General features: G+C 46.3%; 1 protein-coding gene and 1 long non-coding RNA gene across 3 annotated transcripts; both read left to right on the top strand.

Annotated features, from left to right (window-relative positions):
• Positions 1–28,023: 28,023 nt before the first annotated feature.
• LOC118238778 lies at positions 28,024–29,249 on the top strand. Its single transcript, XR_004769870.1, has 2 exons — positions 28,024–28,161; positions 28,914–29,249. It is a non-coding gene; the product is annotated as an uncharacterized LOC118238778 (long non-coding RNA).
• A 14,034-nt stretch (positions 29,250–43,283) lies between these two features.
• Ifnar1 (interferon alpha and beta receptor subunit 1) lies at positions 43,284–65,390 on the top strand. Of its 2 annotated transcripts, none has more exons than XM_035444321.1 (11): positions 43,284–43,438; positions 49,727–49,850; positions 54,309–54,487; positions 56,083–56,237; positions 56,333–56,471; positions 57,056–57,170; positions 59,432–59,631; positions 59,890–60,032; positions 62,457–62,604; positions 63,189–63,334; positions 64,925–65,390. In XM_035444321.1, exons 1-11 carry the CDS (start codon positions 43,366–43,368, stop codon positions 65,153–65,155), a joined length of 1,653 nt encoding a protein of 550 aa, XP_035300212.1. In that variant the 5' UTR covers positions 43,284–43,365; the 3' UTR covers positions 65,156–65,390. The 2 variants fall into 2 exon arrangements, with proteins under 2 accessions (XP_035300212.1, XP_035300211.1); XM_035444320.1 differs by having other exon boundaries at positions 56,330–56,471.
• Positions 65,391–71,670: the final 6,280 nt, after the last annotated feature.

Raw genomic sequence — 71,670 nt, 5'->3', positions numbered from 1 at the left:
GAAATGACAATCTGAAAAATGAAGTTTGGAGAGTCAGAGGACTGGCTTTGTGACCCATCACCAGAGAGAATTGTGACCCAGCAGAAGGAGAAAGGCATTAGTCAAAGTTTTCCAAAGAAACACAGGCACTTGTTTTAGGGAATTGGAACTTGCACTTGTGGAAGTCAGCAAGACCCAAATCTACAGGACAGACCACCAGGGCGACAACTGAGGGAAGACCTTTGCAGTCCAAGCAGTCTGGGGGCAAGAGGACGTCATGTCTTTTCTCGTACGTATTAGGCTGGGGGTTCCCGGACAGAAAGATCCACGTGCCCCGCCCACTCAGTCACCACCTCAGAGGCTGGCGTTTGCAGAAGTCCGACAGAGTTTCCCCACCACAATCTCGCGCTTACAAAAGCCCGCAGTAAACCCTGGGCAAAGCGGACACTTAGTTCCGGATTCCAAAGTGACCGCTGGACCCAGGACACACCTACTGGGCCCCCAAACCCAGGCAATACTCCAACACCTTATCAAGTACATCACTGCCTCCCACCCCCTCCTACAAAAAGTCCCTCCTACTGTGGGACCCAGCACTCGCCTGGGAACAACTAATCCCTTACATAATTTAATTTGAATGAGGCCCATCACATTCTACAGGGTAAACTACTCTACCCAGATCTCCTGGTTTTAATCCCACTTTAAAAAAATAAATAAATAACAAAACAAAACAAAACAAAAAAAACCTTTCACAGTATCAGAAACTAGCATTCCTAAATTGAGTGTTTAGAGAAATACAGTTGACCTAAAATTGTACCTTAAGAATCTTGTTTAACCCGAGTCTGAGAGCTGGGAAACCAGCATGGGACTGATCCAGACCCCCTGAATGTGGGTATCAGTGAGGAGACCTTGAAAATCTATGGGGCCTCTTGTAGTGGATCAGTACTTATCCCTAGTATAGGAATGGACATTGGGAGCCCATTCCACATGGAGGGATACTCCCTGAGCCTAGACGGGGTGGGGGGGAGCCTAGGCCCCACCCCAAAGAATATGACAGACTTTGAAGACCCCTATGGAAGACCTCACCCTCCCTTGGGAGCAGAAAAGGGATGGGATAGGTAGGTCGTTAGTTGTGGGGGTGGGAGAGGGGAGGAGGAGCGGGACCTGGGATTGACATGTAAAATAATTTTCTTTCTAATAAAAAAAAGGAAAAAAAGAATCTTGTTTAAAGAGCTTAATTGTAGCATGTTAAAGGTGCTTTAGGCAAAAAGTACCTGGTCTGTAGAAACAGCGCATTTTACTTCTTCTAAGACAAATGGTTTTCCAGAGCACAGCAGAGAAAAACAAAAAGATGGAAAGTATGGGCAGTTCCCATACGAGGAACGGAGGAGACAGGGGCTCTGGCAAATGTGTAACCAGGGTCCAAGGAGAGGGGACAGAGAATCCTGCACGGGCCATGTCTGAGTGTCTAAAAAGAAAACGGCCGTAAAGATCCCCACAACCACAGGTTAGAAATCTCAAACCCCGATTTGTTCGATGACCCGTCCCACGGGTCCAGTCATTCAGGGTTCCGGAGGGCGGCTGCCTGAAAGAGTCATGGGCGAGAGAAAGAAAGGAGACCAAGCGGCACGAGAAAGGACAAGAGTCCGTCTGTGCAATGTCAAGGTCTCGATTTATAATAGCCCTGCAACAATAGAATTGGGGGGAATAATAGAAGGAACATCAGGTATTTGCTGGGACTGGAACATTCTTCTTGTCAGCCGGAACATCTAGTGGTCTTCCTTGGAACAGCGAACAGAAAAGCTCCAGACCCTTTCTCGGAACAGAAGCAGTTAGCAGTTCCACTTGGCCAAACCGTGTCTAATTACAGGTTACAGGAGGCTCACAGAGCTGGCTTTAAGCCGCAAACTTAAAGGTCATTAAAAGACTTACAAAGGTGGGCTTTAAGCCGCATAGTTTTGGGCCCATGGCCCCTTACATTTCGAGGTCCAAACATGGAGAAACCACAGGAGAGCGAAACTGCAGAACGCGGAGAGCAGAGGCGGAGGGTTTTCTGGGAAGGAAACAGAATCGTACTGGTGCCAGGAGGGGTCCCATGCCTTCAGTGCATCAAAGACCTGGACTACCTGGGCTTGTTACAATAATGTGTATTCACCTCGGGGGGTGGGGGAAATTACCGCACAAAGTATAAGGAAGAGAGCTACAATAAAGACTCGGGCAAACAGAAGTGAGAGACTTTGATACCTAAAGGCCTTTATTAAAGATCTTAGGGATTATTTTAGAAGAAGGAAACTGATCTCAGTTGGGAGTGGTGCTCGCTATTTTAATATGCAGGAAAAGCCAGGGAGGTTCACTGGTTAATCAAAACAAATACTGATTTATCATCTCCAACAGCAATAGCTCACACAAGCCCTCCACACTACATGGCAATGGAACGAGGACCTATTGGTGCCCTGAGCTAACCGAAAGTAAATTTTAACTTATCTCAACATTTAGAAAAATTACGTTAATTAGGTTAGTCATTTCACAATGCATACATATTTCAAAAGATCATGTCTTACACAATAGAGACAAGTTTTGCAACTAAATATAAATAAAAGCCAGGCATGGTGGCTCATACCAAATCCTAGCCAGGAGACGACCGGGAAGATGAGACAGACTACACAGTGAGCTTGAGGCTAGCTTGGGCTACATAATGACACACCTGTCTGAAAAAAAAATAGTTCATTTTTTAAAAGTTTAAATAACTATAGTTTTTTAAAGTTACTAAAACAGGAGAGGAAATTTTTTACATATTACATCACTTCTTTTCTTCTCTTATTTTTGGGATTATGATATAATTACATCATTTCTCCCTTTCCTTTCTTCTCTCTAAAACCTTCCTCACCATGCTCTCTTTAAAATTCATGATCTCTTTTTCTAAAAGAAAATGTTGTTACATTTATCTATGTATGTATGTATATATATATATATACATATATATGTATATGCACATGTACATGTATGTATATACACATGTTCCTATATATAAAACCTGCTCAGTCTGGATAGTGTTATTTGTATGTGTGTTTTCAGGGCTGACCATTTGGTGTTGGATAACAATTGGTGTGCTCTTCCTGAGGGAATGACCACTTCTCCCATTGTCATCAGGCCTTGGCGGCCTCTGGTTCTCTGTGTAGGGTGGAGGCCTCGTGGGCCATCAGGAGGGAAAATTTGAAATCCAAGTATCTCTTGTGTTCTTGATGATTGGGAGGGAAAGAGTAATTACAGTGATCCCTCTACAGTGAATGACACACGAGTTATGCGGCGTCCACCCTTGACCAGCAAGAAAGACGCCACACCGAGGAATCTTCTTCAAACACAGTTTAATCGGGAACCTCTTTGCTTTGTACAATGTATAATGGAGGCGGCGGCCCCAGGCCGAGGGAGACGGGGCCTGATATAGTCTACATCTACCAATCACCTAACCCTACGTGGCGCGCCAGGATAGGTTGTCTCCAAGCAGAATTAAGAGGATACATGACCTCTACCATATTTGGAGTTGTTTACCACAGAGAGCGCTCGCCGTCGGGCTGGCGGAAGGCGGAAACCAGCGCCATCTTTTGGGTGCGGTTTTCTGCAGCTCTCTACAGAGTTACATACCTTAAAATTTTTAGAAGAATCTCACTACCAGAGAAGTGCTTCTCAAAGAGAGGTGGCTTTGCCCCCTAGGGGACATCTGCAATGCCAGATATTTGAGTGTCTCAGCTGAATAGACTACTGGACTATTATTGGCATCTAGTGAATAGAGCTGGTGACTCTAAGTTCCCAAAATTATACAAGCAGTCCCCCACAAGTTACCAAATTATACAAGCACACACACACACACACACACACACACACACACACACACACACACACACATACACACACATACAGGACAGAGATGGCCTTAGTATAGAGGTTGAAACCCTGTTCTAAAGGGGAAAGTGGACTAAAAATTACTCAGTGAAGGGAAAAACAGAAAACCTTTTTCTTAAAAAGGCAGGACAAAGGAAAACAAGCACAATGTAAGTAAATCCAAAAAATAAAAGGACTATATGAGCTAACAAGAAACAAAAAAATTGTCAGAGGCTAGAGAGATGGCTCAGAGGTTAAGAGCAGTGACTGTTTTCCAGATATCCTGAGTTCAATTCTCAGCAACCACATGGTGACTCAAGAGACAAAATTATATGACCATGTTTGCTTATCTGTCTTAATGTGCTTGGGTGTTTGGCCCCCTGTATGTCTGCACACCAGTTTCATGCATGGCCCTTACAGATGCCTCCGAAGAGGGCATCCAATCCCCTGGAACTGGAGTCTTAGACAGTTGTGAGCCACCATGTGGGTGCTGGGAATTGAAGCTAGGTCTCTGGAGAGCAGGGCTCTTAACCACTGAGCCATCTCTCCATCCCAGAGAACATGGCTTTTATTTTTATTTTATTTATTCTTTTTTGGGGACAGGGTTTCTTCATGTAGCCCTGGCTGTCCTGAAACTAGATCTGTAGACCAGGCTGGCATTGACCTGCCTCTGCCTCCCAAGTGCTGGGATTAAAGATGTGTGCCACCAATGCCCAGCAAGACCATGGTTTTTTAATGTTTGTAAAGTCTTAACCACTCTCAAAAGACCCACACAATACAAAAAGACATAGAGAAAAATTGAAAGTAAAAAGGGGTAAAAGACCATAAGAAAAAATTAAATGACTGTGATAATAATAACCAAAATTTGTATGGTACTAACAATGAGCTTGCACATTAGCATTCTGTTGTCTATTAGTGTTTGAACCGATACATGAGAAGAAAATGCTGTCACTAAGATATTCCTCATCATCAACAGGGAAATACATGTAAACATCACAGACGTTTAAGTGGTGTGTGTGTGTGTGTGTGAGTGTGTGCGCGCGCGTGCGCGAGAACATGAGTGCATGCAACCTTCATGTGAGAACAGAGAGAAAGCAAATAGGTCAGGGTGCCAATGCTGATCTAGAGAGAGTCTCCTTTCAAAGATTTTTTTTTTTCAAAAATGGAAGTTGGGAGAAAAAATGTAATTAAAACACAAATGTTCACAGATAATCATTATCCAACATACATTTATTCCTATGTGGGTTCCAAGTGTGCAGTGGGTTTGTTTGGTTAGTTGATTTTGGAGTGTGTGTGTGAGTGTGTGTGTGTGTGTGAAGAGAGAGAGAGAGAGAGAGAGAGAGAGAGAGAGAGAGAGAGAGAGACCGAGAGAGACAGAGAGAAACAGAGAGAGAGAGAATCTGATAATGACTCTTTGTCTTACATAAAATTTTGTTCAATATTTTTTTAAAAAAATCAGATTGACTTTGGGGCTGGAAAGATGTCTCAGCAGTTAAGAGAGAATGCATTCAAACACTCATAAAATACAAAGAAATACTCAGGCTTTGCCAATTGATGCTGCTATTTGGTTTTAGCAATCTCTTTGTCTTAGTATTTTTCTGACAGGTAACATTTCCAGTCCAGATTGACAGGAAGGGTGCCATTAGGGGTCACACACTTGGGGACACTGCCTGTGCTGAGAGGTAGCTCCCAAACAACTGTGAAGTTGTTATCTGCCATAGCTGATGGGGAGACCCAGCCCACAAACGGTGATGAGCCTCCGAGGTGCTCCCAAGTGAGCTAGCTTGGGGAGGGGGCACACAGTGGGAGCTGACTCACTGGGAGCCGGAACTGGCTGTAAACTGCCTCCTTTGTTTGCATTTTGTTGACTCTGCTCAGACTTCTCTCAGGCCTTCTCTCCCCCAAGGAAGAGGCTCCCTAGAGTCTGGAGAATGAAGACAGTAGCTATCTTCCTCACAGATGTGTTTGGATTATTTTTTCTCCTTTCCTTTTAAGGCAGAGTCTCACCTTGTAGCACAGGTTGGCTTGAACTCATGGCTCCCTGCATCAGCCACCCAAGAGCTGGGATAAAAGACCTGCACCATCCCACCCTGACTGGATACTCTTTCAACGATATTGATAAAAGCACCAATACTAAATGTTTGCTACTTGCCAGGCCCTGAGGTAAATCCGCACCATATATTATCTCCTTTATCCTTCTACATGGATTCCCCACTTGTTACAGCCATCAGCCCAGGGGGCCCTTGGAGCCACACACAGAGTTTGTGATGGTGTATGGCACAGGCTGTGCTAACAGGATGTGGGCAACAGGTGTCAAAACTTGTAACTTCATAGCCAGGAAGTGAAGGAAGGAAGAACCCGGTCAGCAAAGCAACATCTGTGCATCCTAGGGCCTGAGGAGCTTCAGCAGATGTCTTCCAGGACACCAGTAAGACATGCGTCCTGTTCACAGAAGGCCCTCAAGATGCCCGTGAGGGCCAAACTGTGGCTCCTCTCCCACCTTCTTCGATGGCTCTTCTTGCCAGCCCAGGCTTGGCAGGCTCACACTATGCTTCCTCACGGGGCCCCTGCTCCTGTGGCTGGATTAACTTAAAAGCACCCTGTTCTGGGCAGTGGTGGTGCATGCCTTTAATTACAGCACTGGGGAGGCAGAGGCAGGCAAATCTCTGAGTTCAAAGCCAGCCTGGTCTGCAGAGTTCCAGGACAGCCAAAGCTACACAGAGAAACCCTGACTTCAAAAACCAAAACCAAAAAAAAAAAAAAAAAAAAAAAAAAAAGGCACCCTGTTCCTTTGCAACTCAGCCTTGCAGCCATGGGGTAGTAGAGGGAGTGGAAATGCCCTGCCTTACCATGACCGGTTCATTCTGGTGTCTGGGAGTCAGTATGACCTGTACTATATGGCCTTCAAGGGATCTATAAGTTCAGCTTGCTCTGGCCGCAGCCATCTTGCGTCAGTTCCAGCACGACTATATTAGAGTAACCCCAATAATTTTTCCTTGCATAGTTCCCCAGCAAGCCACAAATAAAACCATGGGAGCGCAGGCAGAGCTTTACAACCAACTGACCCTGGCACTGTCAATCCAGGAATGTACTGGTCATCTTTGATATTGGCTTAAGGTTGGTTTGGATGAAGCCAGGTTTGGCCAAAACCCCCAAATGCAAAACTGAGAATCCATCAGTCTTGCTGTCACCCAAGACCACACACTGGTCAGCAAATTCCCAACAAACTGTACTGGATGCAGCCCCTCCTTAGGCCGGTTCTAACACCCTTGGGCAGGTGTTTCCTGGGAAATGGTTACTTCTGCTTTTAATTCTCAACTAGCTGGATTCACTGGATACTGAGCACTTGGAAGTTAACTGTTTTATTGACGTGATTTATGCTCCCCTCTGAGCAATGTCTTTCCACCCCACCAGTTTTTCCTGCAAAGCAGTTCTCCATGTTGCAACCCCTCCCTGTGTGCTAGTCCCGGGCATGGCGCACTGGTTTAGCTTTTAGGCAGAATGATGACTGATTAGTGCTTTTTTTTTTTTTTTTTTTTTTTGTAGATGAAGCCTTCTTGTTAGAACAACCAAACATGCAGAGTCAAGTCACTGATGATTGCAGATTAAATAAAAAGTTGTAGCTAACAAAACACACATGCAAGAGAAAAACAAAACTAGTAAAATCTATTCCAGGTTAAAAAAAGAGCTGAGTCTGTGTTGCTGTATCTCTGAAGTGTGTATTGAATCCAGGTCCAGTGTGGTGAGAGTTGCTTCCCTGTGGGCTGGTACTAAGTCAACAGGATGGAGCTCTATGGCTGGGACCAGTCTCTCTAACACAGACACACTGGTCAGCAAATTCCCAACAAACTGTACTGGATGCAGCCCCTCCTTAGGCCGGTTCTAACACCCTTGGGCAGGTGTTTCCTGGGAAATGGTTACTTCTGCTTTTAATTCTCAACTAGCTGGATTCACTGGATACTGAGCACTTGGAAGTTAACTGTTTTATTGACGTGATTTATGCTCCCCTCTGAGCAATGTCTTTCCACCCCACCAGTTTTTCCTGCAAAGCAGTTCCAACCATCCAAAGACAAGCAGAAGCCACTATCTACGAAGACAGATCCTCATTGGGTACCCAGTTTGTTTGTACCTCCATCTCGGACAACCCCAGCCTGCAGAACTGAGATCAGAATTGTTCTGTTGTTTACAAATGACCCATTCTATGGCATTTTGTTATAATAGCCTGGGCATATGGACCCCCAACTTCTTAAAGCTGGTTTTCAGTTTCAATTGTGTGATCAAGTTACCCAGAATTTATAGCGCCTATGTGAAACATAGCATGTAAAAATATAAAAATATTTTGGTACTTTTTCATATTGCTAAAATATAGTCCTTGTTTTAGTTGGAGGAAGAATAGTTTAAAAGTTATACCCTTAGAGGCAAACTTTGTTTTATCCTTAAAGGTCACCTTGGAGGTTAACAACAAATAAACTTCAAAAACTTAGCACTTGGGCTCTTTAGACAACTCCAGATTCATTCCAGACTCAGTATTTGATAAGAAGCTAGCAGCGTCTGACCATCCTCAGAGAGATATGGGAACTAAGGGGATGTAGCTCAAGTGACAGAGTGCTCTCCTGTCATGTCTGAGGCCCTGGGTTTGATCCCTTGCAGCCCATACACTGGGCACGGTGGTGCATGCCCGTCACCCCACCACTTGAAGGTAGAGATAGGAGGATCAGAGGTTCAGGCCCATCCTCAACTATGTAGGCCTAAGCTTCGTGAGACCGTGTCTTCTAAAATTAAGGAGTTCCTGTGTACCCAAGTGTGGTTTTTGCTCAGAGATCAGTTCTCAGAGTTCTTGCAAAGATGGCAGGCTGAGGCTGAGTTATCTCCAGGAGCTGGTGTGTGACACTCAGAGGCCCTGGCAAAGCCATCAGGTGCCACTTCATCCCACCAAAGGTAAAGAAGGAAACAAGCCACAACAGGTAGATTAAATCCTAAAGAATATCAGGTGTTTTAAAAACTCGGTTCACTCCTTCTCTTCTTCCAGAGCCACAGAATCTTAGCTAGAAAACATCATTTAAAATAATAACAACAAATTGCTCTTGTTGAATCAATTGAGGGGGCCCTCAGCCTGGCTCCGGCCTCATACCAGACCCAGCCTCAAAACTGACCACAATGCCACAGCCTGCACAGCCTTGCACATGACAGATGTCACCACCTCCAGGAAGCTGTTCAAAGAATGGAGGTGACAATACCATGAACACAGGAAACTCACAGCAAACAAACCCTCAAGCTACATTAGTTACCATCCCCAGACCTGCCTGTGCATCCCATGACAGATACAGTTTCATTTCTTAAAAAAAAAAAACAACAACACTGTTTTACTGGGAAATCATTCAAAAGCCATTATGTGTCAGCTCACGCAAAGTTCTGAATCTAGTTGATAAGTTTTGACTGCACGGTTGCAATCCCACTGCTGAGCATCCCCACCCCCAGAAGAAGCGCCTAGCCCTTAACAACCAGCTCTACACACACCAGCCCTTCTGACTCCAGCAACCCCCAGCTGCTTTCTGCATCGATGATTTTGCTTCTTCTGCAAAGTTCATGCACGTAGAACAAAGGAGAACTTGCCCTTCATAGATGGCTCTTGTGGCTCTTCGCACTGTAGTGTGTCTCAAATGATTCGTTTGTCTTTTCCTGCAGAGTGTGAGAGTTCGCAGACATCCTTTGGTGGCTGACTAGGAGGTGGGTGTTGGTTAACATGATGAGCTGGGGAAGAACCCTGGGGGTCGGTTTCCATATTTGTTCCGCAAGTGATATACCACTGAGCTCCTCTCCCAGAGTGCCATGTGTAGATCCGTGTCCAGATACATGTATTCATTTCTCCTGAGTATATATCCAGGAGTCAAAGGTGTGATTCACGTGATTATTTTATACTTAGCCATTTAAGAAAATTTGACAGCAGCTGTGCCCTTGAAACACCATCTTTCCTAAGCACCTGACCCCAGGTTATTTCTTACAGCAGTGAGATAACACGGCAGTCTTGCCCAGGTCTCCTTGAACTTGAAACAACAAAGGCGCTAATGTTTGCTGAGACTGCTTCTGTCATCAAGTTCATCATTCATCCTTAGTCTACATGTGACCTGGACGTTCACTGGAAAGTAGAGGAACATTTCTTGTTAAGATTTGAGAAATAGCTGGGTGGTGGTGGCACACACCTTTAATCCCAGCACTTGGGAGGCAGAGGCAGGTGGATCTCTGAGTTTGAGCCCAGCCTGGTCTACAAAGCTACACAGAGAAACACTGCCTCGAAAAACAATACAAAAATAAAAATAAAAATAAAAAGATTTGAAAAATAATAATCCTGCCCAAACAAAGCCGTGTTACCATTTCTTAGGAAAGCCATCTCTGCTAACAGACCTTTGGCTGTCAAGAGTCCCCTGCCTGGGTAGGCATCTTCGCCCACCTGCTCTCCATCAGAAGAGTGGGAGACAAGGGCTAAAAATCAGTCAGTTTTCAGGGATCGTCACAAGTGCCTGGGTCAGTTAACATTGATGGGGGACGTCCTTCTGTACATACGTTTCTCTTATTGGTTGATGAATTGGTCAGTAGCCAGGCAGGAACTATTGATGGAGCTACCAGATGAGGACAATTCTGGGGAGAGGACGCAGAGAGAAGCCACCAGAGACACCAGGTAGTAGCCAAGAAGCAAGAGGTCTGGGCATCACTGGGTAAGCCAAGAGCTCATGGAGATACACAGATTAACAGAAATGAGTTAATAATTAAGAGAGAGCTAGCCAATAAGAAGCCTTAGCCATCGGCCAGTTTATAATTAATATAAGCATCCGTGTGTTTATTTGGGGCTGAAGGGCAGCAGGACCAGGTGGAACAGAAACTCCGTCACATAACATCAAAGAGAAAACTGGCTTATTCTGGCTCATAGTTCTGAAGACTTCAGTTCCTTCATCCCATGATCAATTGGTCACATTGATCCATTACAAGCACAGTGTCATGGTGGAAATGTACAGTGGACCGAGATGCTCACCTCATGTCTGGGGTGAGTGGGAGGTGAAAACGAAGATGCTCCATTCATTTTGAGAGCAATTCACTGTGACTCAAGCCTGTCACTAAGCCCCACCACTCCCAAAGGTACCACGCTAGAGCCAGGCCTCTGACATGGGGGTCTTTGAGAAACACACCAGATCCAAACGAAGTGTTTCTGTGTCCAGACTTCTGAGAAGGTGGGAGGGAACCGCCAAGGACTGAAAGGAGAAGATTCAAGAAGAGCTATATAGGTCTGTAGCTGAGTGAGGTAACTCATGTCTGTTACCCCAGCACTTGGGAGAGTATCTATGTGTCTAAGTGTGTGTGTGTGAGAGAGAGAGACAGAGAGAGAGAGAGAGAGAGAGAGAGAGAGAGAGAGAGAGAGAGAGAGAGAGACAGAGAGAGAGAGGAGAGGGAGGGAGGGAGAGACAGGAGACAGAGAGAGGGAGGGAGAGACAGAGAGAGAGAGGGAGGGAGAGAGAGGGAGGGAAGGATGTTAAATAAAAGTTCTCTGTAGCATTTTCAACCCAAATCTCCCTCTCTCACCAGTCTCTCTAATATAAAATTATTCTCCGGGTTGTGGTTAACCCAGTCTAAACATTAAGAGTCAAGCTGGGAGATGTGGTGATGAGGGGCCCCTCCCGCTTCTGGCCCTCCTGGTTCTTTAGTGGTCTTCACCACCACAGCCTTCGCTTCTAAGGTCTTACCAGGTCTTGTGACCCAGGCAGTGGTGGCGTTTTCCACCATCTGCCTTCTCTTATGCCTGGCTTTGAGTTCTCCATCAGCACGGTTCTTCTACCTCTCTGTTTCTATCTGAACTGTCTCTTTGAAGAGGAAGGCAGAAGCAAAACCAGCATCAGGTCAAGAGTTTCCTCTTGGCTCCCAGTTCTCAAAATACCTCCTCCTCAAAGTAAAAGACCTGTGCCCTTTGTTCTTTCGGCTGCAGCTTGGGCTTTACATCGCTTTAGCACGCTGTGCACACGGTCGGAGATATCAGACTGAACCCTGCTAATAGGTACAGCTAATAACCGAACAAATAACACAAATGTTGGTTCATTCTGGGCCACAGTTTTTATAGACCATTCTAGATGCTCTGCAACAACTGTTATGTGTTCACTTTCCATCTTCAGGATGGATCTGTTTTGAGTGGTGCTTACAAATATCGTTGAGAGAAATATCGTTACACTAGATGTGGTGGCGTGTGCCCGTAACCTGAGCACTGAGGAGGCTGAGTCAATGGGGTTTCTGGGGAGTTCAAGGCCAGCCTGGGCTATAGAGTGAGACTCCAAAGAAAAAAAGAAAAGAAAAGGAAAGAAAAGGACAAAGCAAGGAAGGGAGGAGGAAGATCAAGAATGAAACAAAGAAACATATTTACTCTAATTCATCACCCTCCTTGTTATATTTAGTTTGGGAGGCCATGGTAGCCTAAGCTAACAAGATATTTTTAGACATTCCTCACTGAACTGAGGTCACTTGAGACGAGGTTGACAATGAGACAGAGATCAGATGGTGTGATAGTTGGTGAGAGCCAGCCCCACCTATGGTGCTGGTGCTGACAGCATTTCCAGAGAGCTCTGCGACCCAAACCTGTGTTCTCTGCACCGGGGCTGCCTGCAGATGTGAGGACCATGTGCTGAGCACTCCCTTCTCCTCAGGCTCCTCAGGGCCCACATCCGGTTTCTCAGATACCAAGTGACCGTGGGCACATCCGGATGTGAAAGGCATCAAGGAGCTCTCTGCATCAGGCTGAAATCATCTCAAAATAGAAAAGTTGAAAATGAAAATGAGCAGCCAGGCAGTGGTGGCCCATGCCTTTAATGCCAGCACTCTGGAGGCAGAGGCAGGCAGATCTCTGTGAGTTCGAGACCAGCCTGGTCTACAAGAGCTAGTTCCAATACAGCCTCCAAAGCCACAGAGAAACCGCATCTTGAAAATCCAAAACCCAAAAAATAAAAAAAAAAAAAAACAACAAAAAGTCGGAGAGGAAAACAGGGCTGGAGAGATGGCTCAGAGGTTAAGAGCACTGGCTGCTCTTCCAGAAGTCCTGAGTTCAATTCCCAGCAACCACATGGTGGATCACAACCATCCATTATGAGATCTGGTGCCCTCTTCTGGTGTGCAGATATACATGGAAGCAGAATGTTGTATACATAATAAATAAATAAAAATCTTTAAAAAAGAAAAGAAAATGAAAATGAGCACGGGCACCGAAGCCCTTGCAGGGTCCTCGGGCCACCACGGAATGTGCTAGACTGGCTAGCACATTCCAGCCTTCTGCTAGTTCCAGAAGAAGGCTGGAACTCTCCTGGTGCTTCCAGCAGATCACTGGAGAAGAATCAAGATTCCGTTCTGGTCAAGAAGAAACCCTGTAGGGAGCCGTCCCTGCATTCTCCATTACAAGATGGCGCCTGCATCCGAATGTAAACAAGTTAATGCGCGCAGGCGCTGGGTAACTTTCCATTCCTTGATCTCTGCCTATTCCGTGGCGTCATATGGTCCGATGAGCTACAGCCAATCATGGGGTGACACGTCCCAGGCGGCGGTTGCCAGCCTTTATTAGGGGACGGGATTCTTGGCTCGGGGTCTCCGCTCTGGTAAGCTTATGCTCTCCTCTCAAGACGCATTAAAGCTTTACTGCAGAAGGATCTGAATGTCCTGTGTGGTTCTTGCCGGCAAGACTATCGCGAGGGACAAAACCCTTGGGCTGGAGAAGCTTGGCAGTTAAGAATGCTTCCTGCTCTTCTTGAGGGCCTGGGTTCAGTTCCCAGCACCCACAGCAGGGGTCCACAAGCAGGGAGGGTACGGATGAGGGGGTCAGAAGCCCTTTTCTGACCTCCGTGGACACTCACACACGTAACCCTCACATACACATAAGTAAAAGCAAATCTTAAAAAGTAATAACTTTAACAGAAAGAAGAAGCCCTTGAACTTGGACACAGTGGTCCACATCTCTGGATCTCTGGGGACCTTAACATCACACTAGGGGTGATATGAAACAGAGGTACACACCTAAAACCCTGCCTCAGCCGTGAGGTGGCACAAGGATCCTTTATTTCCCTTTCCTAGCTACCAGTTACAGCCTGTGCTTCAGATTTAAAATAAGAAAGAGCGAGTGGCAGGCGCACTCTTTGCTCCCTACACTGTTCTGAGGGAATTGACAAAACCAACTGTAGAGCTGACAGGCCTTTCAAGAATAAAGTACAAGCCACGTGGGGTGCTGCACTCACCAAACCCCAGTCTTCAGGAGGCCAAGGCGGCAGGATTTTGTATCGAGTTCATCCTGTGCTACGCAGTGAAACCTCATCTGAAAAAGTAAAATAAAAATACATACTAGAACTGCTGCAATGTCTTCCTTATTGCTGCGTTTTCCTGACGGCTTTCCATACATCATGATAACCGATTAAAAATAAAACAATAATAGTGAAATCTAGAAAATGTTCAGATTTGTACTGAGGTGGCTATTACCCTCCCCCCAAAAAATCAATTCCTAAAAATAGGATTTTAGGTGAAAATGGGCACAAGGGCACCTTGTGGTGGGAACAGGACATGACACTGTGGCCCTGCCTGGGACTTTGAATCTCAGAAGCTGATAAAATGAATTTTTGTTGCTCTAAACCAGCAATGAAAACATCGCTGTGCTCTAGCCTCTTCTGAGCGCCTGAAACAGGAGAGAGGGGCAGGGCATTGTTTCTGTTCCCTGGACAGGAACTGAAGCCATCCTGTCCTTGGCATGTGACTTGGTCTCTCTTCCTGAATACTGCTTCAGAGAACACACAAGTCCACCCAGGTTTTGAAACAATACAGGGTTTTCTGTTATCGTGAAACAGATCAATGAAGCTTCAGCCAAGCTCACAGGTCTGAACCCTGGCTGCCTTACCCTTTTGGCTGGGCCAAGCAGACATTACGCCATGTTTTTGTCTTCATGTTCCTCAGTCTTAAGAAGTCATCAACTAACGGGCTGGCATTTTACGAGGCCAGATTTACTGCTGTTGGTTTTAAATAAAAGCATTGCTAGATGGACCTATGGAGATACTATTTATAAGCCGGAGTGGGGGCATCATGGCAAAGACAGACTTTATTATTACTACTATTATTTTTTAAAGATTTATTTATTTTTGTGTTTTATATGTCTATGAGTATTCTATCTGCCTGCACTCCAGAAGAGAGAATCCGATCCCATTACACATGGTTGGGAGCCAACATGTGGTGCTAGGAATTGAACTCAGGACTTCTGTGAGAGCAGCCAGTGCTCTTACCTGCTGAGCCATCCAGCCTTTTACTACTATTATTTTTAAACTAATTTTGAGACTATAATATAATTATCCCCTGTTTATTTCCTCCAAACTGCCCATGTAACCCACGCCCTTGCTGTCTTTCAAATTCATAACTTCTTTTACTTTAATTGTTTGGTGGTGGTGGTGGTGGTGGTGGTGGTGTGTGTGTGTGTGTGTGTGTGTGTGTGTGTGTGTGTGTGTGCTTCATGGCAAAGAGACAACTGCTCCTGGCAACACCAATTACTTCAGAGAGGGAGATGGGCATCAAAGAAACTCGATATGGAGTTGCTTTTAATATGACAAGACTAGCCATCTGTGCAAGAAACTTCTCTTGCCTGGACTGTTTGACTGTATGCTGTATAAATAAACTGCACATGAAGGACCAACAGGAAAGTGACTGCTGAACTTGAAAAAAACAAGATGGGACAGTCCTTCAGAGTCCCTGCTTCATGGAAGAGTCTGCCAGACATTCTGCAGGACACAGAGAAAAATGACTGACAAACTGCTAATACAGGCAGACAGTTTAAAATTCTCTGCTTCAATGAGAAGTCTGTCTGACACACTATGGCCTATGGACTGAAGATAGATGCCCCAACATTACAGAGAAACTTTGTGTGACTGTCCAGGAAGCAAGATGTTTCTGTCAGTTCTAGAGTTTATATATTATTCCTCTGAGGTCTTTGATGGAGTTGAAGACAGACAGTTATGGTTTTCCTTAGTTATGATAAAAGATAAGTTACATATAATACTTTAGACTCACAAAGTAGGAAAAATGATATTCTCTTTAAATTTTACCAAATGTTAATGGACTAAATATCATTAACTATAGTTCTTACTTGATAATTGTTTTGTTATATATAATTTTACTACGTTAAAGTTAAAACCCTTCTTTTTATTTAGACAGAAAAGAGGAGATGATAGGAACGTCCTTCTGTATGTATGTTTCTCTTACTGGTTGATGAATAAAACACTGTTTGGCCAATAGAGGCAGGAAGATAGGCAGGACTAGGAGACTACGAGAATTCTGGGAAAGGTAGGCAGAGGGAGACCTCGAGGAGTTGCCATGTAGCTGCCAAAGGAGAAACAGGTCCAGAAATTCTCCAATAAGCCAAGACCATGTGGAAATACATAGATTATAGAAATGGGTTAATAATTAAAACAGAGCTAGCCAATAAGAAGCCCTAGCCATCAGCCAACAGTTTTATAATTAATACAGCATCTCTGTGTGTTTATTTGGGGCTGAAGCAGCTGTGGAACCTGGCAAGTAAAAAGTCCAGTTACAGGACTCAGCCTTGTACACACAGGCGGTTCTCCTCTCAAGCATCAGTGTAAACCTGGATTAACTGACTTGCCCTAGTCTACTGTAAGCCTGACTCCTACATGACACAAAGGCCACAGGCATACTTGTCTAGCTCCATGTCAGCAGCCATGTGTGGCCACAGGGACTTCATCTAGAGTGTGGCTATGATCTTAACTTTTGCCACAGAAAAGAATTCTAGGACATGTTGGTAGGGAGAAAAGCTGAGTCACTGAGAGATATAAAGGAAGTGTATGCCTGTAGATCTTTGTGAGGCTGGGGAGGGAGGGGGGAGGGAGGGGAGGAAGGAGGGGAGGAGGGAGGGGAGGAGGGAGGGGGAAGGGAGGACAGAGGGAGAAAGACCAGGGGAGAACCCCAAGCACCTCAACAGCAACATTGTTCAAAGGAATTTCCAAATGGGCTCGAAGAGGGGCTGAGGTAAGAGACACCGAGAGGCAAAACTGGGCTCGTGCATGTGACTTACCCAGCACATTGGTACAGCCTCGTCAGAAGTGACTATCTTTAAAGGAAACTGAGATGGCTGGTGCATGAGTGTTGCTCATTTTCAGGGACGAGAGAGAAATGCCCACAGATGAAACCGAGAGGTCATGGCTGTTGGTGCTGTGAGCGGCTTCTCGGCTGTCTAGCTCTGGTTTGAATCATGGCTCAGAAAGCCTATAGGCAGCAAGCCATCTTCACAATGGTTTTAATCTTGCCAGATGTGCCAGATGTGGTTCTTGACTCTGCTGGCACTCTGGGCTGAGTAGCTCCTTTTTCTGCCTATGTTCCCTTAATTTCCCCTTTTTATTTTTGGTTTTTTTCGCCCCCTCAAATCAAATTCAAGCTGATTCATCTCCCAGCTGGCTGTCTTGAGGAAATTCCTTAATGTATCAAGAGACTCCAGGTTCTTGAATCACAGTGGTGTCAAAAATGTAAGCTACACCTACGATGATCCTGGGAGAACAACGGACAAAAGATGTCAGCATGTATGAAGGTTCTAAAAAGTCAACTTAAAAAATCAGTCCTGGAGTAGCGAAGCCTGAGGACTGTCTAAAGGAGGGGCCAACTGTAAGAACTGGAACGGCTGAGAAAGGCTCCGGGTAGGGAATAAACCTCATCCCTCAGTCATTGGGTTCAAGGAGCGAAGTTGAGATAAAGCTTGCTCTTCATGACACAGTGGGCAAACTGAAGAGCATGAGGTTAGCAAGATATTTGAATAGAATCCCTCTTCTTTCCCAACAAAGAAGGGAGCATAATACTCCATAAACAGCTACATTCCACCTCCACCGCCAGGGGATCCCAGCTGGAGAGGGACAGGGAGGTGGCGGGATCCCCTGCAAGACACAGAAGCCCGAGGAGGCAGTACCACAAAGTGGGCAGGTCACACTGCCTCACCTACATGGTCTCCTGCCAGGATCACTCAGCTCCAAAACAGACTTCCTCCAAGAAAAAGGCAGGCTGAAGACATGACATCCCCAAATGGTCTCCCTACCACTTGAGACAATTACAAAGGAGTCCCTGAAGTCCCCACAGGCCTCACACTTGGGAGAGCTGCCCAGAGTTCACAGTTGAACTGCCTCAGAGTTGAAGCCCCATTTACCCATGGGATCTAACCCACTGTGGGTCGGTGCCATCTTGAAACCAGACCCATTGCTAGAATTTGTCCCGCCCTGGGGGCTGGTATCCCACAGTGGTTTTCTTTTCTGGGAAGCCCACAGTTATTCCACTGTGTTAAAATAGGCAACCGGAGGACTACAAGCCCAGCTGCTCGGAGCTCAAGTCCAGCAGGAAGAAGGCAACCTCAGACTCTGTGCCAGTATGGTCTCCTAACCTTCAGCAGATGTGCAGAGAGAGGAAGCAGACACACAGCCAGCAGCCTGACATGTCCATGTGTATCTGTGGCCAGCCCAACAGCTAGCCAGAAGTCACTGCCTCCTACTCAATGAAACCATCACACACCTGACCGGACCACAATGCCCACCACACCCAAAGGAGGCAGAACAGTCTGCAAAATGGGCAGCTTCCCCCCTCTTTGGAGGGCTTGTTGAATGGCCAACCATGCCACTCCTTTACCTAGTCCAGCCATCAGCCAGGTGCCAGCTCAGCCCTTACTTACTGAGTCTACTGCTCAGCCATTGCAGTCTACAGCACCCAGGCACACCCAAGCCCACTCAACAGTAAGTCAGATAATGGCCCCACCCATCATGGAGCCTGCTGTACAGCCAGTAGCTGATTGGACCCCACAGGCACCTGTGCAGCTCCAACTGCCAAACACAGTGGCCCAACCCCAGGAAAACCATGCCACACTACCACAGTGACAAATATAGCCAGTCCAGGCCACTGACACAGCTGAGTTCATTCAAAACACTGTGTTCTGTACAGTCCAGAGAATAATCTGATAACCGTACTTTCAGTTTAGCAGATAACAAGCCAAAGCAAAAGAATAAATAACAAGATCCAATTGTGCATGCCAGTAATCCCAGCACTCAGGAGGCAGAGGCAGGTGGTCTCTGAGTTCAAGGCCAGCCTGGTCTACACAGAGAGCTCCAGGCAAGCCAGGGCTACATAGTGAGACCCTGTTACAAGGGGGAAAATTAAAAATAAATGAGTAGATAACAAGAAAAAGCAAACTATCATCAAATCAGTGTTCAAAATACCGGGCAGGCCAGGTGGTGGTGGCACACGCCTTTAATTCCAGCACTCGGGAGGCAGAGGCAGGTGGATCTCTATGAATTCAAGGCCAGCCTGGTCTACAGAGCGAGTACCAGGACAGCCAGGGCTACGGGAGAAACCTCATCTCAAAAAAAATAAAACAAAAATCAGCAGGACGATAATGTCAACATACTGGGAGCTTATAAGACATCCAACCGAAACCACCCCCCCAAAAGAAAACATTAAAACAGCTAGCACCTCAGGCTGAACAGGTGTCTCTTCAGGTGAGGCTCCCAAGGAAACGAATAGCTAGCAACCAACAGCTACCAAATTGAGCATCCATAACATCCAGCAAAAACAGGCCGGGAAATGGAGGCAGCCAGCTGGTGTCCTCAGCTGAGCTTTCTCTCTGCAGCTGAACTTCTGGTCTTTCTCACGGTGGACATTTTGAGTTATAGGACAAACAATAGTAACCTCTATTGGAAATGATTTACCTTTCAGCTGTTCCCAGAGGCACATGGTTTTATTGGTTTTTGTTTTATCCATTTTCTTTGCTCACCGACAAGGAGGGGTGGGAGGGTTAGGCAGGCCCCCCTCCACACAAGGGGACTTGAAGGACACTTGGATACAAACATGCTTCAGCTCACAACCAAAGCCATCTCCCCAGTGAGCTCAAATAGCACCTGACAATTTACCAACATAACGTAAATTACACACTGCCAGTGGACCCTGCCCTGGGAACTGAAGGGACCTGCTCCCCTTTCGGCAGCCATAATAGTCAAACATGTGCTTGCCATAAACTTGCCTTGGTCACTTAGAGGTCAGATGCCTGTCTCGTGACAAGGAACCCATTAGAAGTTAGTCACTAGAAAGTCAGATGCCTGCCTCGTGACAAGGAACCAATCAGAAGTTAGCTGGTGGCACTATGCTTTATGACTCTGGGTGTACTTTACGGACAAGCGCACAGCAATGAGGTAGAGAGCATAGCAACCACCCTGGGCGGGCCTATGGGCCATAACAACCAGTTAACCAATCAACACAGGGCAAGCCCTCCAAGCCTGGAGGCACACCAATCGTGAGCCTGTGCATACCCCTAGACACTCCCCTTACGCTGTCCTATAAGATCTCTTGGGAGGCTCTAGGAGCTGTCTTTTGCTAGCCATCCGCCATAGCGGGTGGGCGAAAGACCTGAGCTAACATGGGGTTAGCTCATTAAATTACAATAAAGCTTCATGCAGTTTGCAGCAAGCTCTCGAATCCGCCTGGTGATTGGGGTGACCGAAGTCGTGGCCTGGGACCCCAGATACTTGAGTTTTCGAGGGTCTCACAGGAACCATATACTCTAATTTGGTGTGTGTGTGTGTGTGTGTTGCTTTCATGTGACTCCTTGGGGTATATGTGTGTTTTGCGAGTGTGCGTGTGCATATTACTTTTAGATGATCATGTGTGTGCGTGTGTGTGTGTGTGTGTGTGCATATTGCCTTTAGATGATCATGTGAGTGTGCGTGTGTGTGAGCATATTGCTTTTAGATGATTATGTGGGTGTGTGCACCAGGCACCTACTGGATGAGGCCAGAATAAGTGTCCTGATGTGGGAGGTTCTTCTGTCTGCTGTGAATATGTGTTGTTTTATTGGTTGATGAATGAAGCTGTTTTGACCAATGGCCATACAGAATAGAGCCAGATGGGAAATCCAAACAAAGAGACAGAGAGAAAGAAGACAGAGTCCGGGAAATACATGTAGTCACCAAAGGGGTAAGCCACGTGATGATACACAGATTGTTAAAAATGGGTTAATTTATAAGAGAGAGAAAGAGCCAGTAATAAGCCTGAGCCATTGGCCAAACAATTATATTTAACATTAGCCTCTGAGTGATTATTTTATAAGTGTCTGCAGGAACCTGTGAACAGGAGAGAACCCAGTTCAGGGAACCAACAGAACAAAAACATACAACTACAGTGTACTGGCTAGTTTTATGTAACAACAGGACACAAGCTAGAGTCATCAGAGAACAAGGAGCCTCAACTGAGAAAATACCTCCATAAATCCAGCTGCAAGGCATTTTCTTAATTAGTGATCAATGAGGGAGAACCCAGCCCATGGTGGGTGGGGCCCCTTTCCTTCCAGAAAGGTTCAGGCATTATGCTGACCTGGCGCTGTTACCTGACAGAATCCATTCAGGCAGTACCCTGGTCAGCCCAGGGCTCCATGGGAACTGAGTCTGCACGCAGGTGCAAAGGACCCTTTAAAAGACAGACTCCTGTCCACTTACGCTCTCTCTCTCCTCTTTCTTACTCTCTGCCTTCCTCTGTTCTTCCGTTTCTCTCCCTGTCACTTTCCTGCCCTATAATAAACTATGGTTAATGTATCTCTTGTTCTTATGTCTCATCTTGTGCCTTTTTCTAATTTAAGCAAAAGAATAACACTTCCTGTCTTCGTTAGGGTTTCTATTGTTGTGAAGAGACACCATGACCACAGCAGCTCTTCTAAAGGTTTAGTCCATTATCATGGCAGACATGGCGGCAGGCAGGCAGACATGATGCTGGAGAAGTAGCTGAGAGCTCTACATCTTTCGGGCAACTGGACGTGGTCTCCAACACTGCAGTTACACACTTCCTCCAGCAAGACCACGCCTACTCTATCAGGGCCACACCTCCTAATCACGCCACTCCCTTTGGGGGGCATTTTCTTTCAAACCACCATACTCCCCCAATTACTTTTGGTCTCCGAATTTCTTTGCAGCAATAGAAACCCTGACTAGGATACCAAGTGTCCTCCTCTTTCATCTTACTGTCTTGAGTCAAGCAAGGTCTTTTACTGACCAGGAAGCTAGCTGGGCCAGTGAGCTCTTGGGATCTGCCTATATCTGTAGGGAGACACGGTAACCACGCCTCCTAAGGACTGGCCACAGGTGTGCCGGACCACGCCTGTCAGGGTGTGGTCAAGGTGATGTCAGGGTGACGTGGGAAAGGTTTCTTAGGGACAGACAAGGCACATGGGAGCTCTCTCGCCTTGCTGCTTTGGCACACTCTGGCTTGCTGTTGGTTGGCATTTATCTAGTAAAAGTTATCCTAACCTTACGGATTTCATATCAGTTATTCACCACTTTATATATCTGCTCCCCAGTGCTAGGGTTACAGGCATACACGGCTATGCTTAGCTTTCTCTGTGGGTTCTGATTCAAACTCAGGTCCTCATGCCTGGGAGAGCCACTCAGAATTCCATGAGAACTATTGTAGGGGAACCTAGTACAGTCACTGTATCTAGGGTAAACATTAGAATGAAACAGTTATTCTTCACTGTATCTGGGGTAGCATTACAATGTTGCAATTGTTTTCTGGAGGTACTTATGAAAGGGAAAAATTAATAAAAGTCTAAAACTTAGACTCCAAAGCCTATATAGGAAAAAGAAAAATTTCTAAGTATCTCTGAGTCCCCAAAAACAAAGAACTGGGTACAGAAGCCTGGGAACAGATAACACCCCCCAACTGTGCCAACATTTCTATGTCCTAAAGATCAGACTTTTACAACTCATAAAAGTCCCTGCCTAGGGGATAATTAACAAACTTATTTCCTCTGCAGTTTCCTGTCTAATTGCATCCTGCCTAAACATATAGCTATTGTTTCATCCTATGTAACCATAAAAACTTTGTAATCTCAAGACATCCAGTCTTTTGAACTTTCCCCTTTAAAAAGTCCTTCAGCCAAAAAGCAACACTCTGCTTGTTCCCAATGGGCAGGGTCCAGGTTGTAACTCGTAACAAAGAAACCTTTGTTTTTGCGTTGGGCCAGTCATCTCCTTGGGGATTTTTGGGGTTCTGCGATCCTGGCATAACACAGACCTTGAAGAAATCATTTCAGAGAACAATGGTTGTTTTCTATGATGTGTAGGGTTATTTTTAAAAAGGAGTTTTACATACTTTACATAGCTTTGGTCACGAGCCTATCCTGACACACCTGGAGCATCTTGCATTATTGTGTACTGCAAACAGCACACAATAAGGACTGAAGTTGTAGGGGTGTGGTTTTTTTTTTCCTTCAAAGAACATACAGATCAAAGGCTTCGGCATGAGGGTCTCAGCTTAATCTCCAGAATACATGCAAAAATAAATAAATAAAAGGCTAAGTGAGGCAGCACTTGTTTGAAATCTCAATGGTAGGAAGTGGAGACAGGTTGAGTTCTCTGGCTTACTGATGGGCAGCGAAACCTACTTCAAAAGCCCTAGGCCAATGAGAGATCCTCTCTCAAAAATAAGGCAGACATCGCCTTCTGTGGAATGGCATTTGAGGTTGTCTTCTGGCCTACACACACACACACACACACACACACACACACTTACGTACCCATATGAATGCATACGCACTCCATGTACACATGCACAATTGCTTAAGCTAGGGATGAAAAGATCAAAATTCTTTAATGCTTCTCACAGTATGTTCCTTGGTCCTGGGAAATCAGCACCATCAGAAATGTGTAAGAAATGCTGTGTGACTCCATCTCAGACCAACTGGCTTAAAGACCCTGGGGCTGTGTTTTTCAACAGCTATAGGTGACTCTGGAGCACAATAATTTGGAGAAGCATTGCCTTGATGAATGCAGAAGTCACTGAGCACACACGTACACCCTGACTCTGTTGGAGCTGCTGTGGCTTCAGTTTGCAGTATTAAAAATGTCCTGTTGTGGTAGCAATAGCAGATGCGAAACCACTGGAAGAAGCAGTTACCTCAGCTGGAGTGTGGGTGGTCCACCTGCTCTTGCAGGTTTGTGGGCCGAGAGGTCTTAGAGACAGACCTAGCACACCCCAAATCTCTGGTGCTACCCAAATTCTGAGGGAAAAGGCAGGAGAGGAAATGTGTGTCTTCCCACCAGGTTCCCTTCTTGGCCTTTTAAAGGGGCAAAGTGGAGCTTTTTTGAGGAAGAACCAATGAGGACTTAACTTCTGGTCCATACTACCATTTATCTTAATTTGACACTATTCCCCTTCCACAAGACCTCCTGAGGATTGAATGCAGGGTTTTCCCCAGGAGAAGGGACAGCAAAAGGAGAGAGGAGGTGACATGGGAAGGTAAGTCCTCCAGGAAGCCTGCTCCTGAACTTGGTAACTCGGAATCCTGTGGAAAACGTGAAGATTGGGAGAGAATATGACTTGCTCGTTCTGGCCAACAGAAGGAGCCAGAGGAGTTCTTGCCCTGTATTCATTAGTCACTGCTTAAAAGATGGCTTAAGGTGACACCAGTTCCAGGGACTTCTGTTCTGCACTAACAAGTTTATTATTGACTACAGCCACATACACACAGACATAATGAGTACCAAAGGGCTCACAGGCAGCTCTCCAGTCACGCTGGTGTATTCAAGAGAGAATAACAGTGTCTAGTCCCAAACCTCAGATTGGCAAATGCAGACTCAGGCCTCGTTTAGCACAAAGTTTATTTTGGTTTATTCTGGAAGCAGCAAAGAAGTTCTGCAAATGTGATTAAAAGAGGGTAAGAAACAAGTGTGGACACAAGAGCCTCCACAGCCTCCAGGACTCAGCTTCTCAATTCCACGGTCTCAGCAGTTACACAAAGAGCCTGCTATGGTGCAGGCTATGGTCCATTGTTTCCTCCGTGCAGAAATGACTACAGAAGACGACACTGGTTAGGATAACCGTAGTTGTCTGAAGCGCCTTTTAGATTAATGAAATAAACAGTTCATTTGACCTTCACCAATTAAAAGAAGCTATTTTCTTCAAACCCAAGGTCAAAACTATATTCCTTCCATTGTTTTGGCTTTTTGAGACAGGGTTTCTCTATGAAGCCCTGGCTGTCCTGGAACTCACTCTGTAGTCCAGGCTGGCCTGGAACTCAAAGACCCACCTGCCCCTGCCTCCTAGGTGTTGGGATTAAAGCCATGTGCCACCACCTCCAGGCATTGTGGCATATCTCGTCAGCGCTAAGCTCTTGGATGTATTCATTTAACTCTTATCATGCCACTGTGACAGGCACTGCTGAGCTCTCATAAATAAGACCCAATCGTTTGCCCACTGGCTGGATTACCCACAAACCCCAGTTGACTTCAGAACACATATTCTAAAGCAGCAGCCCTGGTTTCTGTTTTAGGGATCCACAGTTACCGGTTGGAAATGGGTACAGCTGTCCACACTTGAAAACAACCTTTTGTTTTCTGCTTTGTTGAGAGTACTCAGCCAGCTGCAACCGCTCTTCTAGATACATTGACAACAGGCTCTCTGATCACACGGTTCACAGCGCTCATCTCAGTAGCCTCTTCTCCCCCCATTCTACACTCAGCTCCACTTTAAGACCTTTTATTCCAGGTCCCCTCACTGTCCACACAGCCCCGTTCTTACCCCAGGTCCCCTCACTGTCCACACAGCCCCCTTCTTACACCAGGTCCCTTCACTAGCCACAGTCCTGGTGTCAAAGTAACAATGTTTCTGCTTCCCCACCAACACCTTTAACTGTCATTCGCACCCCACTGCCTGCTGGGATGAGGAAAGAGCACTATGAGATACGGAGAGTTTTGAGGATTTGCTCAGATGACCCTCTTATCAGCCTGGAGCTAGTGCCGATGCCTGAAGACGTGAACTTCTTCGTTTATGTATTTATTTTTGGAAGAGAGATGGTATCTAATCGAGGTACACGCAGGCTGGAATGTCTGTTGAAACAAGGGGTTCACTTGGGTGCAATGAAATTTGACTTGCATTGCTAAGGAAGAAATGCATTAAGCCTTAGTAATGCTTGACGCATGGCCTAGCACCTGCACTTCCACACAGTCCCAAATGTCAGGAGTTTCAAGTCATCGTGTATCACATTCAGTGTGAGTGACGCGCTCTCTGGGTGGAATTGCACAACAGGCTCTCTGCTCCCTCCCCGCTAGAGTCTGCCACACCGTCTAACCATTTACTTGGGTAGTTTGTTATTTGTAATCTAATGCTCATGCAATAGACAAGATTTCTGCAAATAAATTGAAAATTAAAGGTGATACTGATAACGGCAGAACCTACCCTTTTACTGTTTCTTTGAACACAATGGAAAAACAGTGAGAATCTGATCAGACCTTCAAGTCAGAAAATTTTAAAAAGGCAGGAAAAAGACTAGCTGGGAAATGTATGGACCTTTTTCATTGACCGTCCACTTCCTCGTGGTTACAATTAAGCTTGACATATTAGCTGATCACAGTAGTAAACCATTATATTAGGGTGACATCTTCCTTAGGAAGAAACGGCTACAATTTTTTCAGAAGTATGTTGAGTCACTAATATTCATTTGGCTCTTTACAAAATTTCACAACTGCTGACAATATTTAGAATTTGCTTTGTAAATTCCTAAAAGGAAAACCACATGACACTGATTTTCCTTGCTTCAAAATGTTGTTAAACTAAAACATGTTTCTTAGTCAGCAGTTACTAGAAGGTATTAAGAAATATGGCTTTAGACTAAAAAGGTCTTCCCTTCGCAGCAATCACTTCCCTATTCTATTGAAGGGACCAGCTCCCCATTTCAGCAGCCGTAACAGCCAAACACGTATTTGTCTGACCTTGTCTTAGTCAGTAAGGTCAGACGCCTGCCCCTTTCGGCAGCCATGACAGTAACTCGTGCTTTTCTGACCTTGCCTTGGTCACTAGAGGTTTCGTGCCTGCCTCGTGGCAAGGAACCAATCAGAAGTTAGCTGGTGGCTCTATGCTTTATGGCTCTGGGTGTGCTTTACAGACAAGTGCACAGCAACGACACGCAGAGCATAGCAACCACCCTGGGAGGGCCTATGGGCCATAACAACCAATTGGCCAATCAACACAGGGCAAGCCCTCCAAGCCTGGAGGCACACCAATCGTGAGCCTGTGCTTACCCCTAGACACTCCCCTTACGCTGCCCTATAAGATCTCTATGCAGACGCTTCAAGATGTCTTTCCTAGCCATCCGCCATGGTGGATGGATGGAAGGCCCGAGCTAACATGGGGTTAGCTCGTTAAACAACAATAAAGCCTCATGCAGTTTGCATCAAGCTTTCGAGTCTGCCTGGTGATTGGGGTGACCGAGGTCCTGGGCTGAGACCCCGAGGCCTGAATTTTCCGGGGGGTCTAACACTATGCCCATGCACTGTGTATGTAGCACAGCGGTTTCCAACCTGTCCTTTTCAAAAGTGAAATAAAGAAGCAGTCACCAAGGTTATGTATACCCTCAATAACAACTCAGGGATAAAACAGGAGGTTTTGGTGCCCAGATCTTGGCTTCTAAATCCTTCCTACAGAAAGCACCAGGTGGCCCTGGACAAGCGGCTGGTTTCAGGCCGGGCAGGCACAGGACGTGGCTCACTGAAACATCCTGTGGCAGTGTCACAGTGAGGGTCAGGGCTGGGGATGAGCAGCTATGAAAAGCTCCACCTGACCCTAAAGAGAGTGGAGACAGCCGACACCTTCACAAATCCTTCAAATTAAACCTTTCAGCCCGTGTGAGCTGCTGCTCAAAATAAAAACTCAGCCCATTGCAACCAGAGGACAAACCAGCCAGGAGCAAACACCCTGCGCAGGCGCGCGGGGCAGCTACAGGGCGGTCAAAGGCAGGCTTCCGGGAAGTGGGGTGAGCGCCACCTGCCTACTTCTCCTGGGGGGCGGGGCGATAGAGGATGGGCGGAGCGGGGCTAAGCGGAAGGGGAGGAGCTTTGTGGAGGGAGCCTATCGGACGGAAGGGCGGGGCGGAGCAGACGCAGAGGGGCGTGGCGCGGGTGGAGGCCGGAGCCGAGAAGCTTGAAAAAAAATGGGGCGCTCGCTTTCATGGGGGCGGAGCGAGAACCGAGTGGCGGGGCCTAGGCAAGGGGCGGGGCGGGGGGGGTGCTCCGGGGGCGGGGAGGTGGGCGGGCGGGGAGGTGGGCGGGGCGGGGAGCGGGGCGGTGGACGGGGTCTCCGCTGGCTCCCCGGGAGGAAGGCTCTTTTGGCGCGTCCCTTGAAAGGACGGGGACTTTAGAGTTAGGCTGACGTCCCGCGGCGAGGCTCGGCTGCTGGGCTCGGCGGCCCTGGTGCTGGTGGCCGGGGCGCCGTGGGTGCTGCTCGCAGCCGCAGGTGAGCCGAGGGGCCTGGCCGAGGGCCGGGCGGCGGGCAGGGGGAGGCCTGGGCCGCTCTGCGGGCGCGGGTGGCCGGAGTCCCCGCACGCTGGCTGACCCGGGCTCCCTCCCGGCCCCGCGCCCCTGCCCCAGCCGGGGACGCTCGCACGCTCGCACGCTCGCACGCTCGCTCGGGGCGGAGGGAGAGCGGGGGGGGGGGGTAGAGCAGACGGCCGCAGAATCGAGCTGGCCAACCTGGTGCAGCTCGTCCCGGCCTCCCCCAGGACTGAGAGTCGCGAAGGAAACCCACACCACACGGTGCCGAGGTCTGCCCTAGTAGAGAGTCACAAGGGGTCACCAGATCAATTCCCAGTCTTTAATAAGAAGCTAAAGTCCACAGTTCATCTCCCAGAAGTCACACAGCTGTCTTGAAACAGGCCGGACAAATCTGTTTTTGTCTCATGGATCATTTATTTCTGTTTCCTTGAAATGCTAATGTAACCACCCATAAAATTGAAGTGAAAACTCTTTTAAAAAATAACTACATGTCTCAGTTAGTCCAAGTAGTAACTTGGATCATATGTGTTGCTATCCTGGTTTCACCCTCTCCCTGGGTCCTGAGCAGCCTATTCCTGATCCTCTCCTCGGCACCCACCTGTCACTCCGCCCCAGCCCTCGCCTGGGCCTGGGCCTTCCCTTAGGGAACCTTTCCTGGTCGTGGGGTCTCTCTAATCCTCGGGCTCTCCCCACCCTGGGATCGCTCTTCTCCAGGCTACCTTCCCTCTCCCCGGGATCCATCTTCAACAGATGATCGTCCTCACTGACAGCTCAAAGGCTGTCAAAGGTTGCATGGCTGTGTGGTGCATGCGTTAGGTGGCTGCATAAGGACTCTGCATCCAGAAACCATGTGGAACTGAGGCTGCACAGAGCTGGGCCAGCGGCAGTTCCATGACTCCAGTTTCAAGGGCCCCAGCTGCTGAGCCTTGTCCTGAACGGATCCCTTTTCCTTTATACCTCCCACCTGTTTTCTCTTTCCATTTCTGCTCCTGATGGGTTAACGCCTACCCCTCCATTTGCTCCCTTTCCCAATAAATTCCGTGTGGTTGAGTTTGGTCGGTCGTGTTTCATCGCCTGAAGCTGCAGCAAAGAACAACAATGTATATCACAAAAGAAGATAATCATAAAAATATTCATAGTACGTCTCAAAGGAAATACTTTAACTATGTTGGTGAATAGAAAATGTATTTGAAACTTCTATATATTCATTAGTTCATTCAGTTTTCTCAATTAAAAGAGACAGATGGAGAACTGCTTAAAATTGCCTGGGTGTCAACATTTTAGGGGACTGAATTCGAATTCTCTTTACTGAACACAAATATTTATGTCAAAATGAAGTTTCGTGTAAGAGACAAAACAGGGAAGAGTGATTCTTCATGGACTAAGGTTGACCCATTCGTTCCATTTCTCAGAGGTAAGAGAGCTGTCTGGCTGAATTGTAGTTCATACCACATGTCTAGTGTCCTTCAAAAATTCCTTTGTTTATAGAGATGATCAAAATGCTGAACTATTTTATATGATGAAGTTTTATGATGGTTAATGAAGCTTATGATGGTTTAATAATCATTATTAAGACAAAGTATTGGATAGGGATGTGTGATTGAACACTTGTCTAGCATACACACACACACAAAAGGAAGAATAACAGTATTTACAGAATCAAGTCATTTATTTTGTAATTTTTGTCTCAATACTAATGAAAATTAATTCTACTTAAAAGTTAAAATTTGTATAGTACCACTGGGTTTTGGTGGAGCACGCCTTTAATCCCAGCTCTTGGAGGCAGAGCAGGCAGATCTCTGTGAGTTCGAGGCCAGCCTGGTCTACAGAGTGAGCTCCAGGACAGCCTCCAAAGCTACACAGAGAAACCCTGTCTCGAAAAACAAAGCAAACAAAAAAATTGTATAGTATCATAATGCTTTTTACTTGCCTGTCATCCTCATGTAGCTGCAAGCAAAATGGTTGGTGTCCAAAGCATACCCCTGCAGATGCGATGTCAAAGATGAAAACAGCCTGAAATACTTAGTCAATGCCAACCTTGCTGATAATTAAGATCAGAGTAGGAGCTGGTTCATGGTTTTAATTATAACTTTAGTGTGTTTTGTCTCTTAAAATGAAACAAATAAGCTGGGCAGTGGTGGAGCACTCCTTTAATCCCAGTACTCAGGAGGCAGAGGCAGGTGGATCTCTGAGTTGGAGACCAGCCTGGTCTACAAAGTGAGTTCCAGGACAGCCTCCAAAGCCATAGAGAAGCCCTGTCTCAGCAAACAAAAAAACAAACAAAAAATCAAACAAAATAAAGGTGCTTCTGTCCCACTGGTTTAAAATGTGTGCCTAATGGATTCTTTGGCTTCTAGAGGCCAGTAAGATGCCAGTGCCGGAAAACATAGAAGTGGATGCCCATGGTGAGAGCTATGTTCTGAAATGGGACTGTGCGTCTACAGACGTGAGCTTCAGAGCGCAGTGGCTCCCGTGAGTTCCTTTCCTGTGTGTGTGCATCCTTCTGTGTGTGACATGTCACACAAAGTGACTGACTGAGAGGCAGGCCGGTGTGATGCATCGGGAGGTAGGGAATTTGTAACCCTCGCTATGCTGCTGACTAGCTAGACAACCTCAAGGGTATTATTCTCCTTTAATTTCTTGTTGACATCTCCAGGTGTTCTTACTGGCTCTTTTAAGTTTAAGAAGTGGTGCTTTCTTTCTCGGATTGTTTCCTCAGTCCTTGACTCTGACTCTGATCCAGTCTTCAGCACTCAAGTCTGTGAGATTATCTGCCCATTCATTCCCTCTCCATCAGTTCAGCAAGCTAACCTTCTCCTGTGCTTATCTAGTGGTTCTGACCATTTTTGTTTCTGAGGACTTGAGTAGGAATTTAGAAAGAACAGAAACAGGATTCCATGTTGCTGGGTAGAGCTGCACCAATTATAGATGAAGCCTCAGTGCTCCACGAATGACATGGAACTGTGCATGCTTCCTATTGAGCGGCTGTGAGGTAATAGAGGGGAAGACACAGGGAAGGCAGCATGGGCAGAGGTAGGAATGAGAAGAAGGATGCACGCACGCACGCCAGTGGCCAGGAAGAGAGAGTGAAGAGGGCAGCAAGGCTGGGCGGGGAGTTAAGGGACTGGGAGGAAAGAGAAGGTGAGGGTGGAATGCTGCTGTTCACCCAGAAGACCCGGCTTCAGCTCCCAGAACCCCATGCAGCAGCTCACAGCTGTCTGTAACTCCATTTCCAGGACACCCACCACCCTCATACAGGTAAAACACCACTGCACATAAATTTTAAAAAGAAAAGAAGAAATTAGGGTTGAGGACATAGCTCAGTCCACAAAGGGGATCCACAGGACCCTTGTAAGGAGTGCTGGTACTTACTTACAACCCTAGTGTCTGCAGGTGTAACAGTTGGGGTTCTGGGCTCTGACCAGATAGCTTAGCCTAATAAATGTGGGAAATTACCAATATGGAGCCAGGTAGAAATACAAGGGATTTTAATAGGGAAAAAGCCTTACTTACAGAGTGACCTAGCCAGCCCGCAGGCAGCAGTCTGTACAGCAAGCTGAAAGTGAAACCGAAACCAGCCACCTGAATGTCCCACATTCTACATCACCCTGACCACACCCTTGCAGGCATGGCTACAGCATCCCCTACAATTCCCCTTATAGTCTAAAAGAGGATTAAAACTTAACAATGTAAAGTATCCAAAATTAACAATCATAAAGGTGAAATATAAGAAGACACAACAATCTGCTTATGTCACATCCTAGCTATCTATTTTAACTAAACCCTAAAGTCATCTGAAAGAGGTGTCCAAGCCTGAACACCTCCTTCCAATCCCAACCATAAACAATAGGAAGTTATCCCTAACTAGGTATATACACTATCCTAAATGACAACAATGGGGAAAGGGGGCGTAGCATCCTCCATGTTACTTCCTGCTGAAATGGGATGACGATAGCCTTGTGGGGTCCTGTAGGAAGAAAATGTTAGTGTAGTGAAAGTCTTGAATGGATTGTATCCAGTCCATGTTAGATGGGATTTGCATGATTGAAGATCTTGCTTGAAATCCTCAACTTGATTGAAGTCAGTACCCGAAGCTCTGGCCAGAGTGTCAGTTGAAATGGAGCAAGTTGTATCCAGTGCAGTCAAGGAGGTGTGGCCCATTTTCTTTCTGGGGTTTCCAGGGATTGCTGTCAGGCAGGTCTTTATTGGCTGTGTGGACTCAAACATAAATAGTTAGCAGAGAAATGTTTGCTTGTGTATGTACACATACTGGGCAAAGCAACCATGGGGGAATAACGATTACAAGAGGGTGTACCTTTGAAAGAAAGTGCCAAGAAAAGACAAAGACAGTCCCCAAATTCTTCTCCTATTCTGTATTACATCAATTGGCTTCTTGATACAATACAGAAACTCTAAAGTTTAGTTAAACAACATGCTTGGATTTTAGAGGAGGAAAGCCAAATCCACCTCTAAATCCAGCATTGGTTTAATTGAATAGGGACTAGAAAAAGAGAAATAGAGTTCTCTGAGAGACAGCTGTAAAGTTTACTGTATGGCACATTCCTTTTATTTGATGGTTATAGCTACCTTCTCTTCTTAAGTATCTACCCATGCAGTGTCCTTTGCCTTCTGGAGATGAGTTTTCCTGTGAAGATAAAAACAAAGCACTTCCCTTTCCTTTGGGGGGTTTCTATTTAGTTTATAAGATATACCTTAGTAGGATATCTGTCATTTCTCCTCGTCGAGAGGTTTTTCCTTTTCAACTTGAATCTTGATCAACTTTGATGGTATCTAAAGTTTTTCTTCTCCTGTGAAAACCAATGCAAAACCTCTACCCCAATGTAACACATGTCCTGGTTTCCATACAGAGGTTAGTACATCTTTGAAGTATACCAGCTGATTCAATTCAGCAGTTTTCTCCGTAGTCCAGTGTCTTTCTGCAGCCATTTGTCCTTTCTCATTGGCATTAAAAAAAGTTTAGTGTTAATAAAGCATTATGCAACCTATGTTTGGGCGGTTTAGTCTTCCAAGCTTGTTTGTTAAGCATCTCCTTAAGTGTTCTATTAGATCTCTCAACCACTGCTTGTCCTGTAGGATTGTGTGGTATACCCGTAACATGCTTTATGTTATAATATTTGAAAAACTGTTTCAATTTTGTGGAGACATATGCTGGAGCATTGTCAGTTTTTATTTGTGCAGGTATACCCATAACTGCCATCACCTCTAGCAGGTGTGTAATAACAGAATCAGCTTTTTCAGAGTTGAGAGCAGTAGCCCATTGGAACCCTGAGAATGTGTCTATAGTATGATGCACATATTTCAAATTTCCAAATTCTGCAAAGTGAAAGACATCCATCTGCCAAACCTCATTTCTCCGAATGCCCTTAGGATTGCAATCTGCTGGCAATGGAGTTTGATTATAAAAGGAACAAGTAGGACAGTTTTTCATTATCTCCTTGGCTTGTTGCCAAGTGATGGAGAAGTCCTTTTTCAAACCTTTGCTATTTACATGATGTTTCTTATGAAATTCTGAGGCTTCTAGCACACTTCCAATTAATAAACGATCAATCTCATCATTGCCTTGTGCTAGTGGGCCTGGCAGACCTGTATGGGATCTGATATGTGTAATATATATAGGATTACTTCTGTTTCTGATTGTTTCCTGTAATTGTAAAAACAGAGAAGTTAATTCTGTATTATCAGGAACAAATTCTGCAGTCTCAATGTGTAACACGACTCTCTCTGCATATTGAGAATCAGTAACTATATTAAGAGGTTCTGTAAAATCCATAAGTACCATGAGAATTGCATATAATTCTGCCTTCTGTACAGATGTATATGGACTTTGAACTACTTTACTTACCTCACCTGCTTTATAACCTGCCTTACCTTATTTGTTGCCATCAGTGTAGAAGGTAAGAACTCCAGAAATGGGAATTTGTCTTACAATACGTGGAAGAATCCAGACTGTCTTTTTTATGAATTTAATTCTGTCAGTTTTGGGATAGTTGTTGCTAATTGTTCCCAAAAAATCAGTAAGAGCTGTTTGCCAATATTCATTATCCTTCCACAAGGAGGAAATTTCCTCATTAGTTAAAGGTACTATAATTTCTGCTGGATCTTTTCCAGTCAGTTGACGGAGTCTTAATTTGCCCTTTAAAATCAAATCAGAAATCTTTTCTGTATACGTCTTTAACTTTTTATTCTGTGTATGTGGCAGAAATATCCACTCCGATATAGTGTCTTCCCTCTGCATCAGAATCCCAGAAAGGTATTCTCTGGATGGCGAGATAACCAGAATACAGTCTAAATCAAGGTTTATCCGATCTACATGTGCATCCAATATTCTGTTTTCTACCCATTGTAACTCTTTTTCTGCTTCAGCAGATAATATTCTCGACTATTTAGGTCCTTATCACCTTTAAGGGCCATTTTTAAATGCTTTAAGTAATGTCCTTCTATACCAATAATTGTCTGGAGTTGAGAAATTTCCCCTAATAAATTCTGAAGAGAATTAAGAGTTTGATAACGATCTCTCCTAATTTGTAATCTTTTGAGATCTGATTCTTTATAAGTCTATCTTGTAACCTAAATAGTTAATAAATCTCCTCTTTGTATCTTTTCTGGGGCTATTTGTAACCCCCATCTAGGCAGAACTTCCTTTACCATGTCAAACATACGTTCCAGAATTTCCTTATTAGAATCTGATGAAAGAATATCATCCATATAATGATAGACAAGAGATTGTGAAATTTCTTACAAATTATTTCCAAAGGTTGCTGTACAAAGTACTGACACAAAGTAGGACTATTTAGCATTCCTTGTGGCAAAACCCTCCACTGATATCTCCTAACTGGCTGTGAATTATTAGGAGTTGGTACAGTAAATGCAAATTTTTCTCTATCATTTTCCTGTAACTGTATTGTGAAAAAAACAGTCTTTTAGATCAATGACTATGATCGGCCATCCTTTAGGTATCAAGGAAGGCAAAGGCACTCCAGGTTGCAGAGAGCCCATTGGTTGAATTACCTTATTTATGGCTCTCAGGTCTGTCAGCATTCTCCACTTACCTGACTTCTTTTTGATAACAAATACAGGAGAATTCCAAGGACTGGTAGATTCCTCTATATGTCCAGCATCTAGCTGTTCCTGTACTAACTTTTCTAAAGCCTCTAGCTTCTCAGAGGTCATAGGCCATTGTCCTACCCAAACTGGTTCATCTGTAAGCCACTTCAATGGCAGGGTCTTTGGCTCTTCTGGGGGTCTATCATTTGTATTTAGTTTCTGTACAGCCTGGATGGTTGGTAACTGTTTTCCATAGCATCTTACCAGATCTTTTCTACTATCTAAAGACTGTACATAATTTGTATCTGACAATGGAGGAATATTAATCTGAGTAATCCATTGCTGTAAGAGATCACGACCCCAGAGATTTATAGCTATATCTGCCACGTATGGTTTCAGTATCCCTTTCTGTCCTTCCGGTCCAATGCAGACCACCGAGTTAACACTCTGTCGAACTCTAGATAGAGTTCCAATTCCTAAAAATTGTACATTTGCCTCTCTAAGAGGCCATTTCTGAGCCCAAGACTTTTGGGTAATAATAGTTACATCCGCCCCAGTGTCTACTAAGCCAGAAATATTATTAATTCTCACTTTCAACTGAGTCCTTTTATCATTAATAGAAGCTTGCCAAAATATGCGTTTCTCATTTTGTCCATTCACACTTGATTCTTCCTCACTATTCAAACTACCATCTACAGCAGCATCATTTTTCACAATAGGCAAAGAACTATCTATTCGTCCTGTGAGAGATTGTCTCCCACTGCTACTGGGAATGACTGGAACTTTCTCGATGTGGGGGCCTTCTTGAGGCACCCCCCTGAGGGTTTCCCCGGCCTTAACAGGTTTCCTTGCATGTCCCTGGTCGATCTAAATTCATTGGTCCAGTGTCTGCCCTTACCACATCTTCTACACAATCCAGAAGGCAGTGGCCTTCCATATGAGGCATTGTTAGAATTCATTTGTCTACAATTTCTCTTAGTATATCCCATTTTACCACAGCTGAAACATCTAGGTTCCTGGTGCCTTCGTGGTCACCAGGGGAAGGCTCTTTCTACCCAAGGTTCTGGTTCATAGTAGTAGTAACCTCTAGCCTCTTGGTACCCATATTGACCTCTGTAAGGTGCTTCTCCTTCCCAAGCCCTTGCATCCTCACCTCTAGAACTTTAATCTCCTGTTGCTGTTTTAAACCTTTGGAGATGGCTTCTCCTACCCAAGCTCCAGTATCTTGCACATTATAATCAATGTTGGCTGCATACAAAACCCATTCTTCTAGTGGAGCTGATCTCATCTTTAAAGGCAAAAATTCTTTTGCATATTGGGTTTGCATTTTCATAAGCTATTGTAGATATAATTGATTGTCTTGTTTCCAGATCTGTTACCTGTAATTCTACTGCCCTAGTTAACCTTTGTAAGAAGTCTTGGAACTGTTCTGTGGGTCCCTATTTTAATGTGGTATAAGCTTCTAGGCATTCTCCTGGCTCACAAACCTTATCCCACGAATTTAATGCTGCTTTCCTGCATAGAGACAGTATATGGTTGTCATATTCAGCCTGAACCTGTGGGTTAGCTTAAATATCCTCACCAAGAATCTTATCTAGGGGGGCTTCAAAACCTTCCTTTATGCCCTGATGCTCAAGGAGCTTCGTTTCCTCCCTGACCAATGCCTTCCACTGGATTTGGCATGAATTCTCAAGTACAGCTGCCACCAATTATTCCCAACCTGTGGGAATCATCCTGTTAAAGGTTGCCCATGAATGTAATAGCTATTTTACTTATGGGCTATGGAGACCATATGAGACAACTGATTCTTTAATATTCTTAAGATCCTTCAGCTGTATAGGTTGCCATACATAAGCCATCTGTCCCTGAGGGTGTTTCTTAAAAGATGGCTTTTCTACCATGGTAGCTGGGTAGATTAATGGTGTACAAGTAACAACCTTAGAAGAATAGTTATGATACCTGGGTGGAGTAGGTGCCTGGGATTGGAGTGATTCTGCCTCTGAGGCATCCCAATGATCTTTAAACCTATTAATGATATCCTTATGAAAAGTTTCAATCTCCTTAATCATAAAAGATTCCAAGCATGTTAGTGAATCTGTAAATTGCTCTAACTGCTCCTCTACACGTTTTTCTAGGTCTTTAATACTCTTGTCATTAGACAGCATCTGGATGGTATGGAAACTGCCTTCTAGGTATTGGAGTCTAGATTCGAGGTCATGATTTGCTGATTTTGAGTCCTCAGCAATCGACCCTATGGACCTCTGTAATCTGTCAGCCCTGTACTGTAAATTGTCTTCCAAACATTCGAATCTAGATTCAAAATTGTGATCTTCTACTTTGGATGCTTCAATAATTGATTGAATGGCATCATCCAATTCTTCAACCCTATCCTGGGTTTTTTGCACCTTTGCATCTAGTTTCTGGGTAACATTGCCTATCTGAGTTTTAAGCTGGCTACAGAAATTCTTTAGTTTGTCACGGTCCTCTGACAGCCTAGCCTCTAAGGCCTCAGACATGGAGGATCTCTCTGTGTTTATCTTATCATAAATACACTGCATCTCATCTTGGGTAACAGACAGCTCTGTCTTTAGCATATTGGACACAGAGCCAAGCTTATCATCCAATTTCTGTTCCACTTGCTGCACAATTGTGGTCTGACCTAATCTGTTCTCCAAAACATCAATGCGTAAAGCTGTTATTTCCTGTAAGTAGGTGGTGAGGTTATCTTTGTCCCTGTTCCTGGAGCTTCTGGCTAGGAATGTTGTTTGTTCCAGCAAGCTAACTCCCATTATGGCATATAGGCCAATAATTGGCAAATTAGCATCCTCCTCAAACATTGAATTCACATAATAAGCAAAAATATTACCAATTTTAGCAAATGATAAATATTCTGCCATAATTTTACCTGATTTCTACTCCAGACGCAGTAACTATCTTTGGCCAGCAGGTGGCGCAGGTGTTCAGCTAATTGGTGCGGCGTTTGGCAGCTGTCAGTCAGGCAAGATGGTGGCAGCAGTGGAGAGAGGTCACAAAGGCGACTGTGCTTATCTTAGGGAGTATATGGCCTGCGGCTGCAACCACTGAAAAAGATTCGGCTTTACTGCCGCAGGGGCAAGGGGAAGCGGCAGACCCTGCTGAAAGCCGAGGCCTACTCAACTCTACTACAGAAGGCCTCTGGGCTGGTCCCGTGTGTACGTGTGTACGGTGGTAAAACCGTGGGAGGTGTTGAGAACTCTCCCTGCTGGGCAGACTGTTCTGAGCAGCGGTGCTGGTGTGGCGCAGCGAATCGGCTGCGAGCCGGGAGCACCTGTGGAGAGAGGGAGCTTCCCCGCCTAGGCCGCAGGGACCCACAGGCTGTCCCAAATGGAGCCTAGGTTTCCAATATCCCACTCCTGACAACCAATAATGTGGGAAATTACCAATACGGAGCCAGGTAGAAATACAAGGGATTTTATCAGGGAAAAAGTCTTACTTACAGAACGACCTAGCCAGCTGGGGCAGCAGTCTGTACAGCAAGCCGAAAAGTGAAACTGAAACCGAAACCAGCCACCTGACTGCCCTTCACTCTACATCACCCTGACCACGCCTTTGCAGGCATGGCTACAGCATCCCCTACACCTAATTCTTACATTTCAGGTCAGTGAGAGACCCTGTCTCAAAAACAAGGTGTGAACTGCACATGAGAAAGAACATTTAAAGCTGACTTCTGGTGTCCACTTGCTTACACATATGTGTGGACCAACACAAACGCACATACGCATACACAAACAACAAGAAAACATTTGACAGAGCTATATTGAGGGGCTGGGAGATGGCTCCCATCTTCAAACTCATGGCAGTTCTCCTGCCTGAGCTCCTGAGAGCTGAGGTCATGAGTGTGGTTCATGCGTGCCTTGTGTCAATTCTTGAGACTGTAACTCCTCAATTTGGTATACATTCTAAAAGGCATGCACACCTACAATAATAACAATACATTCATTTTTAAATGTTTTAATATGTTGTGATAGTTATTCTTGGTTGTCAACTACCTCTGGAATTAACTAAAACCCAAGGGGCTGGGCACACCTGTGAGGATTTTTCTTGATTGAATTGTTTGAAGCAGGAAGATATAAAACCAAAACAGGAGCCGAATTGCTATTAAGTCTCCATACTTTACAGAATAAGTTTGTTTCCTAAGCCTACTATATCCTGTCAGCCATGGTTTCCAACCCATGCTGAATTTGTGACCCCATGGTGTGTGCCCACCCCTTTGCCTTAGTAAATGCCTGCACACCTGTCATGACCGCCTGTGCATTGGACATGTTCTTGTGCCCTGAGTCCCCCTCTCTTCCGTCCAGGTGCTAACAGCCAATGATCTCAACAGCTGTTTTCTACCACCCGTAACCCTTGCCCCTAAAAGGGACCTCAAATTAGGGCTGCTCTCTGAAACTCTGATTTAGAGGAGGCAGTCATCTGACCGGTCCCATGTGCACTTCTGAATATAGTCAGTCATAGAAACCGTTTTTCTCAGGTCTAACAAGACCCCATCCTAAGTCCCTTCTTCCGGTGGGAAAATCCACCTTTGACCTGGGTGGCAACTATATGAGGACACAGGAGGAGGAAGGTTTCTCTCTGCCTGCTTGCTCTCACTGGCAAGTCCTTCACTGGCATTAGAGCCTCCTTCTCCGGGATTCTGGTGTGTACTGAAGACCAGCCGAGACATCCTTGAACTTGCTGCTGGGAGACCAAGACTGCCATTGTTGGACTACCTGGACCACAGCCTCTAAGCCACTCTCATAGTCCCATAAGTGCAAACATACATACAAACATACATACATACATACATACATACATACATACATATTTCTGTTTCTGTTCTACCCCTTCTGTTCACACAGAGAACCCCAACTGATATGGATGTTTGTTCCCACATTGTGTTTTCATCAATCTCTTCCAGCTACCATTCCTCCTCAGGTTACTGCCATCACCCCCACTAGGGATTCTTTGCATGCCTATATCAGTTGTCTACACCATCCCATGAGCAACTGTCATCGACTAATTTATGAAATTACTTTTTTGGGAAAACATTTCAAATACTGAAGATGAAACAAAAAGCCTCCACAGTGTCACTTTGCACCTTAGACTTCCAGCTGTCATGTGGGGAAGGGAGCTTGGCTGAGATTGGAGGCGGAGCTTTTGAACCTCCAGGGTTGTGTGTAGCACAAAACGCATCCACAGTTTTGTGTTTTATGTTAGAGTTCTGGGGCACTAGCCTCTGGATTGAAGTTTGATTTTTATGTTTTCTCATCTTTTTATTATTATTATTATTATTATTATTATTACATGTTTGCTATGAGTGCTGCAAGTGTGGGGCAATCAGGACAGGTTGTGGTGGTCGGTCTGTCTCCACCGTGAGGATCCCAGAGATCTGTCCCAGGTCATTTGCCCTTGGTTAAATGCTTTCCTCTGCGCACTCTTGCCAAACCCCAGCTTGATTTTGAAACAGATCACTGATAGATCACTTGACACAGCCTGGAGTCATCTGAAAGGAAGCCCGGCTTGAGGGTTGTGTAGATAGGATGGGCCTTTGGGTATGTCTGTGGGACTGTCTTATTGTTAATCGGTGTCGGAGGGCAAAGCCCTCTGTACCACTTCATAGGCAGGTGGCCCGCAGCTGTGTAAGAAAGCGAGCCTAGTATAGGCCTGAGAGCAGACCAGCAAGTGGTGTCCTTCCAGCTTTCTGCTTCAAGTTCTTGCACTGCCTTCCCTCAATAACGAATGGCCTGTACCCTGGAGTATAAGTCAAGTAAACCCTTTCCTCCTAGCGTGTTTTATTGCAACCATTGTTGCTAAATGAGAACCCTTATTTGCATGACTTCCAAGTAATCACCTAAGCAAGGTTTCTCTATACTAGTGACCTTAGGGCCAGGTAATCCTTGAGGTAAAGCTGGCCTTGCCTCATAGGATTCAAGCGTCAGTAGCACTGCCTTATAGTAGCAATACCAAAACTGTTTCCAGACATTATCAGTGTCCTCAGCAGTGCTGCAAGCCATTTCCTCCAGAGCAGACATGAGCACTCATTGTTTGTTTTTGGAGACAGGGTTTCTCTGCGTAGTTTTGGAACCTATCCTGACACTCGCTCTGGAGACCAGGCTGGCCTCAAACTCACAGAGATTCACCTGCCTCTGCCTCCGGAGTGCTGGGATTAAAGGCATGTGCCACCTACTCCTGGCTTGCCTTGGGCTTTTTTTACCCTTCTTTATACCTTGCTTTCCTGCTGGCTCTGTGTCTGCCTGTCTAGTGGCTTCCCGGTTTCTGGCCCCAGGAGTCTCCCTCATTCTCTCCTCTCTTCTTCCTTTCTATTTATTCCCTCTGCCTGGCAGCCCCGCCTAGCTATTGACCCCTCAGCTTTTTATTAGATCAATCAGGTGCCTTAGACAGGCAAGGTGAAAGTGCTGCAACACGTCTCTACGTAATTAAACACACATCCTTACGTCATTAAACAAATGCAGAGTAAACAAAAGTAATACACCTTTACACTGTTAAGTAATATTCCACAGTATAAACAAATGTAATACATCTGCAGCCCAGTTATTCCACAGCATGAATGGACTTAGAAGCAAGGCCACCAATCTTGGGGGCGGGGATTTCTCCTTCATATGTGGATCCTAGCCTCTGGCTACATGTGTATAATTGAACATGTACTTGAAAGTAGTATAACAAGTTATAGAAGAACAAGAATGGATAATTACAACATAAAATGCCTACTCAGGAGCTCACACATACACTTTGTGTAAGTTCTGTGTCTGTGCTCCCAAAGTATAACACATTTCCAGTGTAAAGTAAGTCCGTAAATGGATATTGACTGTGTGATTCCACGAGAGGCTATTTATATTACTGTGAGACCTGAATTGTAAATTTGTGTTTTCATTGACATTCTTCTAGAATGTAGTTCTAAATACTACTAAATACAATGTACTTGATCCTTTACACAGGAATTTTTGCTATTCAGATTACAGAGGTAAAGTTTGTAGCAAGTATGTTTAAAATACTGTATTTTCAATGCACTGAGACTACCTGGAAATACTGCTTTGTTTCAAAGAGTAGCATGTCAGAAATATAAAACATAAGAGTTTTTTTTGGGGGGGTATATGGGGATTTTTTCCCCCACTGTAGCAAATCTATATTGTATCATTGTTGATAGATAAGCGTGCTTTAAAAAAAATTAAACAACAAATAAACTAAAGTCCCTTTAGGAGGTAGTAATGAAACAGAGTTAAGGGGCTAGAGAGATGGCTCAGTGGTTAAGAGCACTTGCAGAGGACGGGATTCGGATACCTAAGATGGGTAACGCCAGGGCCAGGGCATCTGGCACGTTCTAGAAGCCCTCACGGGTACCAGGCACGCACGTATGTGTGGCACACATACATACATGCAGGCATAACAATCACACATAAAACCAACCTCAAAATATTTTAGCGATCAGATTCAAATGCTGAGTAATCCAAACCCCACAGACGGTGCTAATCTACACAGCAAACCGTCCCATGGGTCCCGCTGCGATTTCAACCAAGGCGTCGAGCATAAAAATCGTACAGTGGACACAGTGGACGCTGTGTCGCCCGTGCCCACCGGGTCCCAGGGTCGGGGCATGCCCCCACCAGGGGCAAGCAGGCGGACCAGCCACCCGTGAGGCGACGCCTCGTGGCAGCGGACCAACCCCGCCCCAGGGCAAAAACAGGAAGCGAGGGGCGGGGTTCGGGATGTGACCGGGAGGATCTGCGCAGGCGCGCTGGCTGCGCCCGCGTTTCTCTCTGGAGATGGCTGCGGTAGCCCGTCTTGACGGAAGTGGGAGTGGGGCGTGACAGGGACCGCTGTGGCCGGAGGTCAGCGCGAGTAGAAGGCTAGATCTCCCGGGACCTTCAAATCGTCTTGCTCCCCAGGGGCCTCCGGGGCGGAGGGGCGGGGCATCCGCGGAGGGGCGGGCGTCGCGGGAAAGGGGCGGGGCGTCGCGGGAAGGGGCGTGGCGTCACGGGGAAGGGAGGGCCGCGCTGCTCCGCGACCGCCGCAGCGACGCAGGAGGAGACGGGGATGTGAGCCACGGGCCCGGCGTGCGGGGACGATGCTCGCGCTGCTGGGCTCGGCGGCCCTGGTGCTGGTGGCCGGGGCGCCGTGGGTGCTGCTCGCAGCCGCAGGTGAGCCGAGGGGCCTGGCCGAGGGCCGGGCGGCGGGCAGGGGGAGGCCTGGGCCGCTCTGCGGGCGCGGGTGGCCGGAGTCCCCGCACGCTGGCTGACCCGGGCTCCCTCCCGGCGCCCGCGCCCTGCCCCAGCCGGGGACGCTCGCACGCTCGCACGCTCGCTCGGGGCGGAGGGAGGGCGGGAGGGAGAGCAGACGGCCGCAGAATCGCGCTGGCCCAGCCTGGTGCAGCTCGTCCCGGCTCGCCCGGCACTGAGAGCCGCCCTAACGGGCCGAGGCCGGAGCGTCTCACAAACACGGACAAGCAAGCCGGGAAGCCAGTGGGCCAGCTGGCTGGGGAACGGCGACAGACAAGGCCTCTTCCTGGAGGCCTAAGGACCCAGAAGGCAGCCAGGCCGCGGCAAGCTCGGCTTCCTCTTAGGAATCGGACGCCCCAAGTGTCACCCTCCCTCCTGCAGATAGCGCCCAGGACTGTAACCTCGCGCAGCTGGCCTATAGGAGCTTTCTCTTAGAAGTCCTCAGTGGTGGCGCTCGCCTTTAATCCAGCACTGGGGAGGCAGAGGCAGGTGGATCTCTGTGAGTTCGAGGCCAGCCTGGTCTCCAGAGCGAGTGCCAGGACAGCCTCCAAAGCTACACAGAGAAACCCTGTCTCAAAAGAAAACAAAAAAGAAATCCTCACGTTCGTGTTTACTGCGATCTGCAAGGGAACGCCTCCCTGTTTTCCTGTGAAATGGACATCCGAAGTTAATTTTAGCCCGCTGTGGTGACATTCACCTGTCATCTCGGCCCCGGAGATACTGAGGCAAGAGAAACAGTAGCACCGGGCCACCGCGTCTGTGCTCAGTACTGAGGCTGTGTCTCAGAAGAATTGACCTCAAACTGAGCCAGTTACCGAGGCTCACTCTATAGGCGCATTTGCTGGACTCTTGCTACGCTTGTCACAGAGTGTTTTAAAGTAATAAACTAAACTTTCAGCGCTGCCGTTCCACAGATGGGGAAACTGAGGCACTCAGGTTTAAGTAGCCTGCCTAACATCGTGCACCAGTTTCTGACTGAATCGAAAAAACCATGCATTGATCGTCTTAACTGAGAGCCGTGTGGCTTAACCGCGCTGAGCAGTTGTTGTTTTGATTGTGTGTGTGTGTGTGTGTGTGTGTGTGAGAGAGAGAGAGAGAGAGAGAGAGAGAGAGAGAGAGAGAGAGAGAGAGAGAGAGAGAGAGAGGAGAAGAGAGGAGGAAAAGAGGAGAGAGGGAGAGAGAGAGGGGGAGAGGAGAAGAAGGGGGAGAGGGGAAAAAGGAGAGAGGGAAAGAAGGGAGAGGGAGGAAAAGAGGGAGAGAGAGAGAGAGAGAGAGAGAGAGAGAGAGAGCGCGCATTCATTGTGCGCCGCCTGTGTGCTCAGGAAACCGGAGGGCAGAGGCGAATGTCGGGCGCCTGGCTCTGCTGCTGCCCTCCGTATTGGGACAGGATCTCTAACTGAACGTGGAGCTGGATAATATACTGGCCGCCCATCAAGCTCGGAGGACCCCCCTGCTGCCGTCTGCTCCACACCGGGATGGCTGGCACGTGCTGCCACGCCCAGCTGGAGACCCGAACTCAGATTCTCACGCTTGCGCCATTTCCTTTAAGGCAGGTTCTAACCCGGCTGGCTTTGAACTTGAACCCTCTTGCCTCTGCTAGTTGAGTGCTGGGATTACTGGCATATGCTACCACCCCGAGCCAGAGATGGGTTAGTTGTTTTGTTGTTTTGAGATGGCCCTGGCAGAACTGGTACTCACAGAGATCAACCCACCTCTGCCTCTAGAGTACTGGGATTAAAAGTGTGCACCACCACACCCAACCAGAGCTGTTTTCCTAAAGGAAAACATTTCAAATAAAATAGTTGACTATCCTTTTACATGTTAAAGCCCTCCTTAGCCCTCTTGCTGTTAATGCTCTTCTCCCCCTAAAGGGACAATAATGTTGAAAAATTAGTGAATGGGTACTCTAAACTTGAGATTGTAATGTTGGTCCTTACTCCACAACTCAAATAAAATAAAATAAAATCATTCTTTTTGTCCTAGTAAGGGCCAGTCTAGGACTTTAGACCAAGAAAATTGTCCAACAAGTTAATGAAATCCTGCTGTATAAATGGATGGATGGATGTCTCTATGTTTACATCAGATTTCAGAAAATAGTACACCCTAGTGGTCAGCAAGATGAACATTAAAGCTTGGAAGCAACTGAAATTATAAATAAACGCTCATATATAAATTTTATATCTTGGACCAGCAAGATGGCTAAGTAGGAAAAGGTACCTGCCCCCAAGCCTGAGGACCTGAGTTCAATCCCCAACCCACTTGGTAGAGAGACCCGACTCCAGCAATCTGTCTTCTGACTTCCACATGCTCGCTCTAACATAAATGTGCCCACAGATAGACAAACACATGCACAAATTCAGTAATGTTATGTTACATGCTAAGGGGGGAATAAACTGTTGTTACTGACACTGCAGAATCTATGAAACAACGTCCAGTTAACTCTCATTTCCAAATCTCCATTCACTTCTGAGTCACCAAAGCACCAAAATGGTTTTACCATCAGGGGCTCCTTCAGTTAGAGAGATGATGGCACCCTGGAAGCATCAGGGGCTCCTTCAGTTAGCGACATGGCACCCTGGAAGCACCCCTATCTGTACCTCATCAAATCTCCACCTCCTCTCCGGCTCACAATCATTTTAATTACAATATTACCAACAGGGTTAGAGTGGTGACTCAGCAGTTTAGAACGTTGGCTTGTCTTTCAGAGGACCCAGGTTCAAGTCCCAGTACCCAGTTCTAGGTAGACCGATGCCCTTTTCTGGCTAGACAGGGACATGGTGTACATGCAGACAAAGTACTGACACATATAAAATAAATCTGAAAAGGAATACTGTGACCGCGACAGATGCTATTGGATCTTCTGTTAATCTCCTAAACCCAATCACTGCCCTTTCCGCACAGTCTGTAAATTCCAGCAAGTGGGATGGGGATCGAGTTAAGAGGGGAGATTGTGTTTAGGCTGAAGGTGGAAGACTCTGGTGGGGGTCCTGGGTCTCTCCTCATCCGATCTAGCTATACTCTTAGCCTCTGGAGTAGAAGCGTCAGGATATGACGTGGTTGTCTGAGACAGAAGTCAAAACAGTGGGGCCAGATCTGAAAAGATAGTTTTAAAAAATTACAGCCTAGGCGCTGGAGAGATGGCTCAGTGGATAAGAGTGCTGTTGTGTAGCGGGACCTTTCCCTAACCCTGGTCCAGGGAGTTCAGTACCTTCTTCTGACTTCCGTATCATGAGGCACACGTGGTGCACACACATGCATGCAGGAAAGACACTCATGCACGTAAAGTAAACCTTAAAAAAAAAAAAGCATATCAGGACTGGAGAGGTGGCTCACTTCAATCTCTACCTCCAGAAAATCCTAACAGCACCTGCTCTCATCTGCTCACACCCACACACAGACACAACACAAATATAACTTTAAAAAGTGTGTGTGTGGGGGGGGATCTGCATAAGACCAAACTAAACTCCCTTAACATAGGTGACAGTGGTGTGACTGGGACAATACATGAGGCCACTGGCAGTGGGTCCAAGATCTAACTCTAATGCACAAATTGACTAAGTGGAGCCCATTCTGTATGGAGAGATAGCTTGCCCAGCCTAGACACAGGGGTGTGGGGGTGGAGAGGGGCCTTGGTCCTGCCTCAACGAGATCAATGAGATGATGGGACAGACTTAGTAGACTTCCTAGGGGAGGCCTCACCCTCTCCATGGAGAAGATGGGAGGAGGGAGAGTGGAGGGAGTAGGAGGAAAGGAAGGAGGGGGAACTGGGATTGTAATGTAAAAAATAAATTAATTTTAAAAAGAGAAAAAGAACAGAAAAAAAGGGGGGTTACAACATGTCTTTTTAAGGATTCTAGAAATATGACTAGCAGGAGTCAGTGTCTCCACCTAGACAGCACTTTAAACTCTTTGGAACTCTCTGGAGTGTGCCAAAGACTTTAAATCATTAGCCCAAAAGAGTGACTCTGCTTTCAAGGGAAATGAAATACTTTCTTCTGAAACAAATATGAGTGACCAAAACCCAAGAATACCTATTCAAAGGTTACATGATCTTTTTTTTGTTTCTGTACCCATAGAGCAAACAAGTTCTACGTTATTCAGTAACTATAAGGATGCAGGGAGCAGGGCATTACATAGACAAGTTATAGGAGCGAGGGACACCCACCAGCCACCAGAAGGAAACGATACCTTACCTCATTCTTAGAAGATTGTCTACCTCAGTGGTCTACTCTTCTACCTACTTCCCTGCAAGTGTTAGGTCAGGAGAGACACTTGTTTCTGAAGGTTCTGGAGCAGCCCTTGCCCCAGCCTCCCAGTGCCTGAGGCGGCAGATGGGTCTGTGCTTTAATTCCTTTTGGAGGAAGATGCTGTCTAAACATGGTCCTTCTTGGAATGTGGTCTATTGTCATAGTTTCTTTGGAAGTTTCTAGTTCACACAATTAAGACTATAAGAGACAGGCATTATATATTAGTAAAGGTTCTATATAGCAATTATAAAGGCCCGCACACCTCATGTTTAAATTGTGTACGAAATCTGTCCATCCTTCCTAGGGTGGGGATCTTCCCTTTGTCCAGGATATACAAATAACCAATAAAGTAGTACGGAGATTGTGTCCAAGCAACCCTCTTATTTACCTAATAATGGCCCAAGTCCTCAACCACACTGTAATTACTCTGTATTGTATTAATTTTTATTATCTTCTTATGTCTGTTTTATTAAGCTATCATAACTGTAATTATGTAGGAAAATGTCTGGATAGAGCTGGGCTCTCACTGCAGTTTGAGGCATCCACTGGGGGCCTTGGCTACAGTGCCCACATTTCAGAGGAAACTGCTGTATACTTTGCTCTGTGTGAATAAATTCTGTCCTGGGCTTAGTGTTTAAGTCCTTAACTGCACTTGGAAAGACCTGGATTCAGTTCCCAGCACCCACTTGGGGTTCAAAACCATCTGTATCTTCAATTGCAGGAGATCTGATGCCCTCTTCTCACCTACATGGAGTACACACACACAAAGTACTCTACATAAAATAGAATACATAAGTCAAATTTAAAATTTTTAAATACTTTTGTTATTCCCTGAAATTAAAATACAGTTACATTGTTTCCCTCTTCCCTTTCCTCGTTCCACCCTCCCATCCATCCATCCATCCATCCATCCATCCATGTACCACCACAGCCACCAATACTCTATCAAATTCAGGGTCTCTTTTTCTGTGTGTGTGTGTGTGTGTCCACCACTACCGCCAACCCCGTCTCTATCAAATTCATGGTCTCTTTTTCTGTGTGTATGTCTGTCTCTGTCTGTTTGTATGTGTTCCTAAACATATAATTAACAACCTTCTCAGTGTGTATAATGTTACTTGTGTGTATATTTTCAGGCTGACCATTTGATATTAAATAATCAATATCAAATGATTGTTGTGCACTTCCCTGTGGAAGACTATTCTCTCCTGCTCTTGGCGGTATTCCTTAGTTGCCTATAGGGTTTTGTTTTGTTTTTCTAAGACTGAGGCCTCCTGAGCCTTTGCCCTTCCCCATTAACACATCTGCTGGCAGTGTGCTTGTTTAGATCATGCTAGGCAGCCTTACTGCTGAGACTTCATGGATGTAGCCTTTGACATTTCCAGGACACACAGTCTCACAGCAAACTCCTGTTCTTCTGGCTCTCACTGTCTGCTTCCTCTCCACAGTGATCCCCGAGCCTTAGGTTCACGAGCTGTAGCAGTATCAGTTGGGACTGAGCACCACAACTTTGTGTTTTATCAGTTGTGTTTTTCTGTTATGGTCTCCGTCTGTTGCAAAGAGAAGTTTCCTTGATGGTTGATGAGAACAACACTTAACCTGTGGTTATAAGGGCAAACATTTAAAATATAGTTAGGGATTATGCTGGTTTTAGTAAAGTGATGTTTGTAGGCCTGTCTTCGCTAGCCCTGGGCAGTTGGCGAGGTTTCCAGTCCCAGAAATGATTTCTGACTGGCTAAGCAGATCTTAAGTTCAGTTGGTGAACCATTGGTTACCACCAAGGTGTGTGTGCCACCATTGTGCCCTCAGCACTATGGTGCCATAGTATTAGTTGTCATTGTGGTCCTGAGGCATCGTAGCTTAAAAAAAATTTGAAACTCAGTCCTGCTATTGATGTGAAGAATAACAATTTATAATATATTTCACAGCGTATAAATAATCACTTTGTTGCATGTTGGCTTTATAGGTGCGGAAGATCTGGAGCCTCCTGAGGATGTGGATGTCTACATTATAGATGACAACTTTACCCTAAGGTGGAGCAGCAAGAACGAGTCACTGGGCAGTGTGACCTTTTCAGCAGAATATCAAATGTAGGTGACTGACTGGCTTGCTGGAATGATAGGGATCATTTTTATAATTTCAATACTGTAACTTCTTTTTAATGTGGGAAGCATTTGTTTTTTTCCATTATAGGGAATGTCATGTCCTCACATATTTGTGACTTTATCTCGGTGGAGACTGATCTGAAATGAAGGGCTGGTCGGGTGGCTCAGCAAGTAACAGCACTTGCCACCAAGCTCGATAGACTGAGTAGTGGGTTTCCAGGAGCCACCTGGAAAGGAAGAATGAACTCCTGCAAGTTGTCCTCAGACCTTCACTCATGTGCCTTGATGTGTTCACACACATGCACACATATACAGAATAAATAAAACATTTCTTGAGGGTTAAGGATGAGATTAGTAGACAGCCATCCCTGTATCATATTCATTAAATGTGGGGTAACCGTGTCTGAACTGTCTTTGACACATGGAGAGAACCCAGAAAGCCTGCTGGGTCTTGGAACAGCCCTCAGCCTCTACAGTTCTACCCTCATTCTCGTCATTTATAGAGGCGTCATTGTTTTAAACTTTTCAAGGTTATTTAATTTGGGTGTGTGAATGTGTTGGCTATATGTATGTATGTATGTGTACCATGTGCAGTCCAGAAAAGGACATCAGATTCCCTGGAACTGTAGTTAGGGAAGGTGGTTAGCCGTGTGGGTGCTGGGGACCTAACCCAGGTCCTCTGCAAGAGCAGTCAGTGCTGCTAACCCTGAGCCGTCTCTCCAGCCCTCGTATTTTCATTTCAGACACAGTTCATACTCATCAGTATTTTGGACCTACATTCCCATAGACTGGGTGTTTTTGTCGGTGCCTCTTTCTCAGCACTGACTTTCTGCCTCTCATTTGCTAAGAGGATGGGCAGAGAGCCTCAGAAGGCCGGCTTTCAGGAGGGCCCAGCTCAGGAGGCACAGCCCTCCATGTCCTGCACCCTTTGCCCCTGTGTCGATGGAGTCCGCAGTGAAGGTCGGTGTTAGGACTCCAGTGCCGCGTCCGACACTGCGCTCTGGTATTTCCACGTGTTACTGAAACAGTGACCCGAGAGTTTCCCAGCTGTGTCTGTGTACACAGGCACAGTGAGTTTTCATACCGTTTGTTCTTGGCTGAGTTTGGAATTCTTTCATCCAACAGCTGGTTTAGGTATAGTGAGGATGTTACCCCATAATAAAGAGCAGACACCAGGGTCACGCAAATATGATTCTTATCCCAGACTTGGTTCGTGGTGGTCTGTGCCCTCTGTTCTGGGAGGAGCACCACATGTGTGTGGTCCTTACCTGTTGTGCTGGCCTTGTAAGGGTCCCCTTGCAGAATCCTGTGTGACTGACAATGTTGGTGCAGTGTTGAGTAGACTGAGCAAATCGGCCTTTAGCCTGTCCTCCACTGCCGTCTGTCTGTCTGTCTGCCTTCCCTGTTTTCAGTGGAGGTGACGGTGAGGAGATTACCACCCAAATCAAGATCGTTCTAAGAGCAAAAGGAAACAGTTTTAAACGAGCTGGGCAACAGATCTCAACTGCAACTTGTCCTGGAACTCTGATGCTGATGATGTGGTGGTGATGATGATGGTGATGATGGTGATGATGGTGATGATGATGATGATGGTGATGATGATGATGGTGATGATGATGATGGTGATGATGGTGATGATGATGATGGCGATGATGATGGTGATGGTGATGATGATGGTGATGATGATGGTGATGATGGTGATGATGATGGTGATGATGATGATGGTGATGACAATGATAGTGATGACAATGATGGTGATGATGATGACAATGATGGTGGTGATGATGACGATGATGATGATGGTGATGATGATGACGATGATGGTGATGATGACAATGATGATGATGACAATGATGGTGATGATGATGACAATGATGGTGATGATGGGGATGATGATGATGATGGTGATGATGACGATGATGATGATGATGATGGTGACAATGATGGTGATGATGATGGTGATGATGATGATGGTGATGATGATGGTGATGATGATGACAATGATGGTGATGATGGTGATGACGATGATGGTGATGATGGTGATGATGATGATGATGGTGATGATGATGGTGGTGGTGATGATGGTGGTGATGATGGTGGTGATGATGATGGTGATGATGATGGTGGTGATGATGATGGTGATGATGATGATGGTGATGATAATGATGGTGATGATGATGGTGGTGATGGTGATGATGAGCTTAACTCTAAAGTTTGTTCTGATAATGGAGTAAGTGATTTTGTATAATGTACCCAGTGGGGCTGGGGTGATGACTCACTGCCCTTCCAGGGGACCCAAGGTAAGTTCCTATCACCCAGGTCAGCCAGCTCACAACTGTCTATAACTCCAGCTCAAGAGGTATCTGTAGGTACCTGTATTCACATGAACATACTCACATAAATAAATTCTTTTAAATGTTTTAAATAAAAAAAAATTTATCTGAATAAAATAAAAGCTGAAGTACCCAGGAGAGTGATAGAAATGATGAACTAATGTGTGAGCAGACTTACTGTGCACAGTATCTGTTTAGTAAACATGTACCTCCCTGAGTAGCCCAAATGCCTCTGTAGGGAGGAACCATAGAGGACATGAAGTTACTTCTTGAGACTAAGCTCATGAATGAGTCTTTTAATTGTAAATGATAAAGTATTTTTAAAGAAAATATAAAGCTAGCTCCCACTGTAAGAAGCTCCCTTGAATGCAGTAGCCATTCACTGACAGGTAAGCCACATCTCCAGGGACATGAAAGGAGACAGAGATAAAGAAATGATGGGTTAAAAGGACAATGGGGCTAATTTAGTAATCATGCAGTCAGTCAGTTTGTCAGTCAGACTGAGTCAAGGTATTGCTTATGCTAGGCCTGCACTGGCCACTGAGCAACACTACCACTAAATTTTTTTTATTTAACTTTTAATATTTTTTTCTTATTTTTGTTTGTTTAAATGTTTGTTTATGGACTCTTACTATATAGCCCAGAATGATTTCAAGCTTACTGTGTAGTCCAGGCTGGCCTCAAAAGTGCAATCCTCCTGCCTCAGCCTTCCCAGTGCTAGAATTGTAAACATGGATTATCGTTCCCAGCCATGCCGCCATTTTAACTATTGATACCACTCACCTAAATTTATGTGATTGGACATTTCCACTGGAATCCATTTGTTTTCATTGGATGCCAAGATGTGTGTTCTGGAGATGTGATAGAAATATGGAGACCGGGGTCTAGAGAGGCATAGCCGTGAAAGGCGCTGGCCTGGAAGACAGCCCAACTTAGGTGCTCAGCACAGGTCGGGCAGCCCTCAGCACCTGTAACCCCAGCTCCAGCTGTTCCCCAACCTTTTGTCCTCAAAGGTACCCACAATAACATATGCATGCCCACACAGATACATACATATACCCATAATTTTAGAAGAAATCTTTGAAGAATTAAAGACTCCAGGAAACAGAAAGAACAATGGGTCTGGGGGAGGGCAGAGGAAGCTGACAGCCACAACTCGGAAGTCTGCCCTAGAACAGGCTGCGGCCATCTGTTCATAGAGAGAGTCACCTGGGGTCACCAGATCAATTCCCAGTCTTTAAAAAGAAGTTAAAGTCCAGAGACAGAGGTTCATCTCCCAGAAGTCACACAACTGTCTTGAAACAGGCCGGCCAAATCTGTTTTTGTCTCATGGATCGTTTATTTCTGTGTCCTTGAAATGCTAATGTAACCACCCATAAAATTGAAGTGAAAACCCTGTTAAAAATTGACTAAATGGGGGCTGGGGAGATGGCTCAGGGGTTAAGAACACTGACTGTTCTTCCAGAGGTCCCGAGTTCAATTCCCAGCAACCACATGGTGGCTCGCAACCATCTGTAACAGGATCTGGTGCCCTCTACTGGCCTGCACTGTATACATGATAAATAAATAAAATATTTTTTAAAAATTGACTAAATGAGCTGGTGGTGGTGGTGGCAGGCGGCCAGCGGCACACACCTTTAATCCCAGCACTTGGCAGACAAAGGCAGATTGATAGATCTCTGTGAGTTTGAGACCAGACTGGTCTACAGAGAGAGTTCCAAGACAGCCAGAGCTATTCTATAGAGAAACCCTGTCTTGACAAACAAAACAAAAACAAAGTGATCCCTAATGGCAGTAGCCTCTACTATTCCAGATGACATACTTGTTAATGGCCTTGTGCTTGGGCACATACTGGGCACAGTTTGTACAGCAAATTGCCTGCACATTGCCCCAAATGGCCTTTTAGATGCATCCATTGGGTTTTGTTGTTGGTTTTGGTTTTTTGGTTTCCGGCCCTTCGCTTACTTGAACACACTTAACACATAGTGATACTCAACATAGGAAATAAATTCTTAAATTAAGCTAACCATGTTGGTGAGCAGGAAATGTATTTGAAACTTCTATATAGTCATCAGCTCATTCAGTTTTGTTTTGTTTTCTCCATTAAAAGAGACGAGACGGAGAACTGGTTAAAATTGCCTGGGTGTCAACATGTTACAGGGACTGAATGCAAATTCTCTTTACTGAACACAAGTATGTATGTCAAAATGAAGTTTCGTGTAAGAGCCGAAACAGGAAAGTTTGCTTCTTCATGGACTGAGGTTGACCCATTCATTCCATTTCTCAGAGGTAAGAGAATTGATGTCACCAGAGTTCTCTGTGTGACCCATTCATCTGTGTGGTGCCGCTCCCATGCCCTAAGGCCCTTTTTTCTGGCCTTCTGTATTAGTGGCTCTCCAAGTGTGGTTGCCAAGAGCCTTTAGTAGCCCCAGGAAGTCAAGGCTCTCCCTAGTAATTCAGAGACTTAATTGCCTCATTCATTTTGATAATCTCTGTAAACAAAGGAATTTTTGAAAGGACACTAGACCTGTGGTGTGAACTTACTGACTGCAGACATGGGGTCTGTCTGTGCTGGTTAGCCCACATATTAATGAGATTTTCTTAAAGTAGAACAATATCGTACCTTAAAATCTTGTTGTTTTGGGGGCTGGAGAGATGGCTCAGTGGTTAAGAGCACTGACTGTTCTTCCAGAGGTCCTGAGTTCAATTCCCAGCAACCACATGGTGGATCACAACCACCTTGAATGAGATCTGGTGCCCTCACAGGCAGAAGACTATACATAATAAATAAATAAATAAATAAAATCCAAAAAAAAAAAATCTTGTTGTTTTGGAAATGTACTTCTTTTAAACAGTGTTTCTGATAGTTTTATCATCTTTGTGAATTCACATTTTATCTGTTGTTATGGTCAGTATGCTGAATGTCAAAGCACTTCTCCAGTACAGGTCTTGCACAGCTTCCATGATTTCCGTAGCAGTATAAAGAGATCTAGGACCAGAAGTCAAGGGACACTGTCCTGTCCCAGCCTTTGAAAGGCGTGGCCTGCACTCACTGTCTGTCATTTTACCCACCCAGTTCTCATAACTGTCCTTCACTTCTTCCTTCTCGAGTACCGTCACTTCTGCAGACGTCAGCCGCCACCTCTTGCTGCGTGTGCATTCCTGGTCCTCCGGCTCAGCACCTGACCACAGGGTGGACGTGGCTCCTCTCTCTAGAAGCTCTCCCTCCTCTCCTGCCTCACCAGGGCGCTGCTTGTTCCCGAGTCTCCTGATCACTGAGTTTTCCTCTTTCTGTTTCTTTTGTTCTCTTCTCCAGGAAATTTCAAGGTTGGGCTTCAACAGGTCCCAGGTGCAGTCATTAAACCTGCTTTGACCCCAGCCTTACATTCCCTGCCCCATCGTCCCCACCATCCCTATCCAGTGTCCACCTAGATGCTAAAACTATCTCGTAGTAAAAATGGTCAGGTGAAGCACCCAGTCTCCCTCACAGCCCTTCCTGCGGCCTCACCATCTCAGGAAATGACATCAGTGGGTAATTTGCTCAAGCTCAGACCCATTTCCTACATCTTGTACCTCAGCACATCCCTCTGACCACCCTGTGAGGGTGTCTGAGACGGTCCTCACCTTTCTGCCAAGGCCCTTGTCTTCTTCTCTTGCTGACCTCTCTCCTTCTCATCCTGTCTGTACCATCCCCCGCACTTTACGCGTTTTTCTGCAGTGCGTACCTGCATGTCTTTGTTTGGGGGTTGTTCCTGCCACGTCCTCACAAAGTGTCAGACCCGTGAGGGCCTTCCTCTGTCTTACCACACCGGACAGACACTGTTTATTGTGAGCGTTTGGAATGGTGCTTCTGAAGTTACAGAACTGTTCTCTGATGTCAACAGCTCACATTGGCCCCCCAGGAGTACGTTTAGCAGCTGAAGATCAAGCTGTAATAGTCTACATCTCTCATCCCGGACAAGGTGGGAAGATGTGGTCAAGCGATATTCTTCGCTTCGAGTACAGGGTAGTAATCTGGCAGAAGTCTTCCAATGAGACAGTAAGTTTCTGTTTTCACCTGGGCTCCCTGTGAGAGAGAAGGTGGCGAGTGAATTCTAAAACTTGACTGTGTGTTTTTTATCTTTTTTGTAGCAGAGTATTACAACCACTTATTATACAGAAAAGATTTCAAAACTGTTGCCAGAGACTACTTACTGTTTAAAAGTTAAAGCAATACATTCGTCCCTCGGGAAACACAGCAATTATAGTGCAGTGCAATGTATAAACACCACAGGTAAGAAAGAACTCTGACTTTACATCAATAACTGACTATTGACAGCATTTAATTTGGGCATTTTCTCCTCTAATTGCTGAACCATTTTATATGATGGTTTAATAATTATTAAAGCATTAGTATGGATATGCCATTGAACACTTGTCTAGCACACCCACAAAAGGAAGGAAGCGTAACAGTGCTTACAGAATCAAGTCATTTACTTTGTAATTTTTGTCCCAGTACTAATGAAAATCAATTCTGCTTGACAGTTAAAATGCTTTTTACTTGCCTGTCTTCCTCATGTAGCTGCTAGCACAATGGCCAGCACCCAAAGCATACCCCTGCAGAGCATACCCCTGCAGAGCATACCCCTGCAGAGCATACCCCTGCAGAGCATACCCCTGCAGATGCGATGTCAAAGCTGAAAACAGCCTGCAATACTTAGTCACTGCCAACCTGGCTGATAGCTAAGGTTGGGGTAGGAGCTGCTTCCTGGTTTTAATAATAACTTTAGTGTGTTTGCCTCTTAAAATCAAACAAAATAAAGGTGCTTCTGTCCCACTGGTTTAAAATGTGTGTCTAATGGATTCTTTGGCTTCTAGAGGCCAGTAAGATGCCAGTGCCGGAAAACATAGAAGTGGATGCCCGTGGTGAGAGCTATGTTCTGAAATGGGACTGTGCGTCTACAGACGTGAGCTTCAGAGCGCAGTGGCTCCCGTGAGTTCCTTTCCCGAGTGTTCTTACTCAGTTACTTTGATGTGCACCCACGCTCCTTCTGGGTGTGACGTGTCACAGACAGTGACTGATAGGTGTGATGGTTGGGAAGCAGGGAATTTCACTGTAGGGAATAAGGTGGAGAGCAGAGCCCCTACCAGCCGGCCCTGGCCTCTGTACACTTCCCAGCTCTTACACAGTGGACACAGCACACTCATGCACATGCGCACACTCACTGGCTCACACACAAAGAAAGGAAAAGTAGTCACCCAGAAAGGTGGTTCCATTCAAAACCTGCCTTTCTGCTGCACACGGCCTGTGGCTGCATCAAGGGTTCATCTCAGAGGCCATGTCCACCAAGGAGGTGTTTCATTCATTCCATTAACTCAGAATGGCAGAGTGGGCCCTTAGCTAAATCTTCAAAAGCCCTCCTCCTGCCAGACTGTAACCTGACAGGAAAGCGAAGCAGCCACCATCTCTTCAGGTTTTGCCCACACTCTGTGGAGGGGTTGTAGACGTATGCAGCAGAAGGAAAGGCCCTATTTTAGTGTTGGCTGAATTTTGTGACAGAAATGTTCCCATCATGGCCACTTTGAGGCCACCGGTGTGAAATCTTTGAGTGTGGGCCTGGGAAGACTTGCAAGTACATGACGTGCTGTTAAGTAGTGTATTTGAGCATATGAGGCTAAAGTGGCTTCAAGAACACATAAAATATAACTAGGATTTCTCAGTTATGGTTACTGTGGTTGTGATGAGTTATGGTCACTGTGACCAAAAGCAATTTGAGGAAGAAAGGGTTTATTTGGCTTGCACTTTGTATCATAGTCCATCATTGAGCAAAGTCAGGGCAGGAGCCTGGAGTCGGGAGCTGATGCAGAGGCCGTGGAGGGGAACTGCTTACTGGCTTGCTCCTCAGGGCTTGCTTGCTTTCTTCCTTTCTTCCTTTCTTTCTTTCTTCCAATTTTATTTATTATGTATAGTGTTTTATATGCCTGCAGGCCAGAAGAGGGCACCAGATCTCATTACAGATGGTTGTGAGCCACCACGTTGTTGCTGGGAATTGAACTCAGGACCTTTGGAAGAATAGCCAGTGCTCTTAACCACTGAGCCATCTCTCCAGCCTCAGGGCTTTCTTATCAAACCCAGGACCACCAGCCAGGGGTGTCCATACCCACAATGTGCTGCCCCCTCCCATAGGTCAGGAATTAAGAAAATGCCCTACAAGCTTGTCTGCTGAGAGCGTAAATATTCCACAGGCATTTCCTGTCTCAGATGACTGTAGCTTGTATCAACTTCCCATAAAACTAGCCACACATAAGACAAAGTGCGTTCTTAATATTTTCAGTAAGTTTTTATTTCTGAATTTTATATCAGCCTTCTGTAAAGGGAGACTTTTCCATCAGTCCCCCATCTAGTCTAGGTCCTACTGGACCAGTTTCTCTCCACCTACAAGGTCCAAAGCCACTATGAAATAACTACCCAGAGACCTAATATATATTTGTAATTGTTTGGCCATTGGCTTAGGCTTCTTACTAGCTAGGTCTCTCTTAGTTATTAACCCATTTCTATTAATCTGTGTATCACCATGTGGCCTTGACTTACCTAGGTGATGCCCTGGCATCCTGCCTCCCCAGTGGCTCCTTCTGTCTGCCTCTTTGTTCGGAATTCCCACTTATCCATTGGCTGAAACAGCTTTATTTATCAACCAATAAGAAACACATAGTTATAGCATACAGGAAACATCCCCCATCAGCCTTCTAATAATAATTTGTTTATAAAACATGTACTTTGAAGAGATGGCTTAGCAGAGAAAGTGCTCACCATGCAAACATGAGCCAGAGCTGAGATCCCTAGAACCAGGGAGATCCTACAGGTGTAATAGCACCTGTAGTCCCAACACCCGAGAGTCAGATGGGGCGCTCTGAGGCAAGCTGGCTGGCTAGCCTGGTCACGTCAGCAAGCTGCAAGTTGAGTGAGAGATCAGCTTAAGCCTACATAAACACACGCAAACACATTCACATACTCACACAGTGAGCATCAGGCTTGCTGTGTTACTAAGAAATTCAGGCACACTCTAGAGCATCCTCAACTCTCCCTTGTTGGGGGATCAGTGTCTCCTCCATTGTCCCACGAGTTTCCTAAGTGGGGAAACTGTCCCTGGGGCCACAGTGCTTATTGCAGTGTCTGACATATTATAAATCTCAGTACATATTTACTGAGTTCATGGTTGAATTTAACCTTTTATTTTGTCTGTTCTTTCAAAGTGGCTATTTTAAAAGTATTTCTGGAAGCTCTTCAAATGAATGGAAACCAATACCTACCTGTGCAGATGTCCAAACTACGCACTGTGTCTTTCCTAAAAACACCATCCACACGGGACTGTTCTTTCTCCGGGTACAAGCATTCAGTGGAAAAAGCACATCTTTTTGGTCTGAAGACAAATTGATTGATTCCCAAAAATACAGTAAGCCAAGTTTTCTTTGAGACGGTACCTGACACTGTAGCCCAGGCTGGCCTGGAACTCCCTGTGTAGCTCAGGCTGGCTTCAAACTCATGGCAGTTCTCCTGCCTGAGCTCCTGAGAGCTGAGGTTATGGGTGTGGTTCGTGCGTGCCTTGTGTCAGTGTTTTACGTGAGACTGTAATTTCCTCATTTAATTGAGGATTGTAAAGATTGTCTTAAGGAGTCTAATTCCATATTCTTTCTTTATGTGTCTCTCCCAGCTACCATTCCTCCTCCCGTCCTTGCTGTCACCCCTACTAGGGATTCATTGCTTGTCTATGTCAGCTGTCAAGACAATTCCAGCAGCAAGTGTCATGGGCTAACTTATGAAATCATCTTTTGGGAAAAGACTTCCAGTACTAAGGTAAGAAGCCTCCACAGTAACTTTGTGACTTGGCCTCACAACTGTGATTTGGGAAAGAAACAGCAGGGAGGGAGAGGGAGAGAATAAGAAATCCCACCTTTAAGGTTTGGGGAAAATCTTTTAAACACTGGACTGTGGCTGTGTGCAGTGGAGTGAATGTCAGCCTTTTCTGTGTCCATGACAATTACAGGTTGCCTGCATCTGGGCCCTACTTGGTTGTGTGTGTGAGTCCAGGCGTGTGCGCATGCTGTGTCTGTGTGTGTGTATGTGCGCTTGCATGTGTGTATAGCAGGCTTCCTTGGACCACCAGCCCCCAAATCACGACAGGGAGACTTATTAATTATGAATGCACAGCCTTAACTTAGGCTTGCTTCTTAACTTAAATTAACCCATTTCTATTCATCTGTCTGCGGCTCCAAGGCTCATCTGCACACTGTCCATCCTGCTTTCCTGCTTCCTCTGTGCCTGCCAGCCCTGCCTAGCCCTCCTCTGCCCACCTATTGACCGTTCAGCTTTTTATTAGACCAATCAGGTGCCCTAGACAGGCAAGGTGAGACAGGAACACATCTTTACATAGTTACACACATATGCTGTCCACAGCATGCGTGTCATCAATTGAATGCACATTGTGGGGCACACGTGGAGGTCTGGGGCAGACTGGGAGTGATAGCACCTTGCCCCTCCCAGGCACTGAGCTCAGGTGGTCAGGCTCTTCAGCAGGCACCTTTACCTACTGGGCCGTCTTGCCAACCTTCCAGTTTGCTTTTGAAATACATCCTGAGTCTGTTGCTGTGGAATTAGAACCATTTTTACCATGATTCCCAAGTACTCCTCTAATCTAAGGTTCCTTTGCAAGAATGCCATTTGAGCCAGGTAATTCCTTGTGGTGAAGCTGTCTTACTTTATTGGATATCTGACATCACTGGGCTCCAGGGTAATTCCTTGTGGTGAAGCTGTCTTACTTTATTGGATATCTGACATCACTGGGCTCCATCGGGTGTCTGTAACGCTCCCTCAGAGGTGTGTCAACCACAAGTATCTTCAGATGTTGTCATATGCCCTCAGCTGGTGGCTCAATAGGGACAGAGCCCTGGGTGTGATGAATTTTGTGGATTCCAGAGGAGAAGAAGCCTCCAGCATTCGGCTTAACCTATGGTGGGAGAACCAGCTAAAACGTCTCCTCATGGAGTAGTAATGAGAAGGGTCAAGGGTTGCTCTGAACCAGCAATGACATACCATACCACGAACCCTGTGGGACATCAGTCAAGGAATCAAGCATAAAATCTGGTTCAAGTGACATAGCAAACACTGTCTCTTCATGGAAATTTAAACAAATTGAACAGGGCTGTCTGCCTACACTACTGTAGCACCATTTAACTCATTGAGAATTATCCTTGACATTCACTGGGCATGAGGTCAGACAAGCTGATTCTATGGCCCACGCTACAAACTTTATCCTGACCTTTGGTGTTGGTATAGTCTTCTGTAAAGCAGTGGTAGCCCTAGCAACTTGGCTTTATGGGTGTTCATCAGATTTGAAATGAGGTGACATGAAAATACCTGGCACAGACTCAGTACATCTTAGTGACTGTGCTGTCCCTTGAAATCCTGGCAGCAACTCGTATCCTGACTTGTGCTAAGGTTTTTACATGACCTGGCCTGTCTCTCTTCAAAAAGACAGTGTTTGCAGTTAATTTGTGCAGCAGACACGGATGAGTGTTGCTCACTTTCTCACTGATGGGAACAGAAGCCCAAGTGTGCCTGGTGGCATGGTCTGGCCTTTGTGCTTCACCAGGGATATACATGTCACCTAGTCTCTGAGACACAGAGGATGAGATGGTAGACCAGGCCTTAGAGGGAACTACCCAGCCAGTTTGTGACCTGGTGAGAAAACCATTGGAGTTGAAATGGCTTTGTTACACAGCTCTGTTGTAGCATTGGAAAATGAGGGATCAATGAGGTGACTCGTGGCAGCAGCAGAGCGAGGCTGGAACCCTTACTCTTAACTGTCCCCACCATTGTGCTAAGTGACAGTCAGATTGAGAATGCCCTGAGGGAGGCATTATAGGGAACAGATTTTTAACTCTGATTTGGTTCTAATGGGTTAATTAAAACAAGTTTATACTGCTTAGACACATACTAACTAGATTTTTGGAAGACACCAATCAGTAATAGAAAAAGAATCCAGCTGGGCGGTGGTGGCACACACCTTTAATTCCAGCACTCGGGAGGCAGAGGCAGGCGGATCTCTGTGAGTTCGAGACCAGCCTGGTCTACAAGAGCTAGTTCCAGGACGGCCTCCAAAGCCACAGAGAAACCCTGTCTCGGGGGAGAAAGAAAAAAAAAAGGAATCCAGAAAATACCTATTCTCTATCTGATTTTCTGAGGTGACTGGATTTTATCACGGTTTTATTATTTTTATAGAGAAATATGGTGAAGGAAAGCCCAGAGTTTACCATTGAGAACCTGCAACCACAGACTGTGTATTGTGTACAAGCCAGAGTTCTCTTGTTTGCCACGTGGAACAGAAGCAGCAGCTTCACTGATGTGCTGTGTGAGAAAACAAGGCCAGGTGAGAGCTTCTGGACAGGTTTAATGGAGCAGGAGGTGATAGAAGCACTGCATTGGGATTGGTGAAGAATTTCTTTGCTTCAAATGGTGGAACACGTCCTTCCTGAACCACAGGCATCAAGAGCAAACCCAGCCGAGTCCTGCAGGCCAGGGAACACACCTCTGCTCAATTCAGTCCATGCTCCCATTGCTGCTCTTCCCCCGGGGCTCACATTAATTGCAAACAACCGGATTGCTCGTTTGTCCTTTTCTGGTTCTGAGTGACCTTGTGGAAATGGACATTTGTTGTGAGGGTTGTGATGAGCCAGTGCTGTAGTCTCCTTTGTGTTTTTTTTTCCTGGAGGCGAATGGCTTAGCCATGGAAGGCTCTGAAGATTTTTTGGGTTCCGAGCTGTGCAGGTGCTGGGACACCAGCTGAGGGACCTCTCTGTTCATACAGCTCTCCCCTTGAGCCCAGGCTCAGTTCAGGTGTGGTGTCACTGCCCTCGGCGGTGAGTTAAGTGCCACCCAGGAGGGTTCTCAGGATACCATTCCTCCCTGTGGCTGCTCTCACAAGAGTGTGCTAACGCTTGTGTTGTGTTTTAGGACATTCTTCTTCCATGATCTGGATCATAACTGGATTTGGCACTCTGTTTTTTTCTGTCTTCATCCTTTATGCCGGAAAGAACTTCCTGAAATACCTCAATTATGTGTTCTTTTCATCGCCCAAGCCTCCCGCCAGTATTGACGAGGTACGTTCTTTCTTGTCACCAGCTAGGAAGCGGGGAGCAAGTGTTCAGATTCAACAGATGATCTGTGCTTTCTTGATGTCCAGGAAGTAACCTGGGTGGCTGTGGTGGTGCATGCCTGTGGAACTTAGGAAACTGAGACAGGATTGCAGTGAGTTTGAGGCCAGTGTGAGCTGAGTAGTCAGGTCCTATCTCCAAAAACAAGATAGAAGGTTTTCAGAAGCTCCAGGCCAGCCAGGGCTGTAGAGAAACCTGTCACAAACCAGGGTGGTGGCACCCTCCTTTAATCTCAGCACTTCGGGGTCAGGCAGGGCTATACAGTAAAACTCGGTCTCAAAAAACAGATGAAAATTTTCAGACAATGGCTTAATGCATAACAGCTGTCCTGTTTAGCAATGATCTACAGAAGCTGTATTTTGGTTCCAAGTGAGTGCATGTAGGTGTGTAACAACACACTTGAAAGTGGACAGCACTGATGTTATCCCTAAGAAATGACCAGAGAAACGCTGCCCCGATAGTTCCGAGTCCAGAGGCAGAGCCTGGGGCAGGCCGTTTTCTCCATGAGTGATGCTGCCGACTTCCTATTCCCAGAACAGGCACTTGATGCCCGGGGATAAACACTAGTGACCTTCTCCTGTGGCCTTGTCACGGGGTGATGGGGGCTAGCATGCTCCAGGATCAGTCTTGGAGGACACTGGAGGTGAGCATGCGTGAGTCTGAGACAAGGGGCTTCCTCTTGCCATCATCTGCCCTCAACGGCACCTGACCGTTTGAGAGTGAAACACAGGCTGTGGTGGGAGGAACAGCTTGCTCTGGCCTCGCGTGGTGTTTGTCTTGGCATTCACTATCTGTGTGGTTTTTCACACCACACCAGAAACACTGCCACCCTATTCTCCATCTGACTTCACTAGTTCCCTGGGTGAAGTCACAGAACCGTGAGTTTCTTTCAGGACTCCTATGAGGTCAGCACTGAATGGGGAAGGGCTGGTCCTAGAACCTGCAACTCGGGCAATCTGTTTCCCCCGGGGAAGGCTCAGGCTGGCCTTGAGAAACAGTGCAGCCAAGAGTCAGGCTTTGGATGAAGGGGCTCCAGGGGAGCGTTGGTGGCCTTGCTGCTGTGTGAAACCGAGCAACTTCTGTTAGAGAAGCAGAGTCCTAAGGAACAAGGGACCTGAGCCGTGAGGGCCCGATGCCCTCAGCTCAGCATTCTCTGCTGGAGTCCCCAGCTCGCCAGTGTGCTTGGGCAGTGACAGTCGTGATGTAAAACTGGCTCCTGACCAGCTCGACTGCAGGGAGACGTTTGTCTCTCACTTGTCACTGGTGAGCTAGGTATGGTCACTTGAGAATGTCCTTGATCCCAGGGCCCCCACCCCAGCCTCAACAGCGCACAGTGTCTATCTAAGCATTCTTCACAGCCTTACCCAAAAAAGGCCTTCAGTCTGGTGGCCTCACTCACCTTCTGAGCCTTGACCGCGCATTGCTGAGTTTGTCTCATCTGTTAGATTGCACACGCCAAAAGACAGGTCTGCTAATGTTAGACATAAGAAAGCAGAGAAGCTAAACAACCTGTGTTCCTTTCCTTTTTACCATTAGTTTTTCTCTGAGCCGCCTTCAAAGAACCTTCTGTTTTTGACTCCTGAGGAACACACTGAGAGATGCTTCATCATTGAAAACACAGACACTGTTGCTGTAACAGAAGAAAATCACACTCCCGAGGAAGAACACAGAAAGTACACTTCCCAGACCAGCCAGGACTCGGGGAACTATTCTAATGAAGAGGAAAATACCACCGGGAGCGAAAGCAGCCAAGGGCTTAGGCTGTAGGACTGCATCTGCCCACGGTGGGCTCTTCTAGAGTTCCATGTCGGAGTCCAGGGAGCACGTCTTGCCCTCCTGGGACCTGTGAGAGGGGTCCGCTTCTTGGGAAAGCAGAAGCATCTTCAAAGCCCAGTCCTGCAGGCACAGCAGCTCTCCAGCCCTGACTCGGACGGCCATAGTCGGGCACAATGTGCACTCCTCTGTGATGAGGAAGGCTTAATGGAAGGTGGCTGCCTGATTCTGCTGGCAGCTGAAGTCTCCAGTGCTGTCTCGGGCCACAGGTGTGTCCCTGCTGCACATGGCCTCTGGTCTTCTCTCTCGGTGTTCATATTCTAGGAGATATCCAGAACATACATTTGGCTTTTTAATACTGCCATGCCCTAAGGTGCCTCAGAGGTACTGTTGTCTACACTAGCACTTCCTAACACCTGGCTTTCCACAGCAGTGCCTTCTGCCTAGAACTCAGAAGTCACTGAAGCCGTGGAGAAAGGGGACTCTTCGTGAGTCGAGAGTAGCTGCCCTTACAGTGTAAGATCTCAGTGCGGCCTGGGTAAGCACGTTGCACTCTAGTGCTTGTAGGACAAGACAGACGTGGAATCAGTCATTCAGTGAGGAAGACGAACCGTGTACAGTCTGCCTTTTTATTAACACCCAATGCTGGTGTCTATGGCTCTTGTGTGTTATTTTATAACACCAGGCTGACCGCTCCTCTCCAGCAGTATTCGGAGCCCTTTCAGCACCCATGTGCTTACAGTGTCAGCTGCTAGGGTGAAGGAAGGATTTTGATTGTGTGGTGCTGTCTGCGGGTGCCTGTAACAAACCTGAAATGGATGCCCATGGGTGTCTTTCGTAGGCAGACATCTGGCAACCCCAGTGGCTCCAGGTTGACTGTCAGTCCAGGTGTGGCAGGACCCAGCTGGGTGGTGGCGCCCTCCTTTAGTCCCAGCACTTGGGAGACGGAGGCGGGCAGAACGGGTGAGAATGTTGGGCACAGCCTCACCCCCGGTGTCCTCTGTACTGTGCTGCTTTAACCACCCAGGCCAGCCCCGCCCATCCTGTGTTCCCCACGGAAGAGCTCCTTCTGACAGGACAGCCTACAGAGAAGCAAGGCCTGTCAGGAGGTGGGGAAGTGAAGGCCAGGACATGAACATGAAGTGTTCCATCCCTTACAAGTACAAACACGGGTCTTCAGGGTGAGACCTCAGAACAAGTCCTCGGTGGCTGCAGCAGGTGGGGAGGGGACTTCCCTTGCCTATTAAACCAACCACAAAGGCAGTCCCACCCCATGCCTCTTGGTGCCTACTACAAACAGGCTGCCTGCTAAGATGACAGGGTTGTCCTTAGGAATGCCATGCACCCCAGCACCCACATGGTGGGCTCACAAATAGCTGTCACTTAACTTTAGACGATGCAGCTTGGGCTCCTGGTTGCACCAGGCATGAGCAAGGTGTACTCACATGTAGGCAAGACACCCATACACATAAAAGTAAAACCTTTAAACAATTACAGATCTAAAAAGAAATAGCATGCACCTGAGGGCGGGCAGACTGAGAATCATCGGCAGTTCCTGGAGGAGCTCAGTGCCGTCTAAGATGAACGTGGACGTGGTCTCAGTAACGTGTGTGCAGATGTAAACAGTGACAGGCCCATGGACTCATCTACACGCACCCACACAGGTGACCTGGCTACATTCCGTTAGTATTGCCTAGAGCCCCTGTTAGCGGTTGACTCTAAAATAGAGCAGCTGCTCCAGACCAGAATCAAAGAAATCTGTAACCTATAAAAAGGTTCATGTGACAAATAGCCAAGGAACAGCGGTGCCTGCTGTGTTCCCTTCCCTGAGCAGCACAGCAGGGGCCCATTGTATGAGCATGTGCATATGTGTATAAAGAACAGAGCCTGGCAGACAGCTTTGTATTTCTCTTTGGGGCGGTGTCACCAAAGCCTTCCCCACCCCTGCTGTAGCCTTGTGTCCCTGGCGAGCACTGTTCCTGTTCCTTTGGAGTCCGTTTTCCTCTAGTGCAGAAGCTTCCAGCTGGGACTGAGTTCCTCACTGTGCCCCAGCCCGGTGCTAGTGCAGCGCTCAGCACAGAGGGCGCTCGGCACAGGCAGCGCTCAGGAGCCACCGAATAAGTGAGATCTGCAGTCGAAGCCGGTGTAGGTGCTAGTTGGTTTCGGAGGGAAATAACCATGTTTTTATGTTTGTATGCACCAAGTTTGTATCTTGCCCTTTTGTGGGCCTGAGGCTCACTGCTGTAAAAACAATTTTACTTAATAAACGCTGGAGCTGCCGGGCGGGCGTTGGTGGTGCACACCTTTAATCCCAGCACTCGGGAGGCAGAGGAGGCGGGTCTCCAGAGCAAGTGCCAACATAGGCTCCAAAGCTACACAGAGAAACCCTGTCTCGAAAAACCAAAATAAATAAATAAACGCTGGAGCCAAAAGTCTGGGTTTTGGATGGTGCTACTTTGAGCTTGGATTCTGTGTGCCAGCGGGGTGCTGAGACAGTGCCTTTCAGAGCCACTCACAATAGCAGGACACTGATGCCCTGTGGCCACCATCCCACAGGTGGCTGGTGAGGTGATTGTGTAGGACTGCTGACTCTGGCTTTCTGGATCCAAACTGCTGCCCTTACAAGTGTTTGTCACTCTTCCATCTCACGTGTACTGACACCCGGGAGACTTGGGTGAACACAGCGTGTATTTGTTGGGTTCCTTCCTCACAGTGGAGGAAATAATAAATCCATCTTTCTTCCTAAGAAGTGCCCTGTTAGTTGGTGACAGTGACAGGTCCCAGTTGCATTCAGGCTTTGCTTTGCTATGCTCCTGTCTCAGTTCCCAAGTGCTCTTCTAGGTGAACATGAAGAGAAATGTCACCGCCCAACGTCGGGCGCCAACAACAGACCAAAGAGTGTACCACCTAAGTCAGTGGTTCTCAACCTTTGGGTCTTGATCCCTTTGGGAGTCAAATAACACTTTCAAGGATGTCACATATCAGGTACCCTGCATATCAGATGTTTATGTTTATTCATAACATAGCAGATTTACAGTTATGATGTAGCAATGAAATAATCTTATGGTTGGAGGTCACTACAACATGAGGAACTGTATTAAAGGGTCACAGCATCAGGAAGGTTGAGAACCACTGACCTGAGTCTAGCTTGCTGAGCCAGTGAGTTTATTCCGGTTTCTCACCCAAGCTCAGATGAGGACTTAAAAGCTGCATGTCCGAGCCCCCTGTCCCATTTGCAGGCACGTCTGCTAGGGTGCCCCTCTTCTAAGCAACTGTTCCCTGCCTTCTTCACCTCAGCCAGGGTTCTATGATCACACGACGCCTTGGAAGCTTCCCTTCTCTTTCCAGGAGGAAAATTCACTACATTCCAAACTCACCCTGGGCAGTGATGGGGCACGGCTTTAATCCCAGCACTCAGGAGGCAGACTGGGGTGGGTCTCTTGAATTCCAGGCCAGCCTGGTCTACACAGAAAAACTGCATCTTGTGGGTGGGGTTGGTCCCCCAATGTCTCTGTGTCTGTCTCCCCGCTCCGTGTCCATCTGTCGGTGCTGCATACAAGTACGAGGGAGCACACACCATGCGTGTGTCACAGGTGTTCATACCCGTGTCCTAGTGTGAGGGACTGACTGGGACCTGAGACAGGTCCCTCACTGCAGAGGAAGCTCAGGGCTCTGGCTGGGGTGGTTGACCAGCAAGCTCTGGAGATCTGCCTGTCTGCCCCAATGGTAGGAGCGAGCACACACAGTGAAGCCTGGCGTTTCTGTTAGGTGCTGGTGTAGGTTTTCAGTTCCTCGAGCTTGCCGAGGAGTCCCCCCAGCTCTTCGTGGGGCTTAGGGTGATCACAGTTACCAGTCTTGAGGGCCGCGTCAATCCATGTGCGTTTGGGTGATGGAGTGGTTATTTTAACAGGATAACAGTCTCTCATTCTCTATCTGAGAAAACATGCAAGAAGCTGTGCCTTGAATGTCCCCGCTGTGTCTGACCCGCCCGGCCCCCTCAGCCCATGTCTGCAGAAGACATTCTACCAAGAGCCAACCGTGAGAACCAAGAAAGGGAATGGCAGGAGGGCTTCTGGTGGGGAAGGGTACATTTCGGGGAGGAGGGAAATGGAAAACACCACCCTGTGGCTGCTTGAAGTTAATCATTACTTATAATGAACACACACACACACCTAGGTTTTCTGGATCCATCGTGGGAGAGAGGTCCGTTGTGTCCCTGAAGATGGGCCCCTAGTCATGCAAGATGACGTTTTGTTGACATTGCACCCACCTCCCCAGTTTCCTACTGGGTTTTAGTTTTCTAGGATCTGACTTAACGCAGAGACAGTGATGGCGTTGGAGTGTGCAGTGCCATACACTCGCTGGGAAATCTTAGGACCTGCACCACGTTCTCAGGATGAAGTCAGCTTCACACCCGTGTGACATGCAGCTCTGTGTAGCGTGCTTCCTGGAACGTCTCCTTCCAAAGTGGACCCCGAAAATCAAGATCCTTTTCTTCTTTGTTTCACTGCTACTGTTGGAGACTTCAATGCTGACATCTGGGGAGTGTTAGTTAATGTATGGTCATGGAAAGCGCATGCGCTGACGGGATTCGCCACTAGAGGGAGACATGTCTCCCTATTTGGGCTCAACTGGCTGCTGTTTAAGAAAGGGGTTGTTTATCCTTTGTTTGCTGTGTGTCTTTCATTCTCTTTCTTTCTTTTCTTTCTTATCCTTCTTATCGTGCTTATTTTTTGAGACAGAGCTTTTTTCTGTAGCCCTGGCTGTTCCAGAACTCCTTCTGTAGACCAGGCTGGCCTCAAACTCAGAGATCCACCTTCCTCTGCCTCCTGAGTGCTGAGACTAAAGGTGTGTGCCACCATTGCCTGGTATGTGCTTGTTTCTTTGGTGAAATAAGGTCTCACTGTACAGCCCTGGCTGGCCAAGAATTGAGTATGTGGACCATGCTGGCCTGGAACTCAGAGAGCGTCCTAACCCTGAGTGCTAGGATTAAAGGCGTGCACCACCAAGCCTCGCTTAAGGAAATGTCATGGTGGAAGGCAGAAGTATGCACCATGCAAAGTTGCCAGACGTAGTAAATAAAAATAGAACCCCTGAAAAGGAACACAAACTGTACACAAGATATGGTTATTGATGGTGTATTATAAATGACAACAATGAGAACAGCTCACACGGGCACTCCAAGCCCCCAAGATCCCAGATGCCTCCAAGACCAGGCCTGAACCCCGAGAGAGAGAGAGAGAGAGAGAGAGAGAGAGAGAGAGAGAGAGAGAGAGAGAGAGAGAGAGAGAACACGAGCACCTCCTGTCCTCTATCCTACCCCTCTACTTACCTGTGACCACGCCCAAGTGGGTATGGTCAGCGGTACAGGTATCCAGGGTCTCTCCCTACAAACACCCACGCAATTGAATTACTTTTTAAAGTTCATGTAAGTTTAGCCTGAGTATGGGTGGGCTAGCCTTACCCTCAGCTTTCAATACCCAGCATTTCAGCTAAAGTTGGGACTTCTTGTATAAAAAGCACCATTCTCTCTTTGAAATTGGACTCTGCCACATAAACGCAGACAAATTCCCGTGTTACATCTGCAGTTTCAAATAATCTTTTGATGTAAACTTGTCCACATAGTATTTGATTCATCTCTCAACCCTGGTGGAAAATGTGGGCATAACTTTTGTCTGATATTTGGTTTTGATGTTGGTGTGCTGCCTTCGGTTATTGTTTGCATTATGTATTCTATCATCTAGGCTGGGTGTGTTTTAGCATGCATCAATTATAATGGGTTTCATTATGATACTTTTTCTTGTTTGTTTAGACAGGGTCTCCTGTGGCTAAGGGTGACCTTCTCGTCCTCCTGCCTGTACCTTCCAGTGTTGGGATTATAAGCACATGCCATCAGGCCCAGTTTAGGTGATGCTGAGTATCAAACCAGCACTCGGTACATGCTAGGTACATGCTATGCCTCAACCAGCCCCTAGTGATATTTTCATGCATGACTATAACATATCTCGATAATACTCACTTAGGGGAGCACTTTTACATTTCCTTGCTATTTTTATGTGTATCTGAGCATGCCTGCATGAGTTTAGGTGCAACACATGCAAGCTGGAGCCTGAGGCACTGGGCCCCTGGAACTGGAATTTCAGATGGTTGTGAAGCACCACGGGGGTACTGGGAATCGAACCCCAGTCCTCTGGAAGATCGGCAATGCTCCACCTAAGGTGTGCATTTTTTTTTAAGATTTTTATTTATTTATTATATATACAACATTCTGCTTCCATGTATATCTGCACACCAGAAGAGGGCACCAGATCTCATAATGGATGGTTGTGAGCCACCATGTGGTTGCTGGGAATTGAACTCAGGACCTCTGGAAGAGCAGTCAGCGCTCTTAACCTCTGAGCCATCTCTCCAGTCCCAAGGTGTGCATTTTTACAAAGCTTCTCAGTTGATTCTGAAGTGAAGTCGGGGTTAAGAACCCCAGAACAAGCCCTCAAGCTGGGGAACAAGAA

This window comes from Cricetulus griseus, chromosome 4 (assembly GCF_003668045.3).
Source record: "Cricetulus griseus strain 17A/GY chromosome 4, alternate assembly CriGri-PICRH-1.0, whole genome shotgun sequence".
Lineage (NCBI taxonomy): Eukaryota > Metazoa > Chordata > Mammalia > Rodentia > Cricetidae > Cricetulus > Cricetulus griseus.
The sequence above is the reverse complement of the archived record's forward strand: the minus strand, read 5'-3'. Positions and strand labels throughout refer to the sequence as shown.

Coding starts and splice junctions, on each gene's coding strand:
- Ifnar1 (XM_035444320.1), top strand. CDS start 43,366: ATGCTCGCGCTGCTGGGCTCGGCGGCCCTGGTGCTGGTGGCCGGGGCG. Junction 43,439..49,726: donor GGTGCTGCTCGCAGCCGCAG/GTGAGCCGAGGG, acceptor TTGGCTTTATAG/GTGCGGAAGATCTGGAGCCT. Junction 56,472..57,055: donor GCAATGTATAAACACCACAG/GTAAGAAAGAAC, acceptor TTTGGCTTCTAG/AGGCCAGTAAGATGCCAGTG.